Source organism: Hibiscus syriacus, unplaced genomic scaffold, assembly GCF_006381635.1.
Source record: "Hibiscus syriacus cultivar Baekdansim isolate YM2019G1 unplaced genomic scaffold, ASM638163v2 tig00110294_pilon, whole genome shotgun sequence".
Taxonomy (NCBI): Eukaryota; Viridiplantae; Streptophyta; class Magnoliopsida; order Malvales; family Malvaceae; genus Hibiscus; species Hibiscus syriacus.
The window spans coordinates 3,642-75,730 of NW_024062666.1; the positions used below are offsets into that span (position 1 = coordinate 3,642).

A 72,089-nucleotide genomic window follows, 5' to 3' on the forward strand; every position below is an offset into this window, starting at 1 on the left:
GGACATATTCAGTCGATCAAGACTCAGAGTCGTTTAATATTTCCAGGGTTTTCACATCTAAGGAGTAAGAACAAAAGCTCAGGTTCTCTCTCTTTCAATCTTCTCTTTCGAATCTGAATTTGAAAATTGGTTTCTGATTTCCATATTATATGTTGCTTGAAAATCCCCTAAAAATCAATTAAGATATTTCGGTAGTTCGTTTGAATTGGTTGTAGTAGATCTCTTGTACTAGTAATTCATTTTGGTTTGTACTAGATCTCTTGTACTAGCAATTCATTTTGGTCAAAGCGATCAATCTACCGCTGAATAATGTAATTTAACTCTTTGAAGTTTGATTTCGTTTGACATTATGTGTAATTGCAACCATCTAACCTACGTATCACTCTGGATTGAATGAAAATTGAGACTATAAGTAATTGCTTTTCGTATGCAGAAGATTTCTTATGAGGAAGCCTTTATTAGGAGTATTGAAGACTTTTTAAGTTAGAATTTCAGGCTGTGTAGTAAAACATGCTTATCGGGCTTCTCCCTAGCAAAATTTCAAACTTTATTTAACTTCTGAAAATCACTAGTACTGCACGGCCCTTTTCTGATTGTGGTAAGACCAGCTGGCTATTAATGTAACTTTTATGTAAGGGGTACTGCCAAGTAGTTTTGAAACCCTATCCGGTTAGCATAAATTCAAGGTTAGCAGGCGTAGGGGAATAGTACGCCTTAGGGTTACTTTTGAGAATGAAATTTCAATTATTTTTTCTTTATTTTTTTGGGGTACAGTTACAAGCTTACAATCGGGGAGGGAGAATGTTACTGTCACTGTCAGGACTCAAACCCTGGAACTTGAGAATACCGGCACATAGCTTTAACTGAATGTTTTAGCTCGTAAAAATTGTTTAATAGTTGTACCTAAGATAGGACAACTTACACTAATTCTTTTAAGGATGGAGAGGGGGTGGGGGTGTTTATGGAAAAGGGAGCACAAGCCAGCTATTGGTATGTGAACCTCATGTCACTAGCAGAATCGTCCGAAAACAGATTACTAAGAACACAAAATATTGATCCATTGATTATGTAGATTCAGGAAACTATACTATCAATTAAGTTGGCATTGCTAAGATGTAGACACTCATTTTTTTCTAAGTTTAAAAAAATATTTATTTATTTATGATTATTATTAATATATTTTATTAATTTTTTTTCAGGTCCATGTTCAACTCCACTATCTCCATTATTCTAGCAAACAACCCACTCAACCCAACAACTTCCCTTTCCATCGTGCAGCCCACTACCCCCAATAATTCAAACCAAATCTCATTTCTTCTTCCTATATATATTATTTATAAAATGTCAAGGGGGGGGGTTTGGCAGAAAAGGGAGGATATTTACCTGGCTTATCCGAAATTGGAGAGAAGAAAAAAAGAAGGGCTCTCATCGCCTGGAATCCACTTCCCTCTCCATCTTCTCCTCTTCGTTTTTTTCCAGTTTGGCCAAACCATCAGCGCATCCATTTCTATCTTTTAGAATATGCTTTATTTCGTTTCACCCCAATCTTTCTCTCATAAAAGTTTGCAATCGTCTAAAATAAGTTCTGATTGGGGTTTTCTGTCTCTTCCTCTTGCAACATATCGATGACTTCCCGTGGATCCACTTCAACAATCAACCACCCGCTCTAGCGCGTCCCGAGATCCTATTAGAAGCACCATTCGTATTCAGCGTAACGTTGGCGGAGGCGAAGAAGCAGATGAAGCTGGTCAATGTGGAATCACTTAAGACAAAGCTAGAGACAGAAGGCAAAGAGGTGATCAGCTATTCGGAGTTACTCAAGGCCTGCGAGAGCGTGGACGTTACCAAAAATCTGGATGAGGCCATCAGTTTTGCACGCGTTCTCTACGAGGCTGGCGTCGTGCTTCTTTTCCACGACAAGGTTTATCTTCATCCGGACAATGGTAGCTTGAATGCAGCAGAACTTTCATACGGTCAAGAGCTCATGTTGAGTGGCATGAACCTCAAGACAAGTCATCCGATGTAACTTCTCTCTTATGTCTTACACTTTATTTGCACTTTTAGTCTGGTTTGGAATTTTATGGTTCCTTAAAAGGAATGTTGACAGGTTCCATCTAAGCCAATGAAGTGAATGGTAGTCATGATAGCAGATTTTTGTAGTTGCATGCATGTGGTAGACTTTTTTCATTCAATTGGCATAATGTCACATGATAAGTTTTTCGAGTAAGTTGAATGATGCATTGATATACTGGTAAACATTCTTTCATTATTTATCTCTAGATGGAAATTTTATGGACTTGTGTCTATTCTTTATATCACATGTCATCAAGCATGATTCAGCTGGCGTTATCGATTTTGAGTGTTTATTTACTGGTAGTTTATCATCATTATGTAATAACTATGGGTTCATTTCTTTCACTTGGAGATATCTTCTTTTCAAGTTCATTTTTTTTGTCAGTATCTTGTTTCGAGATTAAGTGTCATTTAGTCTAGATTTTTAATGAAAAATACTAACTTAGCAATGAACTTTCTCAATATTATACCTGGGAGAGGAAGCTTGAACTACTCCATTAAACCCGCAGACTTTATTTCTCTGCACATGCCTCTAACCCCTGCTACTAATAAATCCTCAATGAGGACATTTGCTAAGATGAAGAAGGTTCGATTTTCCAATATGGATCCCAAAAGGGTCCGCTTTATGGCTAAGGAAATCATCATTTTACAGAGGCTTGACCATCCTAATGTTGTGAAGCTTTTGTGTATAGTCACTTCAAGGATGTTGAGCAGCTTGTATCTTGTCTTCGAGTACAAGGACCATGATCCTGCGAGGCTTGCAGCAACTCCTGCCATCAAGTTCACCGAGCAACATATAAATGTCACATGCAACAAATGTTTTGTGGCCTTAACACTGTCACCCCCACTTTATTCATTTTTTATTATTTTCCCTTTAATTTATTTAATATTATATTTATTATTTCAAATCTAACATTTTTACTTTTTAGGGATATTTTCAATCGATCAAAGGTAATTATTCGAATTGAATATTTAAATTTCAATTTAAATTTTAATTTTTGCAATTAAGACAATCGATAAATTAATTGGTACCGAAAGGGCGGTTCAAGGGTGCTAATCCTTCCTTGACCGTAACCGACTCCCGAACCCGCTACGTTTATGGTAAAACGCAGATCAGGTAAGATGGTGTCCGGCCCACCTAAATTCATTTTAAAATGGCCGGTGGCGACTCTAACCCATTTAATTTAAGTCGAAGCCCAATTCCGGGTTCAACCGAAAGACGGTTCCGACAGTTAAGAACCACTCTTGTGACTGCCAGTAGTTCACACAAGACAGAATAAGGGGAAAATCTCTGTTTGATTAATTCAAAATTCATATGGAGAGACAATATAGCAGCTCCGGCAATATTCCAGCATATTTCCTTCAATTTTGTTAATTGTACAAGTAGTATAGTAGCGCAAAAACTTGCCCATTTGGGCTTATGTATTGATGTTCCTAGTGTTTTTGATTTAGACTTTTTGTGCGATATGTTGTGAAATTCGGGTTAATTTCCACCAATAACAGATTCACCTTGAAAACTATTATCTAGGTGACTAGTGTGAAAACGATTGTACTAAAAATCACCCCAAGGTAGATTCCCAGGAAAGAGGAGGGGTCACAATGGTCCCTCTTAAAACCCACTTTCCTTAGACAGAACTACCAAGACAAGTAATTTTAATAGGACAATAATTGACAACAACTATACCCGACAATAGCTATTAAATAGACATAAAAGAGAACACCAAAATATTTCACTAATAGAGGAAATATTACAAAGAGAGAAAGAATACAAATAGCCTTTAAAATAGAAGAAGGCTTATATTTGTGGGATGATCAACTAAGGAGGAGAAGGGCTTTATTTATAACAAAAGAATTTCCCCTCCTCCTTATACACAACCAATGTGGGACTTTTGCCAAAAACCAACAAATCTCCACCTTGGCAAATTCCACACACATCTCTAAAAAAAACAAACTTTTAATTTGTAACAATATTGACCAAATCTAAACAATGTTTAAACTTGACCGCAGTTACCACTTTTGTCAACATATCAGCAGGATTCTCAGTGGTCCGAATCTTCTGGATTATGACTCCACCTTCTTCTAGAATCTCTCGTACAAAGTGATATCGAACATCGATGTGCTTCGTCCTTGCATGGTAAACCTGGTTCTTTGCTAAATGAATAGCACTCTGACTGTCACAGTGCACTTTGATGTGCTTTTGTTCCATTCCCAATTCACCAAGCAACCCTTGAAGCCAAATTGCCTCCTTCACAGCCTCTGTAACTGCCATATACTCTGCCTCTGTAGTAGACAAAGCCACTGTTGACTGTAAGGTGGACTTCCAACTGACTGGTGCCTTTGCAAATGTAAACACATAACCAGTAGTTGATCGACGCTTGTCCAAATCACCTGCATAGTCTGAATCACAATACCCAACTACACACTGACCATCTTGTTTGTCCTGCTGAAAGACCAAACCAACATCTACGGTGTTCAGAATATACCGCAGAATCCATTTCACAGCTTGCCAATGCTCCTTTCCAGGATCATGCATATACCTGCTCACAACCCCAATTGCCTGTGAAATATCGGGTCTCGTACACACCATTGCATACATCAAGCTACCAACAGCACTTGCATACGGAACCTTTGACATGTATTCCCGTTCTGCATCATCCTTAGGTGACATGGATGCACCGAGCTTGAAATGAGGAGCAAGAGGTGTACTAACTGGTTTGACATCTCATTTATGCCAAAACGTTTTAGTACCTTCCTCAGATATTCTTTCTGAGACAAACAAAGCCTCCCTAATTTCTTATCCCTTGATATCTCCATGCCTAGAATCTTCTTCGCTTCACCAAGATCCTTCATCTCAAACTCCCTGTTCAATTGAGTCTTTAGTTTCGCAATTTCTGTCTGACTCCTGGAAGCTATCAGCATATCATCAACATAAAGAAGAAGATATATATAGGATCCGTCTTCTAGCTCGCGTAAATACACACAATGATCATATTTGCTTCTTGTGTACTTCTGCCCTATCATAAACTTGTCAAATCGCTTGTACCACTGCCTTGGAGATTGCTTCAATCCGTACAACGATTTTTCTAATTTGCACACCATCTCTTCTTTTTCAGCAACTTTGAATCCATCTGGCTGAGTCATGTAGATTTCCTCATCCAAGTCTCCATGTAAAAATGCAGTTTTACATCCATCTGAACTAGTTCCAAATCCAACTGCGCTACCAAAGCCAACAAAATTCTGATGGAGGAATGTTTTACAACTGGAGAAAATACTTCATTATAATCAACTCCCTCCGTTTGAGCGTAGCCTTTAGCCACCAATCTTGCTTTGTAGCGGATGTTATTCTTGTCAGGAAATCCATCTTTCTTGCATATACCCACTTGCACCCAATTGCCTTCTTTCCCTTCGGAAGACTAGCTAGTTTCCACGTCTGATTCTTTTGAAGGGATTGCATTTCTTCATTCATGGCAATCCTCCACTTTTTATGTTCTGAACTTTGAACTGCTTCATTAAAAGTGGCAGGAACGTCATCAATTGCAATTGGTGATGCAAAGAGACCATATCAGCATAACGAGCAGGTTGTCTAATGGTCCTCTTTCCCTTTCTGAGTGCAATTGATTCATGTTGCTGTGGAGGTTCTTGGGTCTGAACCTCTTCTTCATCTGACTCTTCTTCTACCATAGGAGAGTCAACATCATTTTCTTTACTGGTTGGGACAAATTTGCTTCCTTCAAACTCCACCTTTTTGGGAGTTCCATCTGTCTGCTCCAATTTTTCTGAAGTCACCTTTATCAACATGGTAGATTCATCAAAGGTAACATCCCTGCTGAAGATTATTTTCTTTGTTTCTGGACACCAAAGACGATAGCCTTTCACACCAGAGGTGATCCCCATAAAAATCGCCTTATTTGCTCTTGGATCCAGCTTTGACTCCTTAACATGGTAGTATGCAGTGGAACCAAACACATGTAAGGAATCATAATCTGTAGCAGGTACTCCAAACCATTTCTCTAATGGTGTTTTACCACCAATAGCAGTCGATGGTAAGCGGTTGACAAGGTGACAAGCATAGACCAAAGCCTCAGCCCAAAATTCTTTGCCTAACCCAGCATTAGACAACATACACCGAACCTTCTCCACTAATGTCCGGTTCATACGCTCTGCCACTCCATTCTGTTGTGGTGTACCTCTGACAGTGAAGTGCCTAACAATACCTTCCTCTTCACAGACTTTCAGAAATGGATCATTTTTGTACTCTCCACCATTGTCTGTACGGAGACGTTTGATTTTTCTGCCTGTTTGAGTCTCCATCATCTTTTTCCATTTAAGGAAAAATCCTAGCACCTCATCCTTTGTCTTCATTGGATACACCCAAACTCTCCGGGAAAAATCATCAACAAGGTGACATAATAGTGTGTTCCTCCCAATGAAGTTGTCTTGGAAGGCCCCCATACATCTGAATGAACATAATCCAAAATACCTTTAGTATCATGGATTGCTGTTCCAAATTTCACCCTCGTCTTCTTCCCTTTGATGCAATGCTCACAAAAAGCTAATTTGCAAGTCCGAGCACCCTTCATAATCCTTGATCTATCAGTAATTTCAAGGATTTTCACCAACATGCCCCAAGCGCATATGCCATAACCTGGTTGCTTCTGACTCCTGTTCATCAGTAGAAGCTGCCACTGCTGCTGTCCCAACAATTGTACTACCCAGAAAGTAATACACATTGTTTCTTTTTCGGATTCCCTTCATTATCACCAGTGCACCAGAGATAATCCTCATAATCCCATCTTTTGCCCTCACTTCTAAACCTTTTGACTCTAAGGTTCCCACAGAGATGAGATTTCTCATTAAATCTGGTACATAATGGACACCTGTTAAGGTTCTGATAGATCCATCCTGATTCCTCAAGCGAATTGAACCAATCCCAAGTGTGTCAGAGGGGAATTATTTGCTGTGTAGACAATTCCACCTTTTAGTTCTTTAAAATCAAAGAACCATTCTCTATTGGGGTCATATGGTGGCTACAAGCTGAATCTAACAGCCATGAACTGGAACAGCTGGTTGATGGCGTAGCAGCGAATGCGAAATCTGAATCTCCATCATCATACTCGACCACATTTGATTCTGAGACAGCCTTCCCCCTTTCAGGTTTGCCTTTATTCTTTAGCCTGGGACATTCTTTCTTCCAGTGCCCTTTTTCTCGACAAAAGGCACATTCATCTTTGCTCAATCTGGACTTTGACTTCGATCTCCCTCTGCTTCCTTTATTCTGACTCTTGGAACGGCCTCTAACAACAAGAGCTTCTGCTTCGACACTTGTGTTTTCTTGTTTGTCTTTCTTTCTCAATTCATAACTATACAAGGCAGCAGTTACTTCACTGAGAGACACATCAACCTTCCCATGAAGTAGAGTAGTTTCAAGATACTCAAACTCATCAGGAAGTGATCCCATCAACATGAGAGCCAGATCTTCGTCTTCAAAAGTCACGTCCATATTCATCAGATCAGTCACCAGCTGATTAAAGCTAGTAATGTGATCATTCATAGTGGTACCTGGTACATAGTTGAAGCGGAACAGTCTCTTTTTCATGTAGAGTTTGTTCTGACCGCTTTTCTTCAAAAATTTCTCCTCCAGTGCCTTCCACAATTTACTTGCAGAAGTTTCCTTAGAAAATGCATACTTCTGCTCTCTAGAAAGACACGATCGAATAGTACCACATGCCATTCTATTGATCCTCTTCCATTCTTTCTCCTCAACATCATCTGGTTTCTCTCCTTCAATAGCAATGTCTAGACCCTGCTGAAATAGGGCATCTAGAACCTCGCTTTGCCACATGCCGAAATGACCGGTGCCATCAAAAATCTCCACTGCAAATCTAACATTTGTCACAGCATTTCTTGCCAAAATTGAAGATGAAGAAGCGTCTGCCATTTCTGCTACAAATTCTATTTAATAGCTGCCAATGCAGAATGTCAATTATCCCAAGGAAATTTTTCTGATGTGGAAGATCAGCCTAAGCCGCAACCACAGAGCATACTAAAATAAACCAAGAGCGCTGATACCAATTGTTGTGAAATTCGGGTTAATTTCCACCAATAACAGATTCACCTTGAAAACTATTATCTAGGTGACTAGTGTGAAAACGATTGTACTAAAAATCACCCCAAGGTAGATTCCCAGGAAAGAGGAGGGGTCACAATGGTCCCTCTTAAAACCCACTTTCCTTAGACAGAACTACCAAGACAAGTAATTTTAATAGGACAATAATTGACAACAACTATACCCGACAATAGCTATTAAATAGACATAAAAGAGAACACCAAAATATTTCACTAATAGAGGAAATATTACAAAGAGAGAAAGAATACAAATAGCCTTTAAAATAGAAGAAGGCTTATATTTGTGGGATGATCAACTAAGGAGGAGAAGGGCTTTATTTATAACAAAAGAATTTCCCCTCCTCCTTATACACAACCAATGTGGGACTTTTGCCAAAAACCAACACGATATTCATGAGAATGTTTTGAATGATGCTATGCTTTGTTAATTAATAAAATAGTATGATTATTAAAAAAAATTAAATCAATATTGAGACATGATGGAAGCTCGAAGTGGAAGCCAGGAATATGTCATTTTTGGAAGAGAAGAAATGAGATTGAAATGTTTTGGAAGCTTTGAAAAGCTTAATTGCTTTGATTATCTACGACTGTAATTTGAACTTGCAATGCAGGATGTCGGAGGCACCATTCAGACCTAGGGAAATTCTTCTCGAGAAGCAGAAATATTTTCAAAGCATCTACAAGCACACTTACCTGAAAGGACCTCACGATAAGATCACATCAGTTGCCATTCCTGCTGCTTTGGCCGCAACTTCCTTGTACTTCATTGTGAGTTTTGTTTCTACTTGTACACGTGCCTTTCAATGGAGGACCTATATGCTCATGTTGTGCTTGTTATATTTCAGGGACAAGGGGTCTATAATATGTCTCATGGGATTGGTAAGAAAGAATGAGGTTTTCTGGACTTTGTATGGTCTTTATATAATGAAATTGCTTGTTTAATTGCTCTAATAATGGCTTGGTTTGCACATTTCATTGTTGCCAGTGGAAATATTAAAGCTACCCTTGACGGGTTATTTTCAATTTGGTTTAATTCTTTTGATTACTGTATCATCTGATTTCTGTGTTTATTCCCTGTTAAATTTGAATAATCTCACTACAGAATCATAAAAATCCTCAGGGTCCTTTGAGTTGGATCAATTTTTCTGGATCTTGTGGGTCCTTTTACTCACGGGTTGTTCATAAATGACTCGGATCAAGTTTGGGTTGGATTAAACATTTGATTGTTCATGCTTGATCGGGCTATGTTCTTTGATTTTAAATATAAAAAATATTTTGTATGAATATTTTTAAATCAATTTTTTAAAAGTAAATTATTGATTAAGCTGAATCTGATTAGGGTCTAGAAGATTATTGTATTATATGTTCGACTCGGTTCAGGTTGGATGAATACATTCGTTGGATATTTTTCTCACTATGTAAGCAGAATGGAACATTAGGCATGGTTAGAAGTTGAAGATCCATCCATATAAAAGGGACAAAATTCTACTTTCTCCTACGGTGATGAAACAATATTATTAAAGCGTATGCCATTGTTACGGGTTATGTTTTTTGTGCAACTGATTTAAATAGTGTCAACTATAGGTTTAATACCTAAACTATTACATTCGTTCTATTTTGGTATCGAATTTTAATTTTTTTTCTTTCAAAATCATATTTAACATTTAGTTTAAATCTCATTTTTGTATATCGTCGTTAAAAAAATTTAACGGTGATATTGATATGTCGTCATAAGATAATGTTACGTTATCATTGAACAAAAATAAAAATATCACATCAATAATTATGTTATTTTTTAACTGTGGGTACTAGAGTGGAATCTAAACTAAACATTAGGTATAATTGTAAAAAAAATTGAATATCAAAGCGAAATAAAAATAATAGTTTAAGTATAGGAAGTTTACTCATTTAAATATTGAATTTGGTGAAATCTTAAGAGGGATCCAATGCAAGAGGACCGAATTTACCCTTTTTTTTATATTAATCTAATAACACAAGTGACCTAATTCAAATAAGTTAATTTAAATAATCAAATAAATATAAGAAATTATACAAATATGAGATAAATACACAATATAAAGTAACATGAGATTAATTAAAATATTATAAATTTAAAATAACACTAAAACAATATAAATATGTCAATTTATATATAATAAATCATTAATATTTAAAAGTGAATAGAAATTCATAACACTTTAAACACAACAAATACCAAAAAGATAGTACAATCATATATGCATTATTCATAAATAGCGTCAAAAATAATAATTTCTCAAACACACGACGGATAATCAGAACTAAAAATTAAAGCACAATACCTATCAAGTATTTTTCACCTAGTTAATAATATAAGAATTGCTAATCTCTATGTCGATATCGGGAGGAAACCCTAACACGGGAATCATTGAAACTTACAACAACCCGGGCGGACGTCCAACGGAGAAGTCCCTTCCATAGGACAACCGATAATCCTCGAAAGACCGGACTCTCCAATTCTCTTTGAGGACCAGCAGGTAACCAAGAAGGTAATAACAGATGAAGCCATGGACTATACCATGCAACCAGAAGCCTCTGACATGGAAGCAGAAGCAGTTGCGGTAAACAATCAAGGAACAGGACTAGGGCTTAATTCTCCCTCACCAACTAACAGCAAACCAACTTACGCCTCAATGGCGGCAAAGAACACAGTGCAAGACCCAAGGGTAGGATTTGGATACAGGTTTGAATCCGATACGGTGGAAGTACTCGATGAAGATTGTATTATCGATGAAACAGGTGAATTCCCCACAATCAAATTCTCTGACCGAGTTCATGATCAAATCGACAAAAGTACGAGTACCGCATAATAGTCCGATTACTCGGAAGAACAATTGGCTATAAAACGTTATTCGACAGGATCCATGCACTATGGAAACCAAGAGGAGAGATTCAACTTATTGACCTGGAAAATAATTACTATCTGGTGAAGTTCGAAGACGTAAGGGATTACTCGGAGGTCTTAACCGAAAGGTCATGGACGATTTACGGAAATTACCTAACAGTTCAACCCTGGAGCAGATCGTTTTCCACAACGGAGAAACATCCATCACATCAGATTACCTGGCCTCCCTTACCGATACCACTGTCAGGCTCTATTACGACAAATAACAAATATGGTTCCAAGTAATTAAAGTCGATTACAAAACCCAAGTAGGAGAAAGAGGTATGTTCGCAAGGCTAGCGTTCATGGTGGATTTAAACAAACCTCTTAAATCACGAATTGGCATCGACAATTTCATCCGAAGATTAGAATACGAGGGTCTGAACTAAATATGCTTTGCATGTGGTATTTATGGTCACTCCAAAGAAACATGTAACTCCGGAGCACCATCAGAAGCTAACACGACCACCAACTCGAAACAACAAACAGTCACCACCTCTCCAGCAGTTCAAGATTAGGATCCATACGGACCTTGGATGATAGCAACAAACCACCGTGGAAGACCAAGCAATAAAACACCGGCTGTTACAAACAAAGGCAGCGTGGAAGCCTAAACTAACGGGTCCCGGTACGCAATATTAGAGGTTGAGGGAACAACAAACGAGAATGAGGATATGGAAATCGTTGAACACGAAAGAATGTCAACGATCGGGCCAAACAATGCCAAAGAATCAAACACACAACAAACACCCATGCAAAACAACCATCAACCCAGTAGCTCCCATGCAGCACTCCCTAGGACAAACACATAACAAAGTGGAAAAGCAAGTAAGGGTAAAAACATGATGGAGGTTATTCCCTTAGCTCCAGGCAAAGAGTCCGAAATAGTTAACCACAAATCTGCAATCGACAATGGCAATCACACAGCAGTCTCCATAGTTGAGCAAGGTTTTGTAATATCACGCAACAATAGCAAAAACTCATTACCACGCCATAATGGAACCAACAAACTCAATGGAGAAACGCTCCGGAAAGGTCTCAAAGTGCGTAAACCAAACACAAAAAAAGCTCCACCCGCACAACTGCGATACAATTGGCAACTAACCTAGCAGATAACTTGGAAGCTCGTGTTTCTCAAGAAGGAATACAAGAAGAGATGAGACAATGCTGGAAACCAGTGCACAAAACGTGATTCAACCGTTGGAGGAAAGCAATGACCCAGGGGGAACCTAAACGCTGGATACAACCGGTATCGCTATCCATAATGGTAATAGTCAAGGTCCCGAGCACTTAGTCTCGAGCATAATCCATTGATTCTGTTACTATGTCTTTCATCTTCTGGAATTGCCAGGGCGCAGCAAGCCCATCATTCGGCAGAATTTTCAAGTCCTTAATACGTGACAAACGACCGGATGTAGTAGCGTTATTTGAACCGCGGGTTTCCGGAAAGCGAGCAGACAAGATTTATCTCCCAATTCGGCTTCCACCATTCCTTCCCCATTGAAGCACACGGTTTTAGTGGCGGAATATGGCTATTATGGAGATAAGTTGTTGAAGTGGAAATACTACATATTTCAAACCAATTCATGAATAGGAGAATGAAAATGAGTGACATAAACTCCTGGATTCTCTTCATGGCTGTCTACGCTAGCCCTCAAAGTTCAAAAAGAAAGCAGCGCCTATGAGAGCAACTAAATAAACTCGAACCAGGAAACGAGACTCCATGGATCCTAGGAGGTGATTTCAATGCAATTTTAAATGCTGACGAAAGAATGGGAGGTTCAAATCGCACAAATGGGGGCAGTCGACTTTTCAACAATTTTATTAATGACACAGGCCTTTTCGATCTGGGATTCCAAGGCCCGCCATTCACATGGATCCGAGGAACCTTAAAACAGAGAGTAGACCGATGCTTAGCCAATACCAGCTGGATTAGAAGCTACCCGAATTCGCATGTGGAGCACCTAGACCGTATCGGCTCTGACCATCGACCGCTGCTCCAGTAGATGTTCGCTTGAGAGAAACAAAACTTCAACAGACCATTCCGGTTCCTGTCAGCATGGCAAGAGCATCCACAATTCAAAGATTTTCTATCCTCAACGTGGAAAAATCAGTACTCTATGGTAGACAACATTAATTCCTTCAAATCAGTAGCAAGTAAATGGAACTCGGAAACTTTTGGCCATATAGGAAAAAGGAGATTCAAGCTCGGTTTAGGGAAATCGAAAGAGCAACCTTGATATATCAATCATAATTTCTTGAAGAGCTAAAGGAAAAACTTCGCAACGAACTTAATACCGTCCTTGAACAAGAAGAATTAACGTGAAGACAAAAATCATGTTCCTAATGGGCATTACAAGGTGATAGAAATATAAAGTACTACCATGCATCAACGATCACACGTAGACGAACCAATAAAATCGCTGCCCTAAAGAACGAAGATGGGACTTGGTACACCGATCAGGAAGAACTTGCTCTAATGGCCTGAGAATTCTATCGCAAGCTATTCTCTACCTCCGGCACGGACAATCATGCTTTCGAATATAAGAGGCTAGGTAAATTTACTGCCCTCTATTAGGAAGCCAAAACATTAATATGATACCACCGTCCAATGATGAAATAAGAGCTGTCACCAAAAGTTCGTAAAATTTGATTTATTTACACTCAAATTAAAGGCAAACATAATCATTGTTTCGTAAAATATATACCAAGATTTTACGTAAAATTATTTCGGATTTTAATTCTTGACAAGTCTTTCTACTCTTTATTGAAATTTCGTAAATTCAAAAACTATCCCATCTAGCCCCGAACTCGACATTTGAAAATAAAAATGGCATCAATCTCTTCTCGAGGCTTTCTTTTGATCCAACGTTAGAGGTCAAACAATTGACTTCACTTAAAACGTGAATGAATTCAACATCACCAAACACTTTAAAACTCTGATTAAACATGTTAGGATTTTATGATCCAAATTTTGTTTTATTTAATTTAAAATATTTATTGTAAAGATCTTATCGTATATTAAACTCATACATAATATACTTTTTTTATTAGACGTTGATTAAAAGTAGAAAAATCTAATTTTAGTAGAATTTTTATTACACAAGTTTTTTTTAATCAAATAATTATATATAAACAAATACTAAGAATTAAGATTAGAAGTTAGTTGATTAAGCCTCTTCTATTTTTGTTATTTTTTCTCTTTTATCTATGCATTTTTCATATAAAATATCGATGTCTTATTTTATTGTACGATCGTTTTCAATGCCATTATCTCTTACTTAATATAACAAAACTCATTAAAAAAACCTTACAATGTTGATTGTCTATTTCAAACCCCACTACTCTTACCTAGTGGGTGAACCTTGGCCTCCACCTAAAACCCCACTGCACTATAAAATCATATAAAATAAGTAAAACAATATACATTTTATTTCCTAAAAACTATATTTTCACAAAAATAATAAACATTTAAATATTAAATTAAATATTTCGAAATTACTTTTAAAAACAATTAAACTAACCTTAAAACAAAGCAGCAAATTTTAATTTTTGGATACATTCAACTTCAATGTGATATCAGAAAGAAAAAGAAAACCAAATGAATATTATGTTATTTATTATTTTCAAATTGTGTTCTAATTATCTTTTATATTGTATTGTAATATCTCTCCTACTCTATCTTGACTACTAAGGCTTTATCTTCTAACTTGTGTAGGTGACCACTTCATGCCAACTCCACTAAACCAACACAAACATGCCTTTACCAATATACGACCCTTCACCAAATATATGTATACATACATCTAAAATTGCACCAAAATTATTATAATAAATAATTTACATTTTTAAAATTGGGAATAATTATTTCCACATCATTTTATTCATCAAATATATACTTGGATGCGATGAATTTATAAAAATTTATGTATTAGAGATTTATTTTTCTTTGTAATTTAAATATATGTAAAATCGATGCACAAATGAAAAAAATTACAATAATGGAGTTTGACGAGAGATGTTGTATCTCTTGAAAAATTTAAATTCTTATAACTTAAGAATTTATATATATATATATTTTGATAATTCATTTTTACTTTAAAATTTTATAAGTTTATCCTGTAAAATTTTATAAGTTCGCGCCTAATCATGGATTTAAACAACGGTCCGCTATCGAAATAACGATCGTTATATAGTTATTAAGGTGTTATACATTCGAAATAATTATTGCACAATTGTGATAGCCGCAATGGTTTCAGTAACACGCGTTATTGTCACAATCATGATAAACGCAACCGAAAACGCACTATAATTATAGTTTAAATTTTTGTTTGTAATATAAAATCATGTGTTTATCCCTATTAACTGAACTGTGTATGGAATTGCCGTTAATTATGCCAATTTACAAGAAACTAAAATTTTACTGATGTTAATTTAAGTGGGGTGTTTGAAGTAGAGATTGGAAAGAAGATTTGATTTAAAGGTGAAAAAATAAAAGAAAAAAAACTCTCAAACTTGATGATTCTAATAAAGTAAGCAGACAAATGGGTCAAAAAATCATGTTTTTTTAATAATATAATCACTATTATCTTTTGTATTTGGTTGATTTCATAGCTTTAAAGCTAACCAGTCCTGCAGTTATAACCACCGAAAGAGAGCCATTAAGCAAAAGAAAGAAGAAGAGGGAACTGTTGTAAGATGGCATCGACGGGGACGCCAAAGCAGCAGACATGGGAACAACAGCAATCGCAGGTGCAGAAAGTGAAGAGCTCTGGCGTTAACATGATCAACGGAAGTCCAACAGACGATTATAAGGAAGAGGAGATGACGGAATCTGCTTTGGCGTTGTTTCGAGCCAAAGAAGAAGAGATCGAGAGGAAGAAGATGGAGGTTAGGGATAGAGTTCAGGCTTATATGGGCCGTGTCGAGGAAGCCACTCGGCGCTTGGCCGACATCCGAGAAGTAAGTTTAGATCACTGACCTGATCATATTGTTTCACAACATTGACAAATCTAGAAAACGAAAACAACATTTTGATTCACCTAACAAAACACTCAATTTGTAAATAGAACAATTGAAATTCATGAGTTGGCAGGAGCTTGATGCGCTTATAGATCCGATGAGGAAGGAAGTTGCAGTTCTTCGTAAGAAGGTAGACACTGTTAACCGGGAGTTGAAACCACTGGGACAGACATGCCAGAAGAAGGTACGGATTTCATTCCCATTAATGGTTGTATGACTAATTAAGTGATTATCTTAAAGCTTAATCTCATGTGCAGGCACAATAGGGTTGTATATGAATCACTAATAAAAATTAAATTGAACTCACAACTCACAAAATTTTATAGTTACAGTGAGGAGCGAACTTATAAAATTTTAAGATGTGAAAATAGATTATTAATAGAAAATATAAAAAAAATACTTAAATTATATAAAAATTTAAAATTTTCAGGGGATGAAGTTCTAATTAGCCCTGATTTAGTAATAATTTTAAGAGTAAATTACATCTATGACCACTTAAATATTGTTCATTTTCATTTTGATCAATGATTTTTTATTTTTGTCAATCAAAATACTTAACTATATAAATGTCGCAGTCAAACCATCGACCGATAACATTTAATGGAGCAGGTGGCGTGACTGTTAAAAAATTGGTAGGTAAATATTGAGGATCTAATGTTTAATTATACCATATTTTTTAACAGCCACATCACCTCCTCCGTTAAATGTTAACGTCTGGTGGCTCAATTGCAAGACTTAAATAGTTAAGAGATATGATTGACAAATTTTAAAAATCGGTGATCAAAATGAAAATAGACAATAATTAAGTAGTCATAGGTACAATTTACCCTAAATTTAATGAGAGATTAATAACATTAAGCCAATAGTAATAACAATTTATAAGACTAGAGTAATGTGTGAGGAGTTTTTATAATCATCACAGGAAAGAGAGTACAAAGAAGCCCTTGAAACCGTCAATGAGAAGGAGAAGGAGAAAGCACAACTGGTTAGCAAATTAATGGAGGTAAATAATATATATTAGGAGCATTCATTTGCTTCAACATTTACATTTTCTGAGAAACATATGTATGTTCGGTGGTGTTTAGCTGGTGAGTGAAAGCGAGAGGTTGAGGATGAAGAAGCTGGAGGAGCTGAGCAGAAACATCGAAACCCTTCACTAAATTTGTGCTGACCACAACAACATGTGCTTCATCTTTTTCTTTTTTTCTCTTTTTAATTTTCTTCTGATGTCTGATTTACCTTTTAATTGTTTCTTGATCTATGTTCTTCACTGATCCTTCTAATGGGAAAGTAGTCACTGAACAGCTTTCTCGGGCTAAATTTGATGTATGAATATGCTTAGTTTCTCACCCTTGATTGCATACTCAATTAGGGATGGGCATGAGTCAGATTTTTGGTCCACCCGACCCGAGAACAATGACTTCTCCACCCGAAATCCGACCCGACTCGCATAATATATACCCTCCACCCGACCCAACATTTTGAGATAAAACCGAAACTCGACCCGACCCGAAATAAAAAAAATATTATTTTTATTCAATAAAAAAATGATTTCATTGAAAAAAATAATATATAGAGGGGTATTATTATAATTATTCCTAAATATATGGGGCAAACTTATATTTTCCGGGTTTGGTTGGGCCTGATATTTTCACCCTAAACCCGAATTCGACCCAAACACCACCTTTTAAAAACCCGATCCAAACCCAAAATTAAAAAAAATAAAACATACCCGATCAAATCAGATCGGATCATAATCCGACGGCTTCGGGTCCCATGCCCATCCTTGTTCTCAATTGCTCTTATTTTGTGTTACTACCTCTCATTAATCATCCTCAAATTTAAAAAAGAAAAAAGAAAAAGTGAATTATCTCCTGTTCAAAAGTTTTAATTTATTCCATTTATTCACATTCATCCAATAATTTTAAAAAATATAATATTAACTTTTTTATATTGTAACTATATATAAAAGTTATTGGTTTTACATTTTTTTAAAGATTAATAATCTAATAAATTATGATTTTGCAATATATATTTTGTACACATCAAAAAAATGAATACTTAAAATAGAGCTTAATATACGTGCAAGCGCAAAATGAATAAATTTTGAAATAAAATAATCATATTAAAAAGAATATAAATATTATATAAAGTTGTTGAAATGTCTTTAAAATATGATTTCTTTTAAAGGGTTTCAATGAATTATGGTTCTATTTTTTAAAATACGTTATTTAAAAAGTCATCATCAATCTTTATTTAAAGTGTAATCAGATAATCCAAAAGCTTATCATTTTAATCAAATCCGCTTTTAGGAGTAAACTATCAAAATAATAATTTAAATGTCTATTTAATCATAAAATATTTGAGAGTCGACGACGTGTGAAGAAGGATTAACACCCCACAACACTCTACGATATTGAGTCGATTATATTATTGTCTTTGATATTGAGTCGATTATATTATTGTCTTATCAATAAAAAAAGTTATGAGTTCGAATTTAATTTTTAATGATCTATAAGAGTAAATGAATAAAGTCTACTTATTAGCCGTAATTTAAAAATACCTTTAAATATAGTAAACAATAAAGTGCATTAATATTAAAATAATATACATATAATATAAAGAATAAATAAAAGAAATTGAAATGATGGTTACTCAAATAAAAAAATCATAAAACTAAAATTAAGGACCAAAATTAATAGACTAGTTAATATTAGCATAATTCAAAAAATGAAATAAATAATAAAACTATAATTCTGGACCAAATTGAAACAAAAATTAAATTAAAGGTGAAATAAGTAAAATAAATAAATAAAGGGGATATATATATAATAAAATTAAAGGTGGGATAAATTAAAATAAAATGAAAATTAAAAACCATAATTAAAAGAAATAAAAAAATATCAAAACAAAAGGGAAAGGGAAAATGGACTAAATCAAAATGAAATAAAATTAAAATTCTAATCTGAAATAATTAAAAACATTATTAAAAGGAAATGGGGACTAAAATGATTTTTTAGCAAGATAGGAGGGATCGCAGATCCTACACATTAAAGAACACGTGGTTTCTGTGTGGGTCCATGTTGGGTCATCAGGTCAATTAAGTGACTATATAAGTAAAAAACAATTTTAATTTTCTCTAAAAAAAAAATTTAGATTGAAGTTGTTTTTCTCAATCGATCTCAATTATTCTTCGTGATTCTTGACGTTCATCCGTGAACCTAAAATCCAACGAGCTTTTATTGTGTCGGCCATTCAGTGTCGACACTGGTTGCTATTTATCGACGACGAAAAGGAAAAATCTTTACATCTTTTGAAATTTCATTCTCTCCTTTTTTCTTTTCAAATCCGACCTCAAATCTCACTAAAAAACTTCAGATAAGACTAGATCTGAAAATAGTTTTCTTAGGAAAACACTCATTCGTTCATCGATTTTTCTCCTCCAAGGGGTTGTTTCGAACAAAAATCATTCTTAGATTAATCACGCAGCAACATGCGAGCAAGAAAATAAACGGAAGTACATTGAAAAAAAAATCATATTTTATTACTTTTGATAGTTCAGGACTCAACAAATAATGCCTTATAATTAAGTATTTTTTGTATTTTTTAATAATTGAGAGACTCAATAAAATGATACCCTGTAATCATGGCACCACTTGTATAATTTATCCTACTTATATTTACTTTATTTTGACGTGTCAAATCTGCCTTACATAAAAATTCTCGAAAATCACTCTATCACCCCCCAACAAACCCTAATGAGATATCTCTATCTTTTTAGGTATGCATGTACGATGAACGTCATGCAATCTTAATCTTATAATTATTACAAAATATTATTTATTATTTTTTAGAGGTTTTAGGTTTGAATACTAGATTGAAAGAATATATGAGTTTTTATTATCAAATGATTGAGATCTTTTAGAATATATATTATCTTATAATCATATTAAATTAATAAAAAAAAAATCATTTGTTATCTCTTCCTTTGAAATGAAAAGCTCGCTTCCAAAGGAAACCAACACAACCGAACCAGGTTCCTTCTTTCCGAGCCATTCCATGAGTTGAACATCATCGTCACTGTTGCATGGTTCTTGCACAAGTGGTCCAACTGGAACTACCTGTTTCCCTATTAACTCGGACATATGATCGATATAACGAGGTTCGATCATTCTTGACGATTTAATCAATACCATGTTTGAAGATCTTCTGAGGCATTCCAAGAACCTTTATTTGTTTCGAATACCGTTTTCGACGGCATTCCTCACCAACATAACAATCATGACTGCAGAAAGAGTCTGCATATAAATCCCAATGACAGGAAGGAGAAGGGGGACTTCTTACATCATTGGTACATACTCCTAGCAACTTTTCTCCACAGCCATACCACCAATATAACCTGTCGGCAACTGTAATTTTTGTCCGAATCAGAAGAAATAAACCACCCACAATTAATATAATCAATTTATTTTCATCAATAATATTAAAATCATAAATCAAATTTCTTAGAAACACTCACACATGTTTTGGTCGTACCTTTTAGAAACAATGTTAAACCAACTTGTCTCCTACCAAAATCTCAAAACCTCCGCGATTAGTTATTTTTATACTTTTAAAAATAAATTACAAATTTTTAATATTCTTTTAAAAAACATTAATTTTTTAAGAAAATAATTTTAAAAATATTAAACATATTATACTAAAATTTTAATTATAGTTTAGTATCGGCATCATTCTCCTAACAACAATTAAAGATATGATATTATCTTCAATTTTAATAATTTTTCTATTCTCTTAATCATATAATCATGTCAGACCGTATATAATTCATATTTCAGTCATCGTATAAGTAGGTAAACATACTTTCACATCGAGAGTGTTTAAAATGTATCATTTTTCTCAAACATTTTAATTTAATATCTAAAGATTTTTTTTTGTCAATTAGGTGCTTGAACTAGACTTCATGGTTCAATTCGGTATTTGAAATATTTTTTGGTTCAGTTACTACATGAACTTTTTGTTTACAAATTGATACTTGAACATGATTTGTCGGTTTAATTTGGTTGAACCAATAAGTTAAGTTCAGTTACTTTATTGAACCAAAAAATATAAATATCAAATTGAACCTTAAAGTGAAGTTCATTATTTAATTAGATAAAAAAACTTCAAATACCAATTTGAATCTTGAAGCCAAGTTTAAGGACCAAAATTTATATTTACCTTTTTATGAATTACGTTGAAGATAATGGTTAGAAAGAAAAGGATACATAAATATAACAGGCGAGATCACATGAAGCGGTGGTTTTGCACCCCATCCACTGGTTTTGATGATGCTCGTTCTTTAAATGCCCGGAAATAACATATCATTTAACGTTAAATATTTTTTCAACCATCAAAATTATTTCACGGTGATCTAACTATTTCTACGGCGATAAGTAATCGTTTTTTTTCTAAATTGCATTTTATTTCGTTTTTGTCACCTAATTAACTTTTTTTTAAATCATATTTAATGTTGTGTTTTAGTTTCACTTTGATTATCTATTGTTAAAAATTAATAATGATACTGACGTGATATTACTTTATAATGACACATCAAAATCACCATTAATTTTTTAACGACATGTGACTAAAATGAAACCAAATTTAAAGTTAGAATACTAAACATATAGTTTACCCATTATATTTAGATCTGTCACCGGAGATATGATCATAATTATAAAGTGGTTGCCTTCACATATCCAACTCACCATTGGCGCATATGGGACCTGCACACATTTGCTTTTATTTTCTCCCAGCTGTTCATCTTGCAAAACAACGGAATCAATCACTGTCATCATTAAAATATAAAATCATGTCACCTCAAATTTTCAAATTATATTTTTCTAAGGTGATTTAATCATATAATTAGCAATTAGTGCTTTAGTAAAGTGTTTTTCATCTGATCTTAATCTTATGAGAGACGAGAAGAGAAGTGATCCTAATAGATTCAGAATTCATAACTTCATAGAATATGAGAAAATAAAGATAAACACCTTAATTAATCGACTAAATGTAGTTACTTCTCAATTTCCTTCAAATTTAAGTGGTTTTCAATTTGGTTTACTTCTCAATTTCGAATGTGTCCAATTAAGTTTGGATATATGAGTTTGTCCCTATAAAAATTGTTTAAACATATTTTAAATTTTATAATGAAATTTAAATAGTTTTTATACCATGTTTAAACCATTTTTTTAAAAAAAAATCGTTTTAAACATATTCAATTTCATGCTCTCATGTATGTTGTATTAACAATGATGTTAATGGAACTAAACTCAATCAATAAATTTAAATAAAAATTAATTTTGAGAGTTATAAATACAATTATAACTATAGACAACAATATTTGATAATTATAATTCCAATCAAACATTACAATGCACGATCGAACTAAAATTCGTAATACGTTTAGGATTAGATCAAAAAAATATATAATTTAAAATTCCATTCAATATAACTAATAATATAAGTTTATTTGGAGTATTGATATTATTCGGTTGATACATCTTAAGATTTTTACATTGTAAGTTTATTTGTACATCCTAAGATGTTTAATAAACATTTAAAGTATGCTAGTCATATGTTGATTTAAATCACTTGTGACCTAGACTCATCCAAATACTTTAGGTGAATAGACTGGTCGGGTGTACGTTCCGTCTCACTTGAGGTACTTGGCTATTAAGGGGTCATTGGATGTATGTTCTTATTACGAGAGTGATCTAGGCCTCATTCAAAGTACCAATATTAGTAAGCTATAGAGGTGCGAGTCTCGTGATTTATATGTGACTTCAGACTACATCATGATGTCTATTTATGTATTATGGATGAGTGCTTGATCTACGTGACCCGAATCTCATCCTTGATGTTGTATAGTGATTTTGGGCATGCATAGCTTGGATAACATTGATTTTCTACTTATACTTGTACTTACGCTTATGTTATAAATACATACAATATAATAAATTTATTTATATGACATTGAGTTTATGAACTCAATATTCGAAATGTATTTTTGTTTGTAAGTATTTAATTGAGGATTGAAGATCATCATCGTCGGTCATCGACTAAAAATACCTCTACTAAATAGGATGACATTTGAGTCGGAATACGCCTTCTTGTTATGTAATATAAATAGATGTCATGACAATAACACTGCGTTAAGATAATCAAAATAAAATACATTGTTCTTGTAACACCCCAATTTAGGGGCTAAATTTAAGAAAATATAAATTGGTGGATTTAATTTGGTATTTTGAAAGAAACAGGGGATTAAATTGTAAAGTTCTAAAGTTGGCAAACCGTTTTCAGAAGTGCAGAAAGTTCAGTGGCTAAACCCATGATTTAACCATTTTTTTAATATGTTGAATTATAAATCTGATTCTCGTGCGCAGGCAGCATAAATTTTCCAGATTTCCCTTCTCCAGCAACCCAACTTCCAACTCCGATCTACTCGCCGTCCGACCTCCAAACGACGAGCCGAAACAACCATCGTGTTCGTTGTGAACCGAGGAACAAAACCCCTCAAACCTTTCGTCGTGAATCATCGCCGTTCGTCGTGAATTTCAGTCGGAAGTATCGTCGGTAATAACTCGGTTTTAGTTGGTTTTTCATCGATTCACGACGATCGGGTCATCCGTTTACGACACCTCCCGCACCATCGTGTTCCTTGTGCCGTTCCGAGTCCACCGGTGTTCTCCTTTTCTCCGGCGGCGGCGGCGCGTTGGGAGGTGAACCGGTCAAACTTCCCGATTTGTTGAAATCGAGCTCTCCGCCGTTCAAAATTGTGAACCGAGCTTTGTAAGTATCTCGAAATCGCTCAAAATAATTTTTAGAAATTTTTCCGGGATTTAATCACTGTTCACGCGCCCCCACGCGCCGCCACTGCGCGTGGGGAAGGGAAAAGTGACCGGTTTGACCGGTTTTGGAACTGTTTTGACCGGTTTGACCGGTCACAACCCGACCCAACCCGTTTACCCGACCCGACCCGTTTACCCGACCCGTTGACCCGACTCGACTCGTTGACCCGACCCGTTGACCCGTTGACCGTTGACCCGTTGACCGTTGACTACTGTTGACCAAAACTTTGACTGGCTTGACCGGGCATTAAACGACCTTTGACTTTGACCGAGTATACCTATCCTGACATTTTTCGACGTTCCAAATCCGATTCCGCTGTCCGTTTTTCGAAATTCGAACCCGAAGGCCTCGAAATTGTCAGTCAAACCCGTTGACTTTGATTTTGACCGAAAATTCCAAATTTCCGAAAAGTCATATTTTATGCTTTCGACGTCCTGAATCCAAATCCGAAGTCTGTTTCACCAAATTCGAACCCGGTAAGCCGTCTTTCACTGATTTATCACCCGATTCGATCCGTTTATCGTAATTAAGCTCTGTTTCTGATATAATTTATGTTGATATGTATCTGAGGAATTATTGGAAGTTGAATTGAAGATCAAAGGCGTTCGAATGGAATTTTTATGGTCGATCAGTATTGCACGGAAATCGAGGTAATACTTTACTACCTCTTTATGCTTTATGGAACATGTTGATATTGGTAAATGCATGAATAAGATAATGTTGGTCACTTTTGTGGAGTTGAATAATTTATTCACTCGATATGAATGTGGTAGAAATTCTGTAACGGAATACGGATCGAATGACTAAGATAAGAGATTGATAATTGTTAGAATTAAATTACAAGTTTGTGATTGGTGATAAAGAAATCAGCTCTGGATTTGTAACTTATATTTTATATCATCAAGGGTTAAATGTTAAAGATACTTGGATGAAAAATTATGAGAATACTCCGATATGGTAAAATTACGAAATTACCCTTATGTTGGAAAATGATAAGAATTGCCCTGGAAGTTGGTTAATAACTCTGAAAAGACATATTGAAATTATCCGGTTAAGAATTACGAAAATGCCCTTGAGAGATAAATAGTCTGATTTGACCCTGAATGAGAAAGTACTTTGAGGATTTGTACTTAACTCGATTAAGTACGAATTTAATTGTTAAGATCCTGTCTTTGTACAGAAAAATTTATAATATTCCGTTTGTAAAATCTGAGAAGACACTTGACTCGAAAATATTCGAATAAGGAGTAAATACTTGAAGAGTAATTTATCGGAGGTATTCTGTTGACAGAACTGTTCGAAAGGACTGAAGTAAATGATAAGATTGAATTAAATAATAAGACCGGATGGAAGGAAATGATTGAAATATTCTAGAATTATAAAATGACCAAATTACCCCTGGAATGGAAATGACTCAAGAATGTCACCAAGCTCAGGAATGAATGGATATACTCAAGCTGTGAAATGAATAGAAAAAAAATGTTAAGCACCAAAATGACCAAAATGCCCTTATGACCTAGAATAAGTAAATGTCTTGGATTAATTAAGAAATCCAAATAAACATGGATGATGTTGCTACCAGTAAAAGTTGTGGAACGCAACTTAAGTGATTAACCAACGTTAGTACTATATCATTACCTGAATGATATAAGTATCACTTGAATGTTTGTTCATCTTCTCAAATTTGGATCGATGATAATTCTGGAAGTACTTGGCGCAGCTCAACTCTAGAGCGCATACAGTACTAATAAGTGGGTAGTCGTTAGTCAAATCAACCACGAATACCAGAATGACTTTATTATATTAATAAGTTGAAATGAAATGAAGTACAACGTGTATTTGAAATTCAGAAACGTCTGAATTATTCTGGAAAACTTTAAAGTAATCGGGATAGACTTGCTTACCAAACGAACTAAGTAACATCAGTGACTAAGGATTAAATAGGTGATTTGATGAGTTTGGAAACACTGTTGAACTTACATGATGAATTTTCATTATGGGTTATGAGCCATGGATCAAGTACGTCAGTATTTCCTGATATTGTTGAAACGTGGAAATGAAATAAAGACCGTTGGAAGATTTATTCAGTGATGATTATGGGGATGATCTATGGATCTGCACTATGGTATTAAAGAGTGAATACACTGGAAGGATAATGAATTGACTTGTTGACATGCATCAGTTTGAGAGTTGTGTAACTCGAGTTGTTTGATAATATGATCGATAGTCGTAGATTGTAAATGACTTGAATCTTCGATTCTATATTTCATCTAAAATCACTTCGGTCATGTTTGAAAAAAAAAACAAGTAACGCAGATGGAAAGATTCTGAATATCCCATTTGGTTCAATTGGGCTGAAATCCTATGAATTTAAAGTATATTCATGAATACCCCTGATTGTTTGGGTAATGGAATCACTCGCAGTAAATCTGAATTTAGAATTATTATGTATAAAGGTTCCTGAACGTTTTCCTAAAGCACACGAAAATATAGTGGGATTCTAATGTATCAACATTAAATGTCTGGCTAGATCGGTTAGTAATCGATTCTCCTCAATAGAACCTTGTTCCAGGAATTCGATCAAATTTCATAAGTTTCATGTTATCCAAAATGATAACTACTGGAAATACTGGGATTCTCTAGTGTGTTCCCTACTTATTACTGAACTGTTTTATTGGTTTTAATATGTGGTACACCGAATTCATTGGTTATTGTTTTATTGATGCACCAATTTAATGTGACAATTTATGGAATATGGCTGCTATCTAATTTTTGTTTTGAACTGGTATATGATTACCATGTTTTTGGATTTATGGAATTTGTGTCACGGTGCAATTGAATTTTGGAATTGAATTACGATGGAATAGCTCTGATCAAGCTAACTGGGCCTAATGTGACTCTTGAGGGCCCCAAGATGTTTCATTAGGTCGGCTTTCCTTTGCTGTGTGCTTAGGGTAAGCTATATAGACTTATTGACTTGGGCTTAAGGATACAAGCTTCAGAGCCTATCCTTAAGTCGGCTTTCTTTTTGCTATGTGCATAAAGTAAGCTATATGGAAAATAATTTTGGGAACTACTGATGGTGTACCAGAAAAGGGTTTAAACTATGATTTTCAAAAGTTAAACTCTTTTACAAAATTGTGAGATTTACTGGACTAAGATTGTACCTATTATGATTTTATTATACTGTTGGAACACACTAGACATCCTATTCGATCTCCTGAAAATATCATACTTGAAAGGTTTCTTATGAACTGAGATTCATGGCTTCTACTCTATGAACTTCTAAGGGAACCCCAAATTATTCTGCAAGCTGGTATACATATGATTCAATAAGGAAATTATATGGCTTTCCATTTATCTACATGTCATGTAGCATCATCTGGTAGTTCTGTATTACTGAGCTTTCCAAAGCTCACTCTATTACTCACATTTTCAGGTTAAAACAATTATACCAGTGCATCTATCGACTTCAGTAAGGGAGTTCTTCCGGCGTGGTTGCAGAGTATGGTACTTGTGATTAGGGGGCATGTAATTGTATTTTGATTTATATACGAGTTTGGAAATCTGTTTTATTTTTAAATAGTGATAAATGATTTTATAAGTTTACATGTTCTGATAAAAAGTTTTAAAATTTCCGCTATTTTTACGGTGGGTCGCTCCGGTGACCCTAATGTGACTTCCCGAATCGGATCGGTCTAACCGCATCGGTTTGGGGTGTTACATTTAATGGTATCAGAGCTATGGTTTGAGTCAAAATTTTTCAAGATAGACCGGCCGGTCAAATGTCAAAATATGTCTGATCAGTACATGCCCCTAGACTGCAATCGTACCTCTCTGAGCCGGAACTCCAGGGCTGAGTCCCTATCTGTATTGAGTAAACCAAAGTTTCTATCTGCTAAGGCTATACTGTACAAAAGGAATACCAGTAACATCTGTCTTAACGCAGTAAAGTACCTTAGCCATGTGAGAGTTATTCATCTGAGAATTTCTGACTCGACTCCGGAAATGAAATTGAGATATGTTGCTGCTCTACGAGCCTGTTCACGTATCCAATGCTGAATTGATTTCACAAGGATAAAGTTGTTTTGATTATTTACTTGGACTGAGGGAGAATTCTGAAGAGATTGATTACCCGAGAAAATTTTCATTCAGATTCTTTTATTGAAATGAGGAAAAGTTCTGATAAGAATGTATACTCAACTGGTTAAGGATTAGTGAAGGATCTGTGTTTCTAGATATGAAAAAAAAAACTGATGAAAGTTTTATTTTTGCAATAATGTGACATGAATGAATTTCGAGGACGAAATTTTTTTAAGGAGGGGAGAATTGTAACACCCCAATTTAGGGGCTAAATTTAAGAAAATATAAATTGGTGGATTTAATTTGGTATTTTGAAAGAAACAGGGGATTAAATTGTAAAGTTCTAAAGTTGGCAAACCGTTTTCAGAAGTGCAGAAAGTTCAGTGGCTAAACCCATGATTTAACCATTTTTTTAATATGTTGAATTATAAATCTGATTCTCGTGCGCAGGCAGCATAAATTTTCCAGATTTCCCTTCTCCAGCAACCCAACTTCCAACTCCGATCTACTCGCCGTCCGACCTCCAAACGACGAGCCGAAACAACCATCGTGTTCGTTGTGAACCGAGGAACAAAACCCCTCAAACCTTTCGTCGTGAATCATCGCCGTTCGTCGTGAATTTCAGTCGGAAGTATCGTCGGTAATAACTCGGTTTTAGTTGGTTTTTCATCGATTCACGACGATCGGGTCATCCGTTTACGACACCTCCCGCACCATCGTGTTCCTTGTGCCGTTCCGAGTCCACCGGTGTTCTCCTTTTTCTCCGGCGGCGGCGGCGCGTTGGGAGGTGAACCGGTCAAACTTCCCGATTTGTTGAAATCGAGCTCTCCGCCGTTCAAAATTGTGAACCGAGCTTTGTAAGTATCTCGAAATCGCTCAAAATAATTTTTAGAAATTTTTCCGGGATTTAATCACTGTTCACGCGCCCCCACGCGCCGCCACTGCGCGTGGGGAAGGGAAAAGTGACCGGTTTGACCGGTTTTGGAACTGTTTTGACCGGTTTGACCGGTCACAACCCGACCCAACCCGTTTACCCGACCCGACCCGTTTACCCGACCCGTTGACCCGACTCGACTCGTTGACCCGACCCGTTGACCCGTTGACCGTTGACCGTTGACCGTTGACTACTGTTGACCAAAACTTTGACTGGCTTTGACCGGGCATTAAACGACCTTTGACTTTGACCGAGTATACCTATCCTGACATTTTTCGACGTTCCAAATCCGATTCCGCTGTCCGTTTTTCGAAATTCGAACCCGAAGGCCTCGAAATTGTCAGTCAAACCCGTTGACTTTGATTTTGACCGAAAATTCCAAATTTCCGAAAAGTCATATTTTATGCTTTCGACGTCCTGAATCCAAATCCGAAGTCTGTTTCACCAAATTCGAACCCGGTAAGCCGTCTTTCACTGATTTATCACCCGATTCGATCCGTTTATCGTAATTAAGCTCTGTTTCTGATATAATTTATGTTGATATGTATCTGAGGAATTATTGGAAGTTGAATTGAAGATCAAAGGCGTTCGAATGGAATTTTTATGGTCGATCAGTATTGCACGGAAATCGAGGTAATACTTTACTACCTCTTTATGCTTTATGGAACATGTTGATATTGGTAAATGCATGAATAAGATAATGTTGGTCACTTTTGTGGAGTTGAATAATTTATTCACTCGATATGAATGTGGTAGAAATTCTGTAACGGAATACGGATCGAATGACTAAGATAAGAGATTGATAATTGTTAGAATTAAATTACAAGTTTGTGATTGGTGATAAAGAAATCAGCTCTGGATTTGTAACTTATATTTTATATCATCAAGGGTTAAATGTTAAAGATACTTGGATGAAAAATTATGAGAATACTCCGATATGGTAAAATTACGAAATTACCCTTATGTTGGAAAATGATAAGAATTGCCCTGGAAGTTGGTTAATAACTCTGAAAAGACATATTGAAATTATCCGGTTAAGAAATTACGAAAATGCCCTTGAGAGATAAAATAGTCTGATTTGACCCTGAATGAGAAAGTACTTTGAGGATTTGTACTTAACTCGATTAAGTACGAATTTAATTGTTAAGATCCTGTCTTTGTACAGAAAAATTTATAATATTCCGTTTGTAAAATCTGAGAAGACACTTGACTCGAAAATATTCGAATAAGGAGTAAATACTTGAAGAGTAATTTATCGGAGGTATTCTGTTGACAGAACTGTTCGAAAGGACTGAAGTAAATGATAAGATTGAATTAAATAATAAGACCGGATGGAAGGAAATGATTGAAATATTCTAGAATTATAAAATGACCAAATTACCCCTGGAATGGAAATGACTCAAGAATGTCACCAAGCTCAGGAATGAATGGATATACTCAAGCTGTGAAATGAATAGAAAAAAAATGTTAAGCACCAAAATGACCAAAATGCCCTTATGACCTAGAATAAGTAAATGTCTTGGATTAATTAAGAAATCCAAATAAACATGGATGATGTTGCTACCAGTAAAAGTTGTGGAACGCAACTTAAGTGATTAACCAACGTTAGTACTATATCATTACCTGAATGATATAAGTATCACTTGAATGTTTGTTCATCTTCTCAAATTTGGATCGATGATAATTCTGGAAGTACTTGGCGCAGCTCAACTCTAGAGCGCATACAGTACTAATAAGTGGGTAGTCGTTAGTCAAATCAACCACGAATACCAGAATGACTTTATTATATTAATAAGTTGAAATGAAATGAAGTACAACGTGTATTTGAAATTCAGAAACGTCTGAATTATTCTGGAAAACTTTAAAGTAATCGGGATAGACTTGCTTACCAAACGAACTAAGTAACATCAGTGACTAAGGATTAAATAGGTGATTTGATGAGTTTGGAAACACTGTTGAACTTACATGATGAATTTTCATTATGGGTTATGAGCCATGGATCAAGTACGTCAGTATTTCCTGATATTGTTGAAACGTGGAAATGAAATAAAGACCGTTGGAAGATTTATTCAGTGATGATTATGGGGATGATCTATGGATCTGCACTATGGTATTAAAGAGTGAATACACTGGAAGGATAATGAATTGACTTGTTGACATGCATCAGTTTGAGAGTTGTGTAACTCGAGTTGTTTGATAATATGATCGATAGTCGTAGATTGTAAATGACTTGAATCTTCGATTCTATATTTCATCTAAAATCACTTCGGTCATGTTTGAAAAAAAAAAACAAGTAACGCAGATGGAAAAGATTCTGAATATCCCATTTGGTTCAATTGGGCTGAAATCCTATGAATTTAAAGTATATTCATGAATACCCCTGATTGTTTGGGTAATGGAATCACTCGCAGTAAATCTGAATTTAGAATTATTATGTATAAAGGTTCCTGAACGTTTTCCTAAAGCACACGAAAATATAGTGGGATTCTAATGTATCAACATTAAATGTCTGGCTAGATCGGTTAGTAATCGATTCTCCTCAATAGAACCTTGTTCCAGGAATTCGATCAAATTTCATAAGTTTCATGTTATCCAAAATGATAACTACTGGAAATACTGGGATTCTCTAGTGTGTTCCCTACTTATTATTGAACTGTTTTATTGGTTTTAATATGTGGTACACCGAATTCATTGGTTATTGTTTTATTGATGCACCAATTTAATGTGACAATTTATGGAATATGGCTGCTATCTAATTTTGTTTTGAACTGGTATATGATTACCATGTTTTTGGATTTATGGAATTTGTGTCACGGTGCAATTGAATTTTGGAATTGAATTACGATGGAATAGCTCTGATCAAGCTAACTGGGCCTAATGTGACTCTTGAGGGCCCCAAGATGTTTCATTAGGTCGGCTTCCTTTGCTGTGTGCTTAGGGTAAGCTATATAGATTATTGACTTGGGCTTAAGGATACAAGCTTCAGAGCCTATCCTTAAGTCGGCTTTCTTTTTGCTATGTGCATAAAGTAAGCTATATGGAAAATAATTTGGGAACTACTGATGGTGTACCAGAAAAGGGTTTAAACTATGATTTTCAAAAGTTAAACTCTTTTACAAAATTGTGAGATTTACTGGACTAAGATTTGTACCTATTATGATTTTATTATACTGTTGGAACACACTAGACATCCTATTCGATCTCCTGAAAATATCATACTTTGAAAGGTTTCTTATGAACTGAGATTCATGGCTTCTACTCTATGAACTTCTAAGGGAACCCCAAATTATTCTGCAAGCTGGTATACATATGATTCAAATAAGGAAATTATATGGCTTTCCATTTATCTACATGTCATGTAGCATCATCTGGTAGTTCTGTATTACTGAGCTTTCCAAAGCTCACTCTATTACTCACATTTTCAGGTTAAAACAATTATACCAGTGCATCTATCGACTTCAGTAAGGGAGTTCTTCCGGCGTGGTTGCAGAGTATGGTACTTGTGATTAGGGGGCATGTAATTGTATTTTGATTTATATACGAGTTTGGAAATCTGTTTTATTTTTAAATAGTGATAAATGATTTTATAAGTTTACATGTTCTGATAAAAAGTTTTAAAATTTCCGCTATTTTTACGGTGGGTCGCTCCGGTGACCCTAATGTGACTTCCCGAATCGGATCGGTCTAACCGCATCGGTTTGGGGTGTTACAGTTCTTATTACCCACACAACACGACCGCTTTCAAATGTAAATCAGTGAGACACATGTATATTAAAAGTGTTTTTCATCTGATCTTAATCTTATGAGAGACGAGAAGAGAAGTGATCCTAATAGATTCAGAATTCATAACTTCATAGAATATGAGAAAATAAAGATAAACACCTTAATTAATCGACTAAATGTAGTTACTTCTCAATTTCCTTCAAATTTAAGTGGTTTTTCAATTTGGTTTACTTCTCAATTTCGAATGTGTCCAATTAAGTTTGGATATATGAGTTTGTCCCTATAAAAATTGTTTAAACATATTTTAAATTTTATAATGAAATTTAAATAGTTTTTATACCATGTTTAAACCATTTTAAAAAAAAATTGTTTTAAACATATTCAATTTCATGCTCTCATGTATGTTGTATTAACAATGATGTTAATGGAACTAAACTCAATCAATAAATTTAAATAAAAATTAATTTTGAAGAGTTATAAATACAATTATAACTATAGTCACAACAATATATTTGATAATTATAATTCCAATCAAACATTACAATGCACGATCGAACTAAAATTCGTAATACGTTTAGGATTAGATCAAAAAAAATTATAATTTAAAATTCCATTCAATATAATAACTAATAATATAAGTTTATTTGGAGTATTGATATTATTCGGTTGGTATATCTTAAGATTTTTACATTGTAAGTTTATTTGTACATCCTAAGATGTTTAATGAAACATTTAAAGTATGCTAGTCATATGTTGATCTAAATCACTTGTGACCTAGACTCATCCAGATACTTTAGGTGAATAGACTGGTCGGTGTACGTTCCGTCTCACTTGAGGTACTTGGCTATTAAGGGGTCATTGGATGTATGTTCTTATTACAAGAGTGATCTAGGCCTCATTCAAAGTACCAATATTAGTAAGCTATAGAGGTGCGAGTCTCGTGATTTATATGTGACTTCAGACTACATCATGATGTCTATTTCTGTATTATGGATGAGTGCTTGATCTACATGACCCGAATCTCATCCTTGATGTTGTATAGTGATTTTGGGCATGCATAGCTTGGATAACATTGATTTTCTACTTATACTTGTACTTACGCTTATGTTATAAATACATACAATATAATAAATTTATTTATATGACATTGAGTTTATGAACTCAATATTCGAAATGTATTTTTGTTTGTAAGTATTTAATTGAGGATTGAAGATCATCATCGTCGGTCATCGACTAAAAATACCTCTACTAAATAGGATGACATTTGAGTCGGAATACGCCTTCTTGTTATGTAATATAAATAGATGTCATGACAATAACACTGTGTTAAGATAATCAAAATAAAATACATTGTTCTTATTACCCACACAACACGACCGCTTTCAAATGTAAATCAGTGAGACACATGTATATTAAAAGTTCTTATATTATATTTAAAATAGGATAAACTACATATTTAGTTACTCAAATATTTTTTTCTTTCACAGTTGTCATTAACATTACATTTTAATCGTACATCATTAAAAAATTAGTAATAATAATAGTTTCGACCAATGAGGAGTGACATTTTTAATGTTGACGTGTTGCCGTCGAATGTTATATTTAAGATATAAGAATAAAATCAAAGAAACTTTTAAAAGTGTAGTAAGAAAGATTTCAACCTTAAATATAACTATTAAGCTAAGCTTAATAACGTGTTACCATCTTATTGGTTGAAAATAATTAATTTAAAAATATCATATCAGGATTATAAATAATTAAAAATATATCACATCATTATCATGGTTAACCAAAATGTAACATTTGTGATGATTTTGGAAAAAAAATAGTTGGTGACCAAAACAGAATCAATGTGATAGTTGAGTGATTAAATATATAGTTTACCCTTTAAAATTTCATTTTAATTATTCTACTATAGAAAAGGGTAAACTACAAGTTTAGTATGTAAACTATTACTTTAGTTCTATTTTGGTACCCAACCTTTATTTTTATTCAAAACCATACCTAAAATTTAGTTTATGTTTCAATTTGGTATCCCGCCATTAAAAAATTAGTAAAACTGTGGCATGAAATCTTTTTATATTTTTTTGAATGATGACACAACATTACCTTATGGTAACATGTCAACAACTCAACACCACCGTTAAGTTTTTAACGACATGGTACAAAAATTAAACATAAATTAAACGTTATGTATGATTTTGAAAAATAAATAAAGTTTGGGTAACAAAACAAAATATAAGTAATAGTTTAGGTACTAAAGGTGTATTTTACCCTAAAAAGAAATATTTCGGTTGTTATATTATATTTAAAAAGAATATTTTAGTCCTTCTATTATAGAAAATTGTATTTTAATCCCAATATGTTACAAAAGTTAATATTTTGGTCCAAAAATTTAACGTTATTATCAGTTGATTTAAGAAATTTAGTTAAATGCTCTTTATGTCCCTTTTAATTTTAAATTCAAACAAACTGATCTTTCTCAAAATATTTTTGTATGATTTTTTACATAAAATTTCTAAACACTTACGAAATCTAAATGAAAAATTAATTCATATTCTTTCTCCAAATTTTGTTGCCTTCACTTATAATACTATTTTAATTACAAGTATTTTTTTAAATGTTTAAAATGTATAATTGAAAAATAAAAAAGTAAATTTTCTTAGAATTTTAGATTTGAAGCGAGAGTAAGAGTTTAAATGAAAAAGTTACAAAAATCATAAAAAAATAAAAATTATGAAAATTATTGTTTTGATTTTATTAAAATATTATCCAATCATAGTCCAACACATGTCATGTATAGAAAAAAAATATTAACATTACCGTATATCATTATTATTTTCACTTTCAAAATGTACACCGAATAAATTGCCCTTATTTTTTTAAAGAGGGATAAAATTGCCCTATTTTAAAATTGACAAGGATTTTAAAAGTATTTAAACTAAAATATTTAATTCAGTTAATTATTGCTTTAAAATGTTAGACCAAAATATTAACTTTTCAAATGTAGATGGACTAAATTGACCCTTTTTATATAATAAAGAGAATAAAATAAATTTTTAAATATAATGAAAAATAATATATTTATAGTAAAGAGACTAAAATAAATTTTTAAATATAATAAAAAAATAACATTTTTTGGTAAAGGAATTAAAATAAACTTTTAATCCTTGAAATACATTTATTTTTTTAATAATTTAGAGTAAGTATAATATAGTTGTTCAAAACTTTTATTAGACTATTGACGACGTTTACACGTCCTGCTAATACAACTGTTTGAACAATGAATCTCTAAAAAAATAATACACTTTTACTATTAAGTCTACCAAAGAATTTGAACTACGCTTAATTTTTTTTATAAGGAAGGACTTTTTTAAGATTTAATATAAACAACTATTAAAACAATATTTTTATCATTATAAATAAAATTAGAAAATAGATATTACCTAACATGTATAATATAAAGATACATATTGCTATATCAATGTGATAACAATATAATATTTTTTAAATATACAATTAAAATAATATTTTATTTAATAAATTAAAATAGTATTAATTTATAAATATAATATTAAAATTAAGTAGTTAATTCAAATAAAATAAATGGATACTATTTTGTTTAATCTCTGAATATTAAAAGTTACAAAATGATTCCTGCACTATAATGTGTTACTTTGTTAAACTCCTCGACTATTAAAAGTTACAAAATGATCACCGTTTATTTATTATGTTCCAAACTTGTCATTTCTGTTAAAAAATTAGCAGACTTCTGAGCTAGATGTTAACATGATGACTGAGATATGATAGTGGTTTGAGATTATGGGGTCATGTTTTATCGTATCTTAGTCATCACGTTAACGTTAGTATAGTTAAGTTTTTAATAAAAAATTATAAGTTTGAAACATACGAATATACGAATGATCATTTTGTAATTTTAATAGTCGAGGAACATAATAAAATAACGTTTTATACTTAAAAGATCATTTGTAAGTTTTAATAATAAAAAATTTAACAAATTAACGTATTATAATCGAGTATCATTTGTATACTTTATCGTAAAGTAAAATAATACATAATTATGCTAGGAGAGGATCCACCAAAACATTTTTCTTAAAACACTCCCTTCCCTTCACTCAGTGAAGTCATTCTCGCACTTGCCCTTTTATCATCTCCCATTTCCTCTTATTTGTACTAAAATGTCTAAACTCAGCTCATTTCTTCATTTCTCTTGCCACTCCCTTAAAACCAACTTCTCTTCTTCTTCTTCTTAGCTCTAAGCTTCTATCTTTTCCAGATACCCTAGGAAAATCAGTGCTTTCTTCCTTTCTTTTCAAAAACCAAGATCTGTAATATTCATCTCCAAGCTCAAAAGTTATGACCCACTATTAGATTCTGGCCTTTTCTCTTTTCTAATGTCGTCTTCTGACCCGAAAACCCGATCCAAGCCTCCTACTTCGCCTCCAGCTCCCGATGCGCCTCCCATTCCGCCTTCTTCTTGGGCTAAGAGAACTGGGTTTAAGCCCAAGTTATCCGGGGAAACAAATGCCAGTGACTCAGGTCAGATATCGTTGCCTTCCAGGGCTAGAGAGAACAATAACCAGCCTGATCTTGAAGCGGGTCGGGTTCGACCTGCACCACCGGCGGTGAATGGGGAGCAACAACCGGCGAATGAGAAGGGCCCGGCGGAGAAGAAGAGGAAGGAGGCTGATGGGGTGAATAAAGGGAGCTCCGCTTCCTCTGCTAATGGGCATACGGTTAATAATGGGGCGGCGCCACAACCGCAGCAGCCGACTAGGAGGCCATCTAGGAATGAGGAAGTGGTGGATGTGTTGCCGCAGAATGTGGACGATGAAGGATTCGTGGGAAGACACTCACATATGAAGTATGAGCTTAGAGATACTCCTGGTCTTGGTAATTTTCACTGTTGCCTTTCATTTCTCTATTTTCATTTTCATTTTTAAAAGTTTGTTGAGAATGAAAGTTTTTTTTTTTAATTATTTTCATCTTTTTAGTCAAATGGGTATTTGTGATTTATTTTTCTATTCTAGGAGGTTAAAAAGTGTGCATTTATTGGTTTTAGAGGCAATACTTATTTTATTGCTCAATTTTCTAGGTTTTTAACCATTTTGGGTTTAGCCAATCTGCTCTGCTCTTTGCTTAATGTTATTGATGATTTTTTTTAAAAATTTTCATGTATCATTGCTTGTAAAATTTTGATTACGAGACTGATGATTTGGCACCAAAGTAACACATTTTGCTATTTATTTATGTTCATTTGGAAGGGGTAAGAATATTTCATGTCGGGCTTGTATATTGATGACAATTAGATTCTATTAGAAATGTGATTTTTGGTGATTTGAGAATAATTATGTTTGGACTGTTTCTTTATCTTTTTCAGTTCCTATTGGTCTTTACGGTTTCCAACATTATCTTTCAATGTTGGGCTCTTTGATTCTTATCCCGCTCGTTATAGTTCCGGCAATGGGTGGCACTTATGTGAGTGGTTAAATTATGTTTTATTTCAATTTGAAGCACATACATTTGGGAGTGTAGACTGTGGATTGCTTGATCTGATTGGATTTAGTGGTTGTAGGAGGATACTGCAAATGTGGTGTCGACGGTGCTCTTTGTGTCTGGAGTGACCACACTATTGCATTCATTCTTGGGGTCACGGTTGCCTCTGATACAAGGTTCATCATTTGTTTTCCTGGCTCCTGCATTAGCGATAATCAACTCTCCAGAGTTCCGAGGACTAAATGGAAATGTACGCTTCTATTTTCGGGTCATAGTTATGTTAGTAAAAATGTTATTTTTCATTTATCCATCTTTTCAGTAAGTATTTACTTGTATATAGCTGCAGAAGTTCTAAATTATTTGATTAATAGATATTATCATTTCATGTATTCAACTGTTTTTCTATTAGGATTTACATGCATGATATTTCCTTGTGAAGTAGGATATTAGTTTACAACTCTACAGTTAAATAATGTAGCAATAAAGGAATTTACGCATAAGGAGTAGGTTGCTGAAATTTAACACTGTATATTGAGACTTTGGATGGAAATGAAAAGAAAATTTGGAGGGCATAAAATTTCAATGTTGGAATTCAGAGTTAGATTTCAAACTTGGGTTTTGAGGTTTATACTTTGTAACTCCAATAATCAGGATAGAAGGTTTAGTTCGAATGATATCGCCTCAGGCATTGTTGTTTTACTAACCAAAACAGCATGTCGTCTAAAATATCACGATATTCTGGATATTTGTATATTATGTTAATATTCTTTAGGTATTAAAATTATTAATAGTTTACTGACTAATAAACATGGGATATCCGTCCCATCTCTCTCTCTCTCACACACACACACACACAGAAGTAAGTTCAGTGATACTACTTGAATTTTTTTGTGCACATGAATACTTTTCGTTCTTTAAATTTCATTTTATGGGATGGGAAATTTGAGTTTCTTAACATTTATAGTGTTGCCTCATTTCAACTTGGCAGAACTTCAAGCATATCATGAAGGAGTTGCAAGGGGCAATTATCATGGCTTCAGCTTTTCAAGCATTACTTGGATATAGTGGACTAATGTCATTATTCTTGAGGTATATTCAAAGTCAAATTCACCTCTACATTATTATCAGTCTTTTTATTGTTGAGAATTGGGAATATTGGAAATCCGAGTAATTGGATAGAGTAGCTATGAGCCTATGACTGACCATGAGTGTTATAATATCAACAGTGAAGGGTTCTTTAGTAAAAATTGTATTGAGAATGATTAATGTTGAATACCTCTTTATATTGTCCTTTCATCCATAAAGGCTTTGAAATTTAGTCTTCTATTTTTTGTTTTTTTTTTAATTTGAATTATTTATCCAATTTTTTTTTTTCATTTTTGAAAACTTTTAAAAGAGTTTTCTTTTTTTTAATATTTTCATATTGATGACTAGGACATTTTGCCACATGTCATATTTTATTGTGTGTTATTCGGAGGGCCAAAGTCCTTGATGGAATGAACGTTTAAGCGTGTAATTGCAAATTTTAACTTTTTAGATATCACATTGACAATATGGGGTCCAACTCTGTATTTAACCCTTTTTATATTATTTTCTTTGATAGATCTCAAATATCAACGTAAAAGTTGATAATGAGGTTCTGCTATCAAATGTATATGATGGCTAATGACAGCCTTTGGTAAAATACCTTGTAACAATTATCTGCATTTATTCTTTGGGTTTGAGCATATAAATGGTTAAAATGATTACCCAATCACCTAGAGCTTTTAAAAGTTGGTAGAGTTTGGTTCTTGGTTCATGTCAATAACAGCCCTTCACTTTTTTTCGATGATTAGCTTTGTTTTAATTCTGAAATGGTGAGGTTAGCTTTTCGCCAAAGCAGACATAGTTCAATTGCAACCCTCCACCTCTATTCCATGTTCTGCAAATATGAAGTGGCGTTAGAGCTACTTTATCAAGACTACAAATAAGATACACCAACAGAAAACATAATGCAAACCTGATTCTGAAGCGGCTTATATTCTAATTTTTGGAAAAAAAATCTGATAACCTTCTCTAAACATCACATCAAATGACATATCAATTTAGCTGTTTGATCATAACATACTAATTCTGCATGCACTAAAATCTGCCCACTGAGTGGTAAGTATAATTTGTGTTTCCTTTTGCAGGTTAATCAACCCAGTAGTCGTTGCACCTACCATTGCAGCTGTTGGACTTTCTTTTTATAGTTACGGTTTCCCACTAGTGGGGAATTGTCTTGAGATTGGTGTTATGCAGATATTGTTGGTTATTATATTTTCTCTTGTAAGTTTCTGAAGCTCATTTTACTTTTTTTTTAAGTTTTTGTTCCTTTCTAAGTACTGCCGATCATTTTATTGTTGACTGAATGCCTAATTAATTACAATCAGGACATTTATTTTTACTTATTTGTGAGCTAAAAGACATCTGAAAATGTCTCATTTTTGCAGTATCTTCGTAAGATATCTGTTCTAGGCCATCGCATATTCCTAATCTATGCCGTAAGTTTACAACTTCATCATTCTGCACGCTTTGTTTTAGCTTTTGGTATGCATTTTTAATGCATTGGCACATGCATTTTCTGAACATGATATGGATTTTTTTGCTTAACTGCCAGGTCCCGTTGGGCCTTGTAATCACGTGGGGAGTTGCTTTCCTTCTCACTGAAGCAGGAGCTTATAGCTATAAAGGCTGTGATACGAATATACCTGTCTCTAATATAATATCCGAGCATTGCAGAAAACATGTCTCGAGGATGAAGCACTGTCGGGTTGATACATCTCATGCATTCAAATCTTCCCCATGGTTTAGGTTTCCTTATCCATTACAATGGGGAACTCCTGTCTTCCACTGGAAAATGGCCATTGTTATGTGTGTGGTTTCAATAATTGCCTCGGTAGATTCGGTTAGTTTCTTATCATCTATAACATCGATACATCTACTGTAGATTCATAAATCTGTTGCAATTGGAACTCATGTCATAGATTATAATTCTTTTACATGAGTTGCATCTGCACTATGGGCGGCGATTCATTTTTTTACATGTTTTCGAAAGATCCTATAATTTCTACGCAGATAAAAGTGCTAAAAGATTTTGGTTCATACCTACCACAAGATGGGATTTTTTATTTATAAAAAACACTCCCCTAACCATGGTGGTGGAAATAGAATAGATTCCGAAACTGTTGTAATCTAAGTGAATAAATTGAGAGAGAAGGAAAAAATAATGGAGTTAACGCAAGAAAAAAAATGGATTTCTGAAGTAGGAAATCACACGAGTTTAAATAGACCAAGTAGCTGACTTCTAATAGGACTTTAACGATAAACTTCTATCTAGATTACAAAGACTCGTAAGACTTATCTTTCTAATCATAACTAAGTTTGCTGAATTCTTTTTGAGATCTATTTGAATTGTGTTGCGATCTATATATAGTGTTAAGATGGTAAATTAAAGGCCATAGATTCTAGGTATTGTAATATTCATGAGGGAATAACAAATTGTTGTAATCATTCATTTGTTGATTGAGATGTCAGTTCCATGTTATCCCATTGAAGTGCTAATATAAGTGCATAGGTTCTTATTTTACTACCTTATGAGCATTTGGGTTAGATTCCTTTTAGTGTGCATTTAGCTCGGGTAATATACGATTACACCCTTGATATAAGATTTTGGTAAGGTGCCTAATAGTTGACACTGTTTAGGAATATAACGGATAATTTCATTACCTCCTATTTCGTAATGTTATATTCCCATGAGAATGTTAATTTTTTGACAATTTTATCATCAAGTTTATAGCTTTTTTCAACTTAATCCTTTAAACCAAATAAAATACTAAAAAAAATGGATTACCAATTAGACTTCTATTCATACATAAAATATATCGGTATATATATTAATTATATTGATAGTATGTGCAGTTGTTTCTTAAGCATTGTTTAATATATTAATAATATGTTAAATCTAACATTAGGTAGAGTCCAATGGAAAGTACTCTAAGAACTTTGATAGCAATATTTTCCAATTTAATGTTGAAGACTGAACTTGTTGAAAAATCTATCACGATGATAGTTTAGTAAAATATATTTTTAAGTAATCTTATGTTCTGCCAGCTTAATACCAATGTCTTACATTCCAGCCAAATGAACCAAACAAGTAATGCAACGTATCCAATAACGTGCCAAGTACTTTTACATTCCGGTAATCCAGTTCTCATAGTTAATCTTATTTGTAGTGTACCAAACACCCCTTGGAGGTTTCAATCACCTTGGTTTGGTTTATCTGACTCTCTATGTTATCATACTACTGTCAAGTCCATTGACACATTGCTGATTTTTGCAGAACTTTGGAAAGCTTATGGATGATAAAATTATCCATTCTATCTTATCTGTGCATGTTTATCTTTTTTCATGCATTCATAATGCGTTAGTTCTTGAAGTGCCTTAGTGTAGAGTGTAGACCTATTGCCCCTATTAGCCAAACTGACTACATGTGGGAACCATCGTACCATAAAACAATTCAGTTGACCTCAAATTGCAAAAGATTGAATTATCGAAACACATGCATTTTTTGGAAGCTTGTGGATGATTAAATTACCAAAAACTAGCATATTGAATGTATGTCTCTTTTTATCACATATTCAGTTCTTGAAGTGTCTTGGGGTCGAACTGGTTCCTGTGTTAACCAAACTGAGTCGCATCTAGTGGCTATAAAGCATAAAAGAATTCATTCCTACCTCAAGTTGCAATTGTTTAAATTATTTTCAAAAGATTTTTTTAGAAGGATGCGCACTTTATGTGATTTCAGCCTTTACTTATCTTTGTTCCCATTATTTTGTTTGAAGTTGCTTAAATGACCCTGACATACCTGGTTTGCTGAATTTCTTAGGTTGGTTCATACCATGCATCATCATTGCTGGTGTCATCCAGACCTCCAACTCCCGGTGTTGTTAGCAGAGGAATAGGTCTCGAGGGTCTATCCGGTATATTAGCTGGTCTCTGGGGTACCGGAACAGGATCCACAACACTTACTGAAAATGTGCATACAATTGCAGTGACTAAGATGGGAAGCCGCAGGGCTGTTGAATTGGGTGCATGTGTTTTGATAGTTTTATCCCTTGTAGGTATGTTTTAATCATGTTACCTTCTGAACTTTTAAGATTGTTTCATGAGCTAAAATTTGTAATAACTTTGTTAATCTATTAAAAGCTGATGATATATCCTTGTTTGCATAGATCAAATAGTTAAGAGAATTCAAATTAACTTTTAAGACTGCTCTGAAGATTATATTCTTGTTTATTACATCACATATCTTGTGGATTTCATCTCATAATCGTTAAGCTACAAAGCCTTGCTATTTTATTCTTATATATCATGTTTACATTGATACTTTTAGAATAAAAACAAAGAACATACCAATAGGAGCTATATTACTAGGAATGTTTCTTGCATTTGATTTGCAAAGTACTTTCCTATTTTACACCATCATAAAATGATAGCCTCTTACAACATTGATGGTGGCATTGAGCAAAGAATGTAGAGAAAATTGTTATTTTGTGGCGATAAATGGTGCGTACCGTTTCATATGATGGTGCAGAATTCGGGTTCTTTTTAAAGTAATACTGTAACATTGCTAGTTTAAAGGTTAGGGACTATGAACTCGATTTAGCCCTTATTGTAATCCATATTGAAGAATAATTGTTGTCTCATGAACTTGCAATGCCTTAAAGTAGTCTTATTATGAAGCATTTATGGGGAGAAAAAGCAATGCATATGAATTGGACACGATGGTTCAGATTTGAAACTTTTTTTTCCCATCTTACAGGTAAAGTTGGAGGCTTCATTGCTTCAATTCCTGAAGTCATTGTTGCTGCTCTCCTGTGCTTCATGTGGGCGATGCTTGCAGCTTTGGGTTTGTCAAACCTACGTTATAGTGAGGCTGGGAGCTCTCGGAATATCATAATAGTTGGGTTATCTTTATTTTTTTCGCTCTCAATACCGGCATACTTTCAACAATATGGCATCTCTCCGAATTCCAACATGTCTGCTCCAAGTTATTTTCAACCATATATTGTGACATCTCATGGTCCTTTCGGAACAAAATATGAAGGGGTATGCTTCTTTGTTAACTTTGGTTCGACTGTGATTTTGGTGTTTGCATTTCCTCTCAGTTTTATGTACTTTTGGTGAAAAACAGAAAGCAGATAATGAAGAATGATCCCTATGCATTTCTTCTCTCTTAGCCTTTGTATTTTATCAAGAATCAAGAGCCGTATTCATTAATCTTATTTTGCAGGTAAATTACATAATGAATACATTGCTATCATTAAACATGGTAATTGCCTTCATTGTGGCTGTTATACTTGACAACACCGTACCGGGAAGCCGGCAAGAACGTGGAGTTTACGTATGGTCTGAATCCGAGGCTGCAAGAAGGGAACCTGCAGTGGTGAAAGACTATGAGTTGCCTTTCCGGGTCGGTCAGGTTTTCAGATGGGTAAAATGGGTGGGCCTTTGAGAATTCTTTTGTTGCAGAGCCTATGATCATCACATGGTACAAGTTGACGAGTAGCCATTCGACTGCTGAATTTTGGTAAATAGATGTCTGAACTTTTTGGTCACACGATGGAACTGTGTTTTTGCTATAGAGATTTAAGTTATTTTGTGTACATTGAAAAGGTCCGGAGAGGGATCAAGTTGTGTTGTAATTTTAGAATCATTTAATGGAAAACCCCTTTGTATCTAATTTTTGTTTCTCACTGAAATTTGTGTGGGACAGTCTATTATCTTACTTCTTCTTATCTCATTACGTATGGAAATAAGAGTCAGCTAAATTTTTATTTGATCAGCAACTTTCCAAAGTATTATTGCATGATGAATGTTTCATATTCAATTCAAGTAGTTCGTGGAACTATTAAGAAAGGTCATCCAAGGACAACTAAGTATTAGTGTAAAGTATACAAATGGTCCGATTATGAGATATTGTTTTCTTGAATTCTTATTATTAAAATTTAAAATGGTCTCTCAATTATAGGGAGTTGTTTTGTTAAATCTTTTGACTATGAAAAATTATAAAATAGCCATCGGCTATTTATTATGTTCTAAATTCATCTTTTTTTATTAAAAAACTAATAATCTTCCGAGCGGATGTTAACATACTGATTGAGATATTATAGTCGTATCATATTATGAGATTAAATTTTATCATACTTCAATTAGTAGATTATATCATACTTCAATCAGTAGATTAACGTCCAGCTCAAATTGTCGTTACTTTTTTAACGAAAGTTTAAAACATAATAAATAGACATGTTATTTTCTCTCTTTTTTAAAATTTTAAAATTAAGGTTAATTTATAAGTTGTCAAATATAATTTTACAGTTATAAATTAAACAATTTTGGACGTTCTTGATAAGTTTATCCATTTTACCAATGATAATCTCATATTTTGATGTTGTATCTATAAAGCGGTTAGTGACGAATTTATACATTTAAAATTGGGGTTCAAAATTCTAATAATATTATTTTTTTAAAAATTGATTTATAATTTTTTTCTTTTCCCTTCTTAATACAATAAACTAAATTTAATAATTTTCTAAAAAATAATAGATATAAAATTGTACTCCTATGTGACTTCATACATCCGCCACTGGACATAGCTTCCTCGTACCAAATGAAAATTAAAAAATATTAAAAAAGTTGGTTTTCACTAAAAAAAATGCTTTAGCAAGTCCAACTATTCAACCGTTCCCACTGAATCTATATTTGAACTCAAATCTTTAAAAAAGGAGAAATTCATTAACCAAATACACTACAATTAATTTAGAGTAAACCACATATTTAGTATTTAAACTATTATTTTTGTTCTATTTTAATATCTCAACTTTCTTTTTTCCATAATCATACCTAACATTTAGTTTATGTTTCATTTTGGTACCCATCGCTAAAAACTTAACAAAACTGCAAACGTGGTATTTTTTATATTTTTCAATTGCGACGTAGCACATTATCTTATTGTGACACCACCCTTAAGTTTTAATGACGGGATACCAAAATGAAATATAAACTAGACATTATGTATGATTGTAAAAAAAGGAAAGTTCGGATAACAAAACATAATAAAAATAATAGTTTAGGTACTAAACATGTATTTACCCATAAATTTATGAATATGAACTTAATTTCTATATATTAGTTGAACATTAAATTAAAAGTCTGATCCAATTATTAAGACAGTGAGTCAAATCCTTGTTTCATAGCTCCAAGAGAAGAATTTATGATAAAATAAACATTTGGGGTGCACAAAATCCAATCCCAAGAAATGGGTTTGAATTAAATAATAAGAATTGCTGGAAATCAACCATTGTGTTCAACAAACATTGGACCATCTTTTTCTCCATGCAAATCAATTCCATACCTTCTCGATACCATGAAGAGAAAAAAAGGGGTAAATTACGCGTTTAGTATCTATTCCTTGTTTTAGTAATTAAATTTTTATTTTTTTAAAAAATTATACCTAATGTTTATTTTTGTTTTATTTTAGTACTCTGTCGTTAAAATCTTAACGGACTGGCTCACCTAACGGCCCATCCGTCAACCGATGAAATCCAAACTTTTCAACCCGTACCTTTTCGACCCCTAAACGCAATTTCAACCTCCATTCCATTGGGAAACACCTCAATCTCCCAAAATCGACGATAAACTCTTCGATTTCTTCATCCTACGATTTACGTGGTTCATCATCTAATGGGCCTGAAACTAGACTATGTTGGTTGACTCGTCATTCTCTCGTAGTCCACCGTTTAGATTGGTCGACCGTCAACCGGAGCTATTCCACGTCAGCCCATCCGTTATATTTTTAATGGCTGGGTACTAAAATGAAACAAAAACTAAACGTTTGTATGATTTTGAAAAAAATGAAAGTTTAAATACTAAAATAAATCAAAACTAATAGTTTAAGTACTAAACGTAGTTTATCGAAAAGCTTAATGTAAGAAATATTCTTAACACTAACCTATTAAGTGATTTCAGATCTAAATATTTTTTTTAATTTTAAAAAATTTAAATTTAAATAGCTGCGTTTACAATGTGTATATTTATTATTATAAATTAAAATAATTATTTAATTAAATTTTATTTTCTTTTACCATTATACTAAGAAAAAATCACTAAAATCATTAAAGAAATGGTGAATTGTTTAAAACAAGGTGATTATGGGCAACAACTGGAGCATCTCCAAAAGGTTGACTTTGGTACACTGTTAAGCATTGAATTACCATCGATTTTTGCAGAGTTCTAGGATTTTACTTGGACCAATTTCATCATGCAGACAGTGACTAAACCCTCTTCATAAGCATGGACATTGGAGTCATCATGATTGCTCTATTCTAAGACCATCCCCTTTAGCCTTTATTCTTTAGCCCTGTAATATATATTTATATAGATTATATCAAATTCAGCTTGAATAAAAAAATAAAATTTGAATAATTCAAATTTTTATTGATTTATAAATTAATTTTTAAATTCAAGTCAACTCTTTCGACTCTTAATATATATATGGGGGATAGAATGCTTACCCTAATTATAGTATTGTAAGAGCATAATCTTTAAGCTTTTAGGCCTATAATATATATTTATAATACATCTCCACCATTGCCATTCATCACTCTCTAGTTGAGCATAGTGCGTCCAAGGCTGAAATTAAAGCATGAAGCGAAGCTTTCTTTTTACTCTTCTTCTGATCCTTTTTATAATCCTCGTTTCCTCTTCCCAGATATCGGCTCGTTTCTCGGGAAACAAACAACGTGAGTTCCTTCTTATCTTATTCACTTTCCTTCACTAAACATGGCTTAAAGTTTTAGCATCTTCTGCAGGAGAAGAAGAGCTAGAGCTTAGTCAAATTACAGATATGGAGGAGATTGAACTAATGAATGTAAGCTTAAACTGCATTTTTTTTCATCAACTTGATGTGAAAACTAATGTTTGTTTTGTTTCCGATTCCTTGCAGCAGCTAATGAGGATGGAAGCTTGTGATGATGGAGACGATGGATGTTTGAAGAGAAGAATAGTTTCAGAGGCTCGCTTGGATTACATTTACACCCAGCATCATAGGCCTTGAGATTTTTCCGTTTAAACAAGTAATTGCCCTTATATATGTTTGATTTTATTCTATTAAGTTTCGTCAAAGTATGAGTGGAATGGTTTGATAATCCTGATTAATGTTGTTCAACGCTACAAATCGTTTCATTATTGTCTTTCCTTAGTATTTGCAGACCAAGACCTGCTTCTTTGTGTTTTTTCAAGTTGGGATAGAAAGATGGGTAAACTAAGTGTGTAGTCATCCAACTATTTGTGCGATTCCGTTTTGGTCACTCAATTATTTCTTATACAAAATCATACCTAACGTTACGTTTTAGTTTCATTTTGGTCACTCGCTAGACCTCCATTTAAAAATTAACGGTGATGTTGACATATCATCATAAGGTGATGTCACATCATCAATGAGAAAATAAGAATGTAATGTCAATAATACTATTATTTTTTTAATGAGTGCTCAGAATGAAATCAAAACATAATATTATATATGATTTAGAAAACAAAATAGTTAAGTGATCAAAACGAAAATACACAAATAATCAAGTGACTAAATACATAATTTATCCTATAAATATATAAGTAGAAGATATATACTTTGAAATTAGGTAAAATTTTGTAACGAATATTCAAATTTAGAAGAACAAAAATATAGAACTTATTAATCAACCTCAGTAGTAAAACATAATATTGCTTTTTTTGAAATTTTGAATTCGCACAGTTACTTCTGCAAAGTGTGAGTTGTTAATGATTAAATGTTTTTTTGAATAAATATTACCTTGTAATTAGAGATGAACTAAAGGGAATGGTAGGGGCAATCACTCTCTGAAAATTTAAAATTATCATATATTTTTGATTTTTTTCTATGTATTTTTTATTGAAAATCTTTTTTCACCCTATAAAATTTTATAAATTTGCTCCCTCTTAAAATTTTAGAGGTTCACCCCTGACATAAAATCGTGCTTCTGTCTAGGATTATAATATTAAAAGAAAGCTTGAAGACCACTTAAGTCTCTTGAGTTAAATAAATTGTTTTAATCAAATAATTTAAAATTAAATATAATTTTATATAAACATCACTTGAATCTCTTATTATTCTAAAAATATATGCAAATTAATTTCTCTATTAAAAAATAATTTTTTATATAGATTATAAAAAATATATAATTCTTAAAATTTATGAAAAATATATAATTTTAAATTTTAAAAATATTCCAAAATAATAAATCTAAGACTTTACTCTAATAAATTAATACATCTAAAGCATTTAATTTTTTCTTTGAACCATATCCTTCGAGCACAGGAGTATCATAGTCTCCGAATCAGCTACAATATATAAACTAGACCTTTGACAGACTCACGTAATTTATCATAATAAAATCTAAGATATGACAACTAGATCTATTCAGCCTACTAACCTACGAGTAGTCATAATTATAATATGTCAGACAACATCAACTATGGCCACTATAAATACCTCTCAACCACAACTGAGAGGGATTGAGTCACATCTCTCCTTGAATTTTCATCTTTATCACATAAAAACACTGATCAACGATAATTGTTTCACCAATTACGACTCTCTGTCCAAACTGAAAAAGGAAAACTGCAAACAATCAACGAGATAAATTTGTTTGATCAACAATATATATTAATAATTTTCACAAAAGTTATTAATTTATGTTTTAAAATTTAAAAAATATTCAACGGATCGAGTAAAGAATTGAAAGCTAACTGATTGGATTTTTCCAAGTCAGATTATGATTTTAACAAAATAATTTTAAAATAATGATTTTTTTTCATTGTAAGCATTGATGGTCTGTTTCCCCCCCCCCTTTTTGGGTCTAAATTTTCTTATTGGATGGAAATTTAAGATTTATTTGGACAAGCAGATAAAAAATTGAGAGGATAATATTTACCCATCAATGAAATTTAGATTTCATTCTTTTAATTACAAGATTTATTTAGTATGGTTCCAGTAAAAAATATAATGTCAAAATTAGCGTTTTGTATTAACGTCTATTTTTTGAGCATTTTGGTCCCCACGTTTTATTTTAGGCTAAAAGTTCATTTTTTGTATGAAAATCGTTAGTTAATAAATTATTACATTCCAAAATATTAAGTATAACGGTCAAAGTGAGTATTCAATCAGTTTTTAGGAGTCTTTTTATCCTAAAATAAAATGTTAAGTGTCAAAATGCTCAAAGAAAATAATAATGACCAAAATAATTATTTCAATAAATATTAGGGGCTAATTTTGATACCAGAAAAATATAGTAAAGAAGTGTTGGGCTCCATTCGGTTTTAGTATAGATAAATTACGTTGAAGGTCATTGTTTGGGACTTAGCTTTATTTAAAAAAAAGATTTTTACGGAAACCCCTTTAAGATTTTATTAAATAATATAAAAATAAAACATTTTTTCAAATTTGAAATAAAAATCAAAACCTAATTTTTTGTAGTCATCAAGATGTAATATCCGTCCATAGCAACCAAATGAGAGAGTCATATCGCAAGTTAATTGAGCTTGATTTAGTTAAAGTTAGGCCAAATCTCGAATTAAATAGATTCAACCTAAATTCAAATTCGACTCGAGTCATAATGAACCGAAGTAAGCTACTTGAGATCCCACTTAAAAACCTCGCGAATAACTCGAAAAGATAATATATTAAATTTTTAATTTTTTAAATTAAACTATTAATAATACTACCATTTATAAGTTTTTTTAAAATACAATTTAAGGTTTACATCTATTTAAGATTCATGTTTGAGCTTCAATTGAACTAAGTCTAAGAATATTTTGACTTCAAATTTTATCAAGTCGAATCGAACCTGATAATTTTAAACTCACAAATTTTCAAGTCGAATCAAACTCAATTTTAAGCTTTTTGAATCGAGTCGAGCTCAAAATTACTCAAACTAACTCGCTTACAGTCCTAATAGCACCTAGGGCCACAATCTCTTGTCCTGTTAATAAGGTACTGGCGTGACATGAGAGTATGGGCCCAAATCCTTGTATCCCTTCCCATTCAAATTTCCCTAAAATAGGCATTTATGTCGTAATGTTTATATATCCCCTCCCATCCAAATGTCCCTAAAAGATGCATCTATGTCCTAAAGTAAGCATTAGTAGGGACCTTCAAAAGCCAGAAATATAGGTCAGCCTTTTTCAGCTGCAGAACTATCTTTTGCCAAAAATACATTTTACTTTGGTAAGGACCTTCAAAAGCTTTAACACTTCCTTACATTAGCAATGAATGATTTCAGCTTCTTCTTTAAATGTCCATCTTGCAATACAATTAGAATGAAATCTTACTAACATTGCTGTGATTTTCATTGGAAACCAAGGCATTATTATAAATCAGCCTTTAAATGCAAAACTATATTTCTTTCTTCCCTTTAGGACCAACCCAAGCATTGATGTCTAACGTGTTTTTGTTCAGTTTTAGTCACCCGTGGTTGAAAAATAAACATAATTGTTGATGTGATAATTTTTTTCAATGATGATGTGACATTAATTTATGGTAACAAGTCGGTATCACAATTAGTTTTTAAAAGTGGATGACCAAAACAGAATCAAAACGTAACGTCAAGCATACTTTTGAAAAAAAAAATAGTTGAATGATCAAAATAAAATTGTGAGAATAATTGACCGACTAAATATAGTTTACCCAAAGAAGTACTATAACAGTTTACAACGTTTGAATGGTAAATAGATGAAGACAAAACAAAAAAAATATTTTATTATGTATTATCCATTCTTAACTAAACAATGGTTAGTAATTAATTATTTTCCAACTAATCTAAATATATCTAATCAAAGATAAACCCCCTTGGAAATGGAATTTTGTGGGTTATAGTAAAATTTTTTTAGATATTATCAAATTATTAAAACATTTAAGTATGTAATATTTTCCCTTTAATAACATGCTTACCTTCTTTTTTACATTTAACTATTTTTATTATGATTTTTTAAATATATTATTATAATCTTCAAATCTTTATTTTTTAAAAATTATCATCACCTTTAAAATTTAAAAACGGACAATATTTATGATATTAATGAAAAAGTTTACTCTCTTTGATAAATTGATATGATGACAAAATGTATATTTTTAATTTTTATTTATTTTATTAATAATGTATATATACTCTCTATATATAAATGTTTAAATTTAAATCTTTTTATAAAATATAATATATTGTTTTATTACTGAAATCGTTTAATAAATTAATTTTTTTAATTTATTCCAACATGCCACGTCGTAAAGCACAGAAGACATCCCTCTTTTGTATGAGTTTTGCCTAATTTATTTTTCACAATCTCATGGCAGTAAATTGAAATTAAACAAAAATTCCCTCTGCTCTCTTTCTCTCTCATTCACTCACTGTTCTCTTTTCTTTCTCTTGAATTTTCTTGGAAAATTTGGTAAAACCTTGTGAGATGTGAAACTAAAAATGGCTTCTTTATGCTGCAATAATCAGGTAAGAGATTCTTGCTTTCGTAATGCAAACTATGGAAAATCATGTTCTAAAGCTCAAGCTTGTCTCGCAAAGATTCTTCATTTAATCTCAACAATCCCACCGCCGTGTGAAAATATCCCAAAGAATAGAGGGTTTGATATCGATTTAAACTTAAGGTTGGGTTCTTTTCTGGACGGTGAAAGCGAGGGAAAATCGGAGTCTTTAGCTGAGAATAGCTTCGTCGGCGAAAACCCAGATGGCGACGACGAAGAAGAAGAAATTCAAGAGAAAACAGCTACGGCGACGGACGTCTCTTCCGATGTGACGGAAATGCAAAAAAGCGAGGTTAAAACGGCGGCGACGAGGTTTAATGATTCATTGGATTTGCTAATCGAAGCGGCGCAGATGATTTCAGGGAGGGATTATTGTGTGAGTGAGAAGGATGAAGTTTCGCCGGTGGTTAGATCAAAGAGGGGGAGGTGTCAGGTTTTGCCCCAGAGGTTTCGAGACTCGGTTTTGGAGCCATGGAAGAAGCGACCACGGAGACCAGCAGCCATGGCTTCCAACAAGAAAAGAAAATGAATGTTTTTAGTGGCATTTTGGCAAGGTAAAGTAAGAGAACCAGAAACTTTAAGTTGGGTGACACATATTTTTTTTGTTTTAATGTAGTGTTTGTTTGTTAGTATTGAATTTATATATCCACTCTTTTAGTGCTTTTATGGAATTACAATATCTTTAGTTGGCTTTTTGGGTAATTGAAAATCTTTATTTTGCTTGATCCCATCTTTAGATATTAAACGTATAAATAGCTGATTAAAAGAATGATTATTATTTTAAAGTTATTGAGTTCGAATATAATATTTTTAAGATATTAAGATTATTTAAGCGTTTTTATCAATAAATATTATTTTATAATCATATCACGTTAATAAAAAAATATAAATAGATTTATTTCAAATTTTAGTTAATTTTTATTTCAAATATTGGTATATTAACATTAATTTTTATTTCAAATTCTAGAAAAATTAAAATTTGTTTTTTTTTATTAATCATTAAAATGGATGGATTATACTCATAATTCATATTAAAAAATCAAATTATCTATTTAATCACTTCATATTTTTAACTAAAATATGTAACTAAATTGAAACTCCAATAGGATAATTCATGAGATAAGAAGCACTTGAGTTAATACTAAAATATAATTTAAAATTAATTGGACATGAGTTTGGTAATTTTGACAGTTAGGGTAATTAGAAGTCCAAGTTTTTACACTCCCTTATAGATTAGATTTTTCTTGACCTCTTTTAATCTTTTTCAAATTATATCAAGAATTAAATGTATAAATTATTAAAGTCCAAATTTATTGCCTACACTCTTATAGTTTCATGAAATTTGACAACGTCGATTGTCATATTCACTTGATCATTGTTTAATTATGGGATGTCAGTCTAGAAATTATTTTGGTGACTATAAAAGACAAAATTATATAGAAATTAAAAAAATATATAATTTTAATAATAGTACTATCTCAACATCATCATTAAATTTACAACAATTAATTATTAAAATTAAGAGAGAGAAAACTAACGTAGTGATATTTTTATAAAAAAAATTAATTCACTAACTAAAATGAGCAAGAAACTATAAATTGGTGACTGCTAGTATAATTTAACCTATATTAAAATATTAATACCAGGTCCATTGCATGATGCTGGCTTATCATTTTGTTATACTCATAGCATTCTATTATTTTCGGAAACATCAAGTCTTTCCAGTGCAACTCTTTCATCTTTGCCTATGTCCGACCCGGTCCAACCTTCCACAGCGGACTTGCCTTCCGATCCGCTCCTAAAAAAAGCCGGAGTTTCAACCAACGCCAATGGAAGAAACCAATCGGATGAGTCGCCAAAGCCTCTCAATGGCTCGGTTTCAGGGAGCACCTTACCCGAGACAGCGGCAAAGTCCAAGGTGAAGCGACGTGGTGGGTTGCAATCGGATGCTTGTTAGCCTGCCGGATGGTTGATCGAAGATAGGGTTCGATGCTCTGGTGCCAGACCGGGTGTGGCTGAGAAGGTTAATCTCATTCTAACACCATCGTTTTTTTTTCTTTCTGTTGTGTTTAATATTAGCGTATTTGTTAATTTTTCTCTATGGATTTCGATGACTATTTTGTTTTTGATAACATAAGAAGAAAAGAAACCTTCCATTAGGTCATATTAAGATTGTCTACGAATGTTGTTGTGAAGAATATGCAACAATTCTTTGAGAGGATTAAAAAAACTATGATATTTGAACGGATAATTCTATGCTAATTTGATCATGCTGTCAGCCAACGTATTACTCTCACAAAAGTAGGTTGCCATTTCAAGGGATAACAATAAATCTCTTAACCAATGAAGTCGTTTGGTTCATACTACGGAAACTACGTTTGAGTTGTGACCAACCAGATCATTTTGTTGCATCTTTGACTTGTTTATGAATGTAGGATGATGTATTAGCGTTTGATTGACACCTTCTTGTATTCATCGAAGGAGATGATATGAAATGCAGTGATAAAACATTTGTTGTGCGGTTTTATTTTGATCCATTCTCGGGCCGAAGATTCAGATCGAAGAAACAAGTGCTTTACTACTAGAAACTGGCACCCTCCAGCCTAAAAGGAAGGAAGGAACCGAGATTCCTGCCAGAGAAGAACTTGTAAGTCCGAAATAATAGCCTTGTTTGTTGAAGATACTGAATATTTATCCAATTGTCATTCATGGACCATGGCTTGGTTTTGCAGTTTACAGGGGTGTCTCCTAGCAAGAAACAAGGGAACTCTGACAAAAAACCGAAGCCTTCGGACTTTGATTTCGTTAATGTGCCGGAAAAAGTTGATTGGTTGTTCTGCAATGCCTCTGCAGATACCCGGGATCCCTTCATTGAGGATGACCCAGTGCCTGAATCTACTAGACAAGGTTGGGCTGCTAAATTTATATCCTTACGTGCTTCGGATGTTAATTTGGGTTCCTCTTCGGAGTGTACTGTTTTGAGTCCTACTTTGGAGGTCAACTCGGATTCTTCTTCGGAGGATAATTAATTCTCCGTCGCATGCCTACAAAAACGAACAAGCAATGGTTAAACAAGTGTTAAGAGACATCTGGTTATAGATTATTTTGATTGGATTAATTTCACACAATAACCAGGTTGAACAAGTGTTAGGAGACATGTAAAAAATGAAAATATAAAATTATATATTTTTATAATGATATTCATTATCATTTAAAAAAATATTTTTAAAATCTTTTCCTAAGTGAACTAATATAAAAATATATGAAATAATGGCATAATTGTACTAATCAAACGACATCGATAGTAAAAATTATTATATTCTTTAAGAGTCTGACTTCAAATACCATACATATCAAATGTAGCGTACTTACCCCAAATTAATCAAAAACAAAATTATGACATGATTTTAAAATTTAAATACTTCAATTATTGTCAATAATATAAGTAAAACCTATAACAAATAACTCCGGTTTAAGCTTTTGTTTTAATTCTATTGAAAACAATATAAAATGGGAATAAATATAAGACCTCGATGACTAAATGAATTTTAATATTGGTTAAATTACACGTTTAATATCACAATTATTACTTTTGTTTCATTTTTTTACCCAACTAATTTTGTTTTAAAATTTAATTAACATTTTGTTTTAGTTTTATTTGACCACCTGCCGTTAAAAATTAACGATAATATTGATGTGTTACCATAAGATAATGCCACATCATAATTAAAAAAATAAAAAATATATACATCAATATTTATGTTGATTTTTAACCGTGGTAACCAAAAAGAAACCAAAACGAAAAACATAACAAAAATGATAGCTGAAATATTAAACATATAACTTACCCTTTAATTATCACAAAATTTTTATACAATTGTAAGAGAAAATGATTAATTAAATAAAATAATATGATATTAAAATACAATAAATTAAATAGAATACATAAATTATAAAAATTAAATTGTTCCAATTTTTAATTAATTAGATAGATATTAATTTTTTGAATAGTTTAATGTAATTACAAGATAATATCTATTTATAATTTTATTAATTAATTGACATTTCATGCCATACATATATAAGTGCTTGAATTTAAAAACCTTTGAAGAGAATATTCTTTTATTATTAAAATCAATTTAGATATTAATTTTTAAAATTATATAAATTGTTGTAAATTTTACCAATCCATTGATTATTGGATACTAAGAAAAATGAAAATAAAATAAGGAAAAGGCCAAAATGCCCAAAACCCTTGTGAAGGGATAAACTACTCGTTCAAATCCTTCACAACGAGCCATTTTTGCTTCACATCCTCCGCGCCACCTTATCTTCTTCAAGCTCTCCGTTCTATCTACTGCAAACCAATGTCGAACGACGAGGAACAACAACTCACTGAGCCACGAGACCCTGAAGATGAAGATGATGACGAACAAGGGCAACAACTCACTGAGTCGCAACTGCAGTACCCAGAGTCTGATTCCGACTCCGATTCCTCCTCTTCCTCCGACGACTACATCGAAGAATCTGATTCCGAAACAGTTACCTACACCCGACCCGGAGAGGAGCCCCCGGAATCCGAAACCACTCCCGAAGCCAACATCCGGAGGTTCACTCGGGTGCTGGAGAGCAAGAGATTCAAGAGGCTCCAAGAGGAGGACGAAGAAGAGTACGTATACTACGAAGACTTGTGGGATTTTCCTCCCGACCCCGAGAATTGGCGGGAAGAGGATTTGCAGGAGCATTGGGTGGATGCTCCGTTGGAAATGACCAAACCCGGTTGGGACCCGGTTTGGGCTGATGAGGAAGATTGGGAAATTGTTAGGGATGAGATTAAGGAGGGCCGGGACCCTGGCATTGCCCCGTTTTATGTGCCTTATAGGAAGCCTTTTCCGGCTATACCGGAAGATCATTATGATATTTCCAACCCCAAGGCGGTAATTGAAGAGTTGGATAGGATTGAGGAGTTCCTCAAGTGGGTCAGCTACATTTTCCCGGATGGAAGCTCGTATGTTCAAATTCTCTCTCTCTCTCTCTCTCTCTGTCGAAAGTAGGATATGTTTGTGAAAAATGTAAACTTCAAGAAAGTTTAAGCTTTGTGAATTTCTAGATGCAAAAAATTATGGGGTTATGCGAGGAATATGTGAATCTGTTGAAAGTTAGTCCTTTACGCCCCTTTTAGTCAATAGTTTGATTTTAACATGGTTTAATTGCTGAGTAATGGTATGCCTGATTTTTGTCTTGCTTTGACTTGTTTGATTACTCATTATCAATTTATCATCATTCTGCATTTTAAGGTATGAAGGCACTGTTTGGGATGATTTGGCTCATGGAAAAGGTGTTTATGTTGCAGAACAGGGGCTGGTCAGGTTTGTCAATCTTTAGCTCATCAGCCTTGATTATTTATGTTTGGTTGATCTCTGTTATTGTATCTAATGCTGTTCTCAGCTTTCTCCATACATTTGTTCTAGTGCCAATCTGCATTGATAGACCCTTAAACACGCAGATAAGATTGTGCTTTAGTTTTAGGATTCAGTGGTGTTTTCAAGCACCGAGGTGCTAGAAAAAAAAAACACAACTGAGACCGTTTCGGGAGAGGCACGTTATGTCTGACACATATCTGGTTGCACTTAGGTGTGCCTTCTTGTAAGGCAGTAGGTGCAAATAGAAGCTTGCCTGATTGAAGTCCTATTGACTATGTTTTTCCCCCACATTAACTTTCTAATAGTTAAAAAGTGGAGAACATCAAACCCTCTACTACTTGTTTGCGCGTTTAAGGACAAACTTGGGACTATATTGGCGAAAAAGGGAAAAAGAAAGCCTGTATGAACCACTCTTTAGAGTTTGTTAACAGAATTATATATCTTAAGTTTGTTGTATTTATGTACAAAACATATATATAATGCATTTTACTTGCAAGCACTGTTTTGCATATTGCTCCTTGTGCAATATAAGGGCTGTAGTGCCTTGAGTGCACCTTTTACCCTTGTTTTACAGTGGTAAGATGAAATGATTGCATCGGCATTGTTCAACCTTGAGAGTGCTCTTTGAATATTTTGTTTTCCTCTATTTTATGGGTCCATGCATTTGTTCCATATTGAGCTAATCAGTTGCATCAAGTTCTTCTGAGCTGCATACGTTTGGCACGCACACGCACCAAGAAATAAAGAAAAAGAGAGAAAATCTTATAATATGGTTCCTTTCTATAGGTATGAAGGTGAATGGCTACAAAACAACATGGAAGGTCATGGGATTGTTCATGTTGATATACCTGATATAGAACCAGTGCCAGGTTCCAAGTATGTAATGACTTGTGAACTACTTATAATATGCTTATGTTATAATGCATATTTTACAATATCAGCAATAAATTTATAAATGATACAGTGAAATTAGATTTTTCCTATTTTTTTTAGGCTTGAAGCAAAAATGCGAGCTGAAGGGAAAATAATATCAAGAGACCTTCATGACTCCTGAAGATAAAGAATGGTTAGAGATGGATGTTGAAGATAGCACTCGTATGGCAGATGGGCAATATGAAATACCATTTTATGAGAATGATATATGGATCAAACATTTTGGGAGAAAACCGTATGTTTCTCTATCAAATATTCTATTCATTTCTTACTATTATCATCCTTGCATTCAAGCCTCCCCCTTTTATGACCACGTGCATGTTGCTTTTACGTTGAGCATTTATGTTGTACCATGCAAAGCACTTGTACCTTACTTTTTCTGCCAAACTTTTGCTACTTAGCTGGCATATATCTCAGTTTATGGTGTTATGGAGACAAACATTTCTGTTTCAGGGAGAAGGGTCGATATCGCTATGCTGGGCAGTGGAAGCATGGTAGAATGCATGGGTGTGGTGTATATGAAGTCAATGAACGCACCATTTATGTATGTGCTTGAAATATGAACCATTTTGCTTGAGGCTCAATTTATGTAATGGGATCCATTTCTTCTATAAAGATGTGGATTTGTTTGGCATAAGATTTATTACATGTTGCTGCACCTCGTGACCTCTGCTTTATATATCTCAGTTTTCTTCAAAATAATGCTTTCTAGCTACATAAAAATAGAAAATTTATGCCATATTTTTTTAAAACAAAGATGCAAAGTTTAATGTTTTAAGAGAATGCAAAACATTCATCAATCAATTTGGTTAGTGGTTGATTCTCAATATATTCTTTTTTCACTCGTAGGAACCATTTCAGCTACTCACATTCTCTTATGACAGTGCTTGACTGCTTTTGTTTTCCGTAATTTGTATGGGTGCAGGGCAGATTCTATTTTGGAGAGCTATTGCAGGATTCTTATGGTTGTGATGAGAACACTTCAGCGGTATTCTAAAATTTTTTCATACTTAATAAACAGTTGTTCTAAAATGAAGTGGTTGGGGGGGGGAATTCTATATTATGTATTTCTCTGACATTGTAGTCTTTCAGATGCATGCTGGTATAGCAGAGGTAGCTGCTGCCAAGGCTCGGATGTTTGTTAACAAGCCAGATGGAAGTATGTAATCTTGACTCTATTAACTATAATATTCGTATAAGTGCAGAGTCTTGTTTTCCACAATAACTTGTAAGATTCTGTTCATGGAAACATGATAAATGTCTATATCTTATGTTTGACAAAGAACCGTGATAGCAGAAAATGCATAACATCTATAAAATTTGACTGCCTCTGGTATGTGTGACATAGTTGCTCTTGTAATTGTTCCTACAAGAGTTTGACATGAGGATTCTGTCTAATAGTGTAATCATCCAAACTCGTGTTCAAAGGCTGGGCTACCCGTCCAATCCTGAAGGTCTGCCCGGAATTTGGGAGGGTTTGGACAAAAATGTTAGGTCCAAAAAATGGGCTTAGACACAATTATGCCAGTTTTAAATATGGACCGGCCAACTTTCTATGTTTATAATGTATTTATTATTTTATTTTAGTATTATATGATTTATATCATGTAAAATTTAAATTTAATATAATATATAATACTATAATGTAAGTATTAAAAATATATTAAGTTCATATATAAAAGAGTAAAAATAATAATTTTCATAAAGTAAAAAAATATTTATATTTCTTAATATTAAATTAAAATAGAATAAATATTTTTTAAAAAATTAAAAATAATATGGGTGGGCCATGATTGGTTTGCCATTTTCAGATTCGGGGGGTTTGGGAAAAATCTGAGGCCCACATTTTGGGCCGGGATTGGGCAAGCATGAAGTATGTTTAATCTCATGAATAATCCCGGGTTATGAACTCCTGTAAATTCCCAACTAATGTTTCAAGCGTGTGCTAGATCTTGGTTGTAGAACTATGCTCGAGTAAGTGGATAAATCAACAAAAAGAGATGAAAACAACAAGGAAAATTATAAGTGGCTGAGCTCTGTACCTTGTGGTAACTGGATAAGTCATGTGATGAAGCTTAATCCTTTAAAGTTGTAGAAACTTATATCTAGAGACGAATATGGGTTATAAGTATCGTTAGTAAAAGCCAGTTTTGAAGTTGTAGAAACATAAATTAGAAGATGAAGATGAGTTATAAGTCAATGGTAAAAGCCTTCCTCCTTATCTTCTGCTTATCTAGTTTTTGTGTGCAAAAGGAAGCTCTTTGTAGATTTCAAGGAGCATCTTCATGATTGTTTTTGTAGGATTTGTCTTTTGGGTCCTTTGGAATATGATTTGAAGTTTGATTCCAGTTTGTCCTGCTGTATTTTCCTCATTGTGGAGGACCTGACTTGAATATTCTCTGAAACTTTAATACATGACTTTCTCATTCAACAGTTAGCAAGATTAAGATGATACTATAATTTACGTCTACGTGATACTTTGGAATTACTATGCCCTTTTACATTTAGTCAACAACAATTTTATACATTAACCTTTTATGAACATGACTTTTCTCCTGGTTTGCATGTACAGTGGTTAGGGAAGAGAGGGGTCCTTATGGTGATCCTCAACACCCCTATTTGTACGAGGAGGACGATGTATGGATGGCACCGGGCTTTATTAACCAGTTCTACGAAGTAAGTAAAACTTTTTTCTTTTACATGTCGGATTCTTCCTGCGATCATGAAAAGGTAGAGGAAATAAGTATGTTTGCTAACAGGTTCCCGATTATTGGAAGACATACGTGCATGAAGTTGATCAAGAAAGAGAAATGTGGTTAAACTCATTTTATAAAGCTCCCTTGAGGTTACCTATGCCTGCAGAGCTCGAATATTGGTGGTCGAAAGGTACTTCTTCATATCCCCTTCAATTCTTAGTCTCTGGTGATATCAGGAATCCTTTTTTCATTTTCGGTTTGTTAAAATGGGTGTTTACAAATACTTGATCAGACGAGACTCCAGAATTTATTCTTATCAACAAAGAACCGGAGCCCGACCCTGAAGATCCATCAAAGCTAATATATACTGAAGACCCGCTCATTTTGCATACCCCAACTGGAAGATTGATCAATTACATCGAGGATGAGGAGCATGGTGTTCGATTATTTTGGCAACCACCTCTAAAAGTGGGTGAAGAGATTGATGAGAAGGAGATCCAGTTCCTACCCCTTGGATTTGATGAGTTCTATGGACGGGAAGTGATTCAAAAAAGGGATAATATATGGAAGCGTTTAATAACTGCAATTGAAAATGCATTGAAGCCAGGATTTGACAAACTAGAAAAGTGGACTGAAGAGAAGAGAAAAGCCGGTGCTTTGAAGATGGAGCTTATCGAAAAGGAACTTGACCATATAGAGGCTGAACTATGTTTGGAAGAAGCCATTGAGGATTTGGATGAAGAGCTAAAGAAGAAAGAGGAGGAGGAGGAGAAGAAGATGAAAATGGGTTTGCTGGAGGATGAAGAAGATACTTCTGTGGCGTTTAACCAAGAGGATAAAGTCATTCCCAAAGATGATGTTGAAAAAGGTGTCAATGAAGAGGAAGAGGAAGAGGATGATGATGATGATGATGATGATGATGTTACACCTTCCAGTTTTGGATCTGTTGCTTCTGACCAGAAGGGGAAGAAGCCTAGGGAGCCTCCATTTTTTTCATCTTCATTGTCATTTGCTTCCTGCAGCCTTGTTTCAGCAGTAAGTTCTTATTATTCATTTTTATTTCCTCGATTTGTTCTCATTTCTGTGCAAACATTTTGATTGCTTAAGGATAAAAAGTATCTATTAGGCGATGCCTTTGCTCTTTGACAAATATTATATAAACTTTGTTGAGTAGTCTCAACTGGTGCATAATATATTCATCTGATCTGCTTTTACTCTGATATCAAATTTTAACCGAACTTACCTTTTGTGTCTATTCTGTTTACTTTCATGATCCTTTATAGTAATTGAATAGGTAGTCTTTTGGAGGTTGCCTTTTATATTGTGCATTTCAATTGTTATAATATTTTGCTTTACAGGTTCCATCTACATTGCGAGAATCATTTTTATCATTGAAACAAGGTAAATTACCACTCAAATCCCATCCTCCCTCACGTGTGGAAAACTTCTATGAGCCCTTGAGAATAATCGATTCGGTCAGTTTCCCTCCGATGCTAGGCCAGAAAGGAAGGTTGAGAGCATTTAAACCAGATCATCAGAAGTTTCAACCGCAAAGTCGATCTAGTGGAAAGAAGTCTCAGTTACACTCCTTATGTAAGATCTTATCATGTCCTTCAACCACTACAAGAAGCCGTTTAAGACAGCCCCAAAATCTTAACCATTTCGAGGTGCATGCTGCACCGGAGAAATGTCCCGACAGTATTTTATCTTTGCATATGCCGGTTTGTTATTTGGAAACCTATGGAGATACTATAAGGTGTTGAGCCTCATCGCACTTACCAGGGTCAGTCTTTTTTTGTTGAAGTTGTATTTGATTGCTTTTTGGCAAATCTTAGTTTCAACTATGCACTTGGCTTTTATTTTTTAATAAGATCAAAACAAACGTTGAAAATTTATTTTTAAGCTTTGATACAATTTTTTATATTTTTATATTTACAAACAATGAAAAAGCTAAGATCGTCAACAAAGCCTATCTGGCTTATTTCTTGGATGCTTGATTCTTATATTTTGCAAGTATAAAAGAAATATGGATGTAAGGTGATTCTTTTGATTTGGGTTCAACTTGAGTTATCTGTCATGTTTTAGGCAGATCCCACATTTGGAAAAAAGAATCTTGAAATTTATTAGTGGTAGCATACCATGCCACACATCCTATCAGACATTTTTTTTATGAAGAGGGTAATGGTTTTATGACAAATGATATCATAACGATCATTTGATTATCTGATTTCACGGTCAATGTCTCAATGGCTGGGGCAAGTAGGGTAATCAAACGTGACGAAAAAAAAATGTCACGTCTGGGAGGAGCAAAGGACATTAATCTTATATTGAGAAAGAAAAGAGAAGTCCTGGGATCTATAAGCAGTGGGCGTTACTCATCCTATCAAATATGCCTTTTGAGAGGTAATAATTTCGTGACATATCCAACAACTCTAATCTCTTAATCAAGAAAAATCTTAAATCAATATCGAGCTTGAGTGCAAATCATACTTGACTTTCGTTTCGAATTGAACTTGATTCTTAAAAGCGAAACTTTATCGAACTCAATTAAACATCAAATTTATGATTGTTAAGAGAGGATACTTGTCCAGTTTCCTCCTCAGTAGGTGATGCACTTACCACTAGGGAAAAATATCCATTTACAAAAATGGATCACTTGAAGTGAGTTGATGATTAGAGCACCTTCAAGGCCATTGGATTTAGTGAATCTTAATCGTGTGAGAAAATGGAACACAGATACCAGCCATGTCCATTTGCATGTGTCATGTGGGTTAGATCTTGTCCGAAAGTCTCTGTGAAACACTGGATGCCTTGTTTTATTTGCCTTGTTAAATCCTACAAGGAAAATGCCCGTGTCAAGAAAAATGAATAATCAAGTCCAAGAGCTTGCTTCTGAACTTGAACCCAGAAAAGGGATTGCGACCTTTTAAGGAAGTGAAAACACTCCACCTTCCTAACAAACTCCAATGCACTTAGAGGTTGTCCGAGCAACCGGCATGTATGGTGTCAATTTGTAAACCATTTATATAGCATGTTTGACAAGTTAACAGATTATATAAATACTTGTGAATATGTTGATAATGTTTAGGTTGTGGCGGTTATAAATAATTCACCTCTTTCGATTTTAGGTAAAGAGTCACAGTCGATGGTTCATAGTAGAATTACATATGATGAATGTCATTTGGTTATGGAGATCTGAAGAATATGAGAGAGAGAGAGGGGGGGGTGGGAGGGAGGGAGAGAGAGAATATGTCTTTTTAGCCATGTGTATATGGACTCTTACTGTTGGTGTTAGGTTTAGGGTAAACTGACATGTGAACAGATTCGATTGTTTGTAGATCACGTAAACCTACCAATAATCATATCATAAGATCATAACTGATTGAAATTATAACTTAGTTATTTATGTCTAATGCAATGCTATAAATAACATGAACAATACATTCAAATGACAATTGGATTGCTAAGGAAAAGACAATAAATGAAAGGAAGCATGATGATATGGACCTAATCTCTTGACTCGTTTCAAGCTTAATTATTGGAGTTTTCCTATAGGTGTTAGGTGTAAAATCATAATGACAATTTGTAAGTTGATATAATAAATAAGTTTAACTGTATGTAGACCTACCACTAATCATATCATAAGATCATAACTGATAAAAAATATAACTTAATATCACTTGAGAAGGTTCAATAAAATCCAATCTAATTATGATACACAACCACTTCCTACCATTAGATTAAGGTGTCAAAATCAGGAGTTATTTACAGCTAATGCAATGCTATAAATAACATGAACAAGACGTTAAGATGCCAATTGGATTGCTAAGAAAATGACACAAGAAATGCAAAGGAAACATGATGATTTGGACCTAACCTCTTGACTCAATTCCAAGCTTAATTATTGGAGTTTTGGAATTCGGATAACCAAAATGGCAAGTTGTTTACAAGAACCTCCAATTGGTCTAATTTGCAATCCAATGTATTTGAACATGGAAGCCACAGAAACGACAAGCCTCATTAAAACATATAGCATCTTGTCGGCTTCAAGGCCGACTCTGCAAAAACTTAATCAGGCACAACTAACATGACGAACATCAATTACGTCTTTCTTAAGACATTTATTTTTAAAATCAATTTTATCTTTCTTAAGATTGTTTATTTAAAACATTAATTTCTCTTTTCATATGATTTTTTCTTTTTTAAAAAACAAATAATTTCATCTTTTTTTATGATTGTTTCCCTTGGAATATAGCTTTTGTCTTTCTTATGTTTATTTCCGTTAAAGCCTTAATCTTGTCTTTCTTAGGATCATTCCCCATATAAACCTCAATTCTATCTTCTTCTTTTTAAGATTGTTTCGCTATAAGTCTCAATCTTATTTTTTTTAAGATCGTTTATCTGGAAACTTCAATCACGTATTTCTTAAAACTATTTTTTTTACTCTCAATTCCGTTTTCTTCAAGAACATTTCTCTAAAAGTCTCAATTTTATATTTCTTAAGATCGTTTCCTTAGAAAACTCAAATTTTTTTCTTTCTTAAATTTGTTTTTAAACATCAATTATGTCTTTTATACGATCGTTTTCCCTAGAACATCAACTTTATTTCCCTTGGAACATTTATTTTGCCTTCCTTAAGACCATTTTCTCACATTTGAGGGGTGAGTCTAAAATATAATCTATTCATATAAGGTTAAAAAATACAGTTATCGACCGTAACCGAAAAAATTATCAAGAGTGTAACTTTTAGTGTAAATTGAATAGCATTTTACGTTTTTCATAACATTCGTGTAAATTGTATAATTATTCCAATAGCAGTCTAAAAAGTTATCATCAATACATTTTCTCGAGTGTAACCAAAATTATTATTAATTGTGTAACTTTTTAGAATATACAAATAATATTTTAAGTTAAAATTCACCATAATATAGTATTTCCGATTGTAATCAAAATTATTACTAATTATATAGTTCTTTATGTTGAATAATATAACTTTTTAAATTAAAACTTACCGCACAACAAAATTACTCTCATTTTTTGAAGACGTTTTTGTTTTTGTTTTTTTTTAAATCATTACATTTCTTTAACCAAATAATAAATATTAAAATTAATTTTCTTCCTTTCTCTAATTTTGACTATCCAAGACAAGAGATAAAATATCCAATCCTAGGGCAAGACAACATATTGATTGCATCTTCTCACTTATAGGCTTATCCATGCATCATCCTTTACTTTCAAATTGCACTCTCTTGTCTTACGTATATAAACAATTCAATTATATTTTTTTATAATTTCGTCGGAACCTAATATCAGAATCCGTCGCTTTCCTTCATTTAATATATTTTTTATATTAAACCTAATTCCGTTTAATTATCAAAAATAATATCCTCTTAATATTTATTTATTAATTTAAAAAAATTAATTTTCAAAATGACACATATTTCTATCACATAAGATGAAGACGTGTCTACATGACGACGCCTTTTGAAAGGCTCTTCCTCGAGGAATAGTCTTACTTAAGTGGCAGATATATAAATGACGTAAACATTGGTTCGGGTTTTGGCACATAAGCAAAGGTACTTGTTTGAGGAAGAGCCTTTCAAAGGACATTGTTATATAAGAGCGTCTTCCTCCTTAAATGAGTGTGGTCTTATGAACTAAATTCTTTTAGGTGCCATTCTACTAAATAAATATTAAAATGGTGTTATTTTGATAATTTAGCCATCTAATCTTCCTCCCAAATGTAAAAACATGTAATCAAAAGAAAACAATGATTAAATGCCACTTTTGTTCGTAATGGTTGAAATTAAAATTTGTTTAAAACAACCAACAACCATTTGGTATATTGGGAATCAGATGTTCGAATCCTGTCGTTTGTGAATGGAGTAAATTAGACTGAGAAAGTCGTCATCGCCTTTGCAGTACCCGATCTGAATTAATCGATCAATAGATCAATATCAGTAATTAATTAAAAAAATATTTAAAACAAACACGGCAACGAATATATATAAAATTAAAGATATTTTTTAGTTTATAATTATATTACTAATTGAAGACGGAGTTTTATGGATAAGAAAGTTGGCGATTATGTTAACAAATGAAGATGGAATCTTATGGATAGGAAAGGTTGAATATTCCAAAAGATAAAACTTGGATCTCTTCAATTTGGCCAGACATTTCCCATGTGATATTCTTCATCTTATTTCCCACTTGTTTACGTCTTTTTCTTTCCATAGTAATATTGTGACAATGGTTTTCAGAATCGGACCGGTTAACGAACCGGTTATTCTATCGGTTCACTGGTTCAACCGGTTCAATCGGTCGGAAGAACCGGACGACGTTATAATTATTTAAAAAATTAAATAAAAATACCAAAAATATTTAATAAAAATATTTTTTATATCACAAGTCATATTCAAAGCAAGTCATAACATATATAAGTTAAAAACCATAAAATCAAATAAAACAAAATGATTCAAATTAACTACAACATAATATTTAAGGTAAAACATATTAAATAATAAATATAATTATATAACTATAATTAAAAAATAAATTTGGGGTTAAAAAAATCATAACAAAATGATATTGTTTGGTTTAATTTAAAAAAAAACAATCACACATGGCTAAGAAACATAGAAGAGCATCCAAAAGTCTAAAGAGTAAAAATATGATAACAAAACAATCCTACATTGCTAAGAAACATAGAAGAGCATCACAACTAGCTTCTATAAATAATAGAGGTAATTTGACATTTAAAATAATGGAGCCTTTTGGTGAGCATTGAGTGAACTATTCTTTCACTTCAATTAAGCTCGAATTTTAGGCTTCAATCGAGCTTCTAATTTTTTTTTAGTTCAAGCCTTTTTGAGTTCAAGTTTCAATATTATATTTCGAGTTTGAGTTGAACTTGATAATTTTTAGCTTGAGAGTTTGAGTCGAGTTGAGCTTACTTTTAAAGTTTTCAAGTTCGAGTTGAGCTTAGTAATACTCGAGTTCGACTTGGCTCGTTTAACAAACGAAGTTGTTTGGTTTAATTTAAAAAAAACAAAATTTCCGGTTTTTTCCGGTTTTAACAGGTCCGGTTCGAACGGTTCTGGCCGGTTCACTAGTAGCGGTTCAACCGATTTAGATTAAACCGAACTAGCACACGGTTCCAGTTAAACCGGCCGTCCGATTTTCAAAACAATGATTGTAACTACCGCTCATGACGGATTTAAAAATATTTTTTTAGGATGATCGATACATATAATGATAAAATAAAAAAATTATATAAAATAGACATAAATAAAATTTATGAATGGTGACAACTAATAAAATAAATAATTAACTGTAAATAATTTAGATATCAGGATTGACGCATCCCTAAAAATAAACTACATATGTCATTGATAACCAACCTCTGATTTAAATTTAAGATAATTGGGTCTTGTCGTTATTCTTTTTTTTTTTTATTTATTGATAAGATTAAATAGATTAATAAAGATATTTTATCTCTTTTAATTTGGCGGAGAGTTATAACTAATAGGAGATTAACTATTAGTCGGTGTTAATGTTCTCTACCTCCATGAGGAGGAAGAGAAGAGAACACAAGTGAGATGATTTCATAAAGATTTTATTCACTCATTCGCTCTTGATGAAGATATTTTATAGTGAATCTTATAGTTGGTGTCAATAGCATAAATATGATAGTAATCCATAGACTAATAGATTAAATAAATATGATCAGCTGGAAATGAATTTGATTTTGATAGGCCACATAAATTTATCTAAAGTCATGTTAATAAATTATGGTTTCTTGAGATACCTCATAGATCTTGAGATACCTCATAGACTCGAGATCTTTTCTTTAAAGATATTTTTTGTTTTTTGAGTTCGTAGTGTTGAAGATCTAGAGATGTTTTAATTCCTTTATTGATTATAAGGCTAAAAAACAATAGGATATTTAGTCACCCGTCTATGTTTTGATTTTGTTTGGGTCACTTAATTATCTTTTTTAAAAATCATCACTAACGTTAGGTTTTGTTATCATTTTGTCATCCCGTTAAAAATTAATAGTGATGATGACGTGTTATCATAAGATATTGTTACGCTATCATTGAAAAAAATAAAAATATCATGTTAACATTTCTGTTAATTTTTTAACGATAGATAAATAAAATAAAATAATAATATAACATTTAAGTTAATTTTAAAAAAAGTGTTAAATAATTAAAATAATAACTAGATGATTAAATACGTAAGTTATTCAAAATAATATGTGCGGCGAGCCTATAATGAGATACAACAATATTAATATTAGACTGCGGGGGGGAAATGTTCTATTATTACAGAGTTGTGGTTTTGAAATTTATAATACAGGTTAGATTCGAGAATCTTATACATATAAAATGTATGCAATATCAATAACTATTTTTTTATGCGACGATTTAAAAGTCCTCCTTAGTCATTTTGGAGAGGCACCTACACCAGTTAGGTCATTCCTAGTTTTTAGGACCCACCTTCCCGTCTTCAGTTGCAGGTTCCTCCCACCATAATATGTCACCTTGCCTAGGTCTTTCTGTTCCCTTCGCTACATTCCAAATTTTTGAGTTTAACGTACACAAAGCAATCAATAATTACAAAAAGCCATATTTTTTTAAAATAAAAATCTTATTTACATAATTTTGTCTTTCTTGAGTCCACAATAAGTTTAAGTTTCTCACGTGGCAAAATTTCATTGGACTTTATATTTTATTGCTTGGCTTGTCTAAAGGTGAGAATTCGATAAGTTAAGTTAAAAGAATTTAAATTATTCGAATAGAGGAATCATATTTTATAATTAAATTTTATTTGATAGTTTTTTTAATCAAGTTATTCGAGTTTTTATTTAAATTTAATTATAAATATTTATAATGTTATTATATTTTAATTCTAATTTAAATATTTTTCTATAAATATATATTATATACATATATATATTTTTATATTTTTCATATGTGATATATATATTATGTATAGTTGAAATATTCAACTAGAGCTCTAAAATTAATTTACTAATTACTAAAAATTTTAAGTTTTATTTTATAAATGATTGGAATTTAATTTTTTTTGAATGAAATCAAATTAAATTTTCTAATATTAAATTAAATAATAAATTTAATATTTTTAAAATCAAATTTTACTATCGTAGAGTTGGGTATACTCATTGCTTCCACCTAGAAGCTTGGTTAGGTCAATGAAACTTCGACCAGCCTAATTTAAAAATACCAAAAATGTAGTCCGAAACGAAGAGCCGCCGGGCAAAACATTCCACAAAATGCTTCCACGTGTACGCTGTGGTCACCCAAACAACCTTATCACCATGCAGTTTACCACTTGACCTTCAAGGCTCAAGCAAAGCCATACAGATGTCACATCCACGGGCAATTGCCGGTCACCACTTGATTTTATTAGTTATCACGTGCAGGACGGACATTTCGTTTTTATTTCCTATCAACCGGGCATAGCAGGTCACCCTTAAAAAAATCAAAGATTCACAGCCGTTTCTCACTATTTTTCTTCGCTTCCCTTCCCATATAAATTGCCCTCTCGGAGTTTGGGGCAACTTCGTGTCCTATCCCGCTTCTCTTTACCTTTACTATTAGCCCTTGGGTTCCCTCTTTATTTACGGATATACCATTCAGGTTATGATTGCTTGTAGTCATCGGAAACCCGAGAGCCGCCGCACCGCTCCCGCTCTCGGTTTCCCTCGCGTTAGGTTCTTCCGTTTCAGGCGCTTGAGGTAATCGTTGACTTCCGCTTCACCCCTGCTCTCCCAAGCAAGAAAAAAAACAGACAAGTTTTTTCTCTTTTCTTTTTTCCTTGTTTATTTTCTCGTTTGAATTATTGTACAAATATTATACTCGAAGATGCCCAATTCGAAAAATAACCGTAAGGAACCGGAGAAGAACCGGAAGGTGAGGTTATCTGAAAAGGCGTCGTCGTTTCACGGGAGAATCCCGACGATGCCACCAGCGGAGCTGAGGCGGCCGAAGACGGTGCCCGATCTAATTCCAGATTGGACTGTTGCCTTATCACCGGATTCGAGGCCGAAGTTGATGAAGCTCCTGTTGAACGTGACTATTCAAGGGAGTCT

At 33.3% G+C, this 72,089-nt stretch overlaps 6 protein-coding genes across 7 annotated transcripts in view; all 6 read left to right on the forward strand.

Moving 5' to 3' along the window:
• Window positions 1–8,775: 8,775 nt before the first annotated feature.
• On the forward strand, window positions 8,776–9,240 carry LOC120116369. Its single transcript, XM_039136879.1, has 2 exons — window positions 8,776–8,967; window positions 9,045–9,240. The coding sequence occupies exons 1-2, from the start codon at window positions 8,812–8,814 to the stop codon at window positions 9,090–9,092; spliced, it is 204 nt and encodes a 67-aa protein (XP_038992810.1). The 5' UTR covers window positions 8,776–8,811; the 3' UTR covers window positions 9,093–9,240.
• Window positions 9,241–15,759: 6,519 nt separating this feature from the next.
• LOC120116368 (probable DNA double-strand break repair Rad50 ATPase) lies at window positions 15,760–17,358 on the forward strand. The gene is made up of 4 exons (XM_039136877.1): window positions 15,760–16,084; window positions 16,218–16,328; window positions 17,067–17,147; window positions 17,230–17,358. The coding sequence occupies exons 1-4, from the start codon at window positions 15,821–15,823 to the stop codon at window positions 17,302–17,304; spliced, it is 531 nt and encodes a 176-aa protein (XP_038992808.1). The 5' UTR covers window positions 15,760–15,820; the 3' UTR covers window positions 17,305–17,358.
• A 19,576-nt stretch (window positions 17,359–36,934) lies between these two features.
• On the forward strand, window positions 36,935–45,035 carry LOC120116367 (nucleobase-ascorbate transporter 12-like). Of its 2 annotated transcripts, XM_039136875.1 has the most exons (10): window positions 36,937–37,691; window positions 38,179–38,276; window positions 38,374–38,544; window positions 39,283–39,383; window positions 40,466–40,601; window positions 40,766–40,816; window positions 40,933–41,220; window positions 43,201–43,435; window positions 44,137–44,423; window positions 44,608–45,035. In XM_039136875.1, the coding sequence occupies exons 1-10, from the start codon at window positions 37,193–37,195 to the stop codon at window positions 44,827–44,829; spliced, it is 2,088 nt and encodes a 695-aa protein (XP_038992806.1). In that variant the 5' UTR covers window positions 36,937–37,192; the 3' UTR covers window positions 44,830–45,035. The 2 variants fall into 2 exon arrangements, with proteins under 2 accessions (XP_038992807.1, XP_038992806.1); XM_039136876.1 differs by lacking the exon at window positions 40,766–40,816 and having other exon boundaries at window positions 36,935–37,691.
• A 2,957-nt stretch (window positions 45,036–47,992) lies between these two features.
• Window positions 47,993–48,429, forward strand: LOC120116416 (putative phytosulfokines 6). Its single transcript, XM_039136920.1, has 3 exons — window positions 47,993–48,115; window positions 48,185–48,243; window positions 48,319–48,429. Exons 1-3 carry the CDS (start codon window positions 48,019–48,021, stop codon window positions 48,427–48,429), a joined length of 267 nt encoding a protein of 88 aa, XP_038992851.1. The 5' UTR covers window positions 47,993–48,018.
• An 8,753-nt stretch (window positions 48,430–57,182) lies between these two features.
• Window positions 57,183–63,765, forward strand: LOC120116370 (protein TIC 100-like). The gene is given in 12 exon segments (XM_039136880.1): window positions 57,183–57,928; window positions 58,218–58,289; window positions 59,130–59,219; window positions 59,337–59,382; window positions 59,384–59,511; window positions 59,730–59,820; window positions 60,202–60,264; window positions 60,369–60,435; window positions 61,849–61,952; window positions 62,036–62,162; window positions 62,265–63,007; window positions 63,331–63,765. Coding segments are annotated over 12 exon segments (2,577 nt in total). The 5' UTR covers window positions 57,183–57,287; the 3' UTR covers window positions 63,736–63,765.
• Window positions 63,766–71,477: 7,712 nt separating this feature from the next.
• Window positions 71,478–72,089, forward strand: part of LOC120116371 — a 1,064-nt gene continuing 452 nt past the window's right edge. The window contains exon 1 of the mRNA XM_039136881.1: window positions 71,478–72,089. This exon is cut by the window's right edge and continues 155 nt beyond it. Within this exon, the coding sequence (XP_038992812.1) occupies window positions 71,863–72,089 (227 nt within the window). The 5' untranslated portion in view covers window positions 71,478–71,862.

Bases quoted from the DNA above. Each gene is read 5' to 3' on its own strand.
- LOC120116367 (XM_039136875.1), top strand. From the start codon at position 37,193: ATGTCGTCTTCTGACCCGAAAACCCGATCCAAGCCTCCTACTTCGCCT. The intron at 40,602-40,765 runs GTAAGTTTCTGA...TCATTTTTGCAG, and splicing joins TGGTTATTATATTTTCTCTT to TATCTTCGTAAGATATCTGT. The intron at 44,424-44,607 runs GTATGCTTCTTT...CTTATTTTGCAG, and splicing joins TCGGAACAAAATATGAAGGG to GTAAATTACATAATGAATAC.
- LOC120116368 (XM_039136877.1), top strand. From the start codon at position 15,821: ATGGCATCGACGGGGACGCCAAAGCAGCAGACATGGGAACAACAGCAA. The intron at 16,085-16,217 runs GTAAGTTTAGAT...ATGAGTTGGCAG, and splicing joins GCTTGGCCGACATCCGAGAA to GAGCTTGATGCGCTTATAGA. The intron at 16,329-17,066 runs GTACGGATTTCA...TAATCATCACAG, and splicing joins GACAGACATGCCAGAAGAAG to GAAAGAGAGTACAAAGAAGC.
- LOC120116416 (XM_039136920.1), top strand. From the start codon at position 48,019: ATGAAGCGAAGCTTTCTTTTTACTCTTCTTCTGATCCTTTTTATAATC. The intron at 48,116-48,184 runs GTGAGTTCCTTC...CATCTTCTGCAG, and splicing joins TTTCTCGGGAAACAAACAAC to GAGAAGAAGAGCTAGAGCTT. The intron at 48,244-48,318 runs GTAAGCTTAAAC...GATTCCTTGCAG, and splicing joins AGGAGATTGAACTAATGAAT to CAGCTAATGAGGATGGAAGC.
- LOC120116369 (XM_039136879.1), top strand. From the start codon at position 8,812: ATGTCGGAGGCACCATTCAGACCTAGGGAAATTCTTCTCGAGAAGCAG. The intron at 8,968-9,044 runs GTGAGTTTTGTT...GTTATATTTCAG, and splicing joins CAACTTCCTTGTACTTCATT to GGACAAGGGGTCTATAATAT.